Source organism: Eurypyga helias, unplaced genomic scaffold (assembly GCF_000690775.1).
Source record: "Eurypyga helias isolate BGI_N326 unplaced genomic scaffold, ASM69077v1 scaffold20331, whole genome shotgun sequence".
In the NCBI taxonomy this organism is placed as follows: domain Eukaryota; kingdom Metazoa; phylum Chordata; class Aves; order Eurypygiformes; family Eurypygidae; genus Eurypyga; species Eurypyga helias.
In genome coordinates this window covers 1-57,461 of record NW_010231739.1, presented here as the reverse complement: position 1 = coordinate 57,461, position 57,461 = coordinate 1, and the positions used below count along the sequence as shown (strand labels likewise).

At 51.2% G+C, this 57,461-nt stretch overlaps 1 protein-coding gene across 1 annotated transcript; it reads right to left on the bottom strand.

Moving 5' to 3' along the window:
• Positions 1–17,600: 17,600 nt before the first annotated feature.
• On the bottom strand, positions 17,601–49,731 carry RPH3AL (rabphilin 3A-like (without C2 domains)). The gene is made up of 8 exons (XM_010161202.1): positions 49,655–49,731; positions 48,271–48,414; positions 46,137–46,266; positions 42,093–42,179; positions 32,284–32,458; positions 25,392–25,505; positions 24,739–24,921; positions 17,601–17,635 (listed from the first exon to the last, which is right to left on the bottom strand). The coding sequence occupies exons 1-8, from the start codon at positions 49,729–49,731 to the stop codon at positions 17,601–17,603; spliced, it is 945 nt and encodes a 314-aa protein (XP_010159504.1).
• Between the last annotated feature and the right edge of the window lie 7,730 nt (positions 49,732–57,461).

Genomic DNA, 57,461 nt, shown 5'->3' with positions numbered 1-57,461 from the left:
CTGTACCCTCCCGGCTGGCGGGGCCGTGCCAGGGAGATGCTCTGCTGCATACTGAGCAGGGGCACGGGTAGCACGCAGCCCGCTCCCAGCTCCAGCTGCACCGCTCCCGCAGGGGCAGCCCCAGTTGGGCACCCCACTGCCGTAGCTGACCTCACCCCCCGGCAGCATCCCCTCCGGAGCTCAGCACCAGCCGCTGCCCACAGCCTCCAGAGCTGGGAACACACCAGGGACTGAAGCAACACATGGCACTCGCTCGTAGCCAGCTCGTGGCTGCTGGCATGGAGCAATGCAGCAGGTAAAGCATCGCAGAGGAGCAAGCGATGCACCGGGCCAGGGCCCACAGCACGTGTGGCCACGCTCAGCACCCCTCCAGCAGCCTTTCTGGGCAGGGACAGCACCCCGTCACTAGCCAGAAGGGGACATGCTCCCCGCAGGCTCCCTGGGAAGTGCTGAGCTGTGGTTCGCTCAGGGAGTTGGTCTCAAACTGGTGTTTTTACCTCATCTCCTGTGTTCAAATCAGTAAATCGGTGGTTCCACAAGCTACTGGAAGCGGACTTTTGAGCAAGGAGTGCCAGAAGAGAGATGCTTTGAGAACACAGTGCAAAATGCTGCACAGAAACTCACCCTGCCCAGGAAACGTGTCTGAAATATTTTGTAGGGGCAACTCCCCCAGCACAGACTTTCTGCTGGCTCAGGCTTGGTGGGTCTGGCATGAAGCTGGGATGTGCTGCGGGCACTGGTCACCCACCACGTCACAGCCGGGTACCCCCAGGTAACCCCACCACACGCAGATCCCGTACCGATGTGCACAGAAGTGCAGTCTCCTGCAGGCTGGCATGCAGATGTCTATTACAAATAAAGCTCCATTCTTTGGAGGATTTTCCCTAAACCCCAGCAAAATGACACCCACCTTTTTTGTCTAATGAAGAATTCAGTTTTCCTTCAGATTTTGGTAAATGTTAATGAAAGCCCCTGACTCATAACATACTGACACCAGGCAAACTAACCTAATTTACTTCTCGCTGGGAAGCAAACATTTCTCTCCTGAAGCATCCAAACTTGTCATCGCTCTGTACCTAGACACAGATGTTCTAATGACCTGGGAGAACAGGAGCCCGCTCAGCCGCTCTTTCCTCTCTCCGCCGTATTTTGGCTCCGAGGCGGCTCCCACCCGTTGCGCAGAGGTGATCCGTGCTGTTCTGCCAGGAGACAAACTGCTCTCTTGCAGCAAGGTCCAGCAGCGGATCCAGCCTGAGACACTTTTAACACCCCTTCCCACATCCAAGGACTCCTAATATGTGAATTCAGGTGGAAATGTCATGTGGTCGAGGCTGGAAAACTCGCGGGTGGGAACATCACGGGAGGCACAGAGAGCTGCCTCCGGGTTTGGAGCAGCCTGGATGTGCTCATCCACGCAGGCTCCATTTTTGGGTGCAGCATCCAGGATGCAGCGTGGACTCAGAGAGAACGAAGCAAAAATTGGGCCCGATGCCCAGAAAATAGCAGCAATTCCCTCTAAGAAAGGGCAGATAAATAAATAAATAAATTTAGGTTACGTATGAGAGCCTAATGTCGTTACAGAAGCATTATTATTTCAAATGTTTCCTCAAAGACCCAAGTAGACAAGGTCAGAACGTCAAGGCTCTGGGAACTGGGGTGAGCCCCCTGAGCTCTGCCTCCTCCCACGTCATGCAGCACCCCCAAAGCCGTCCCGCAGCGCTGCCAGGCCCAGCAGCACCGACAGGAGATGCTCAGCTCACCCGGAGATGCAGGGAGCAGCCGATGACGCACGGGGCAGGGTGCGCGCCGGGATCAGATTAAGGGAGAAGCAAAGACGGAGCTGAAGCACACAAACCTCCTCGTCATCAGGGCAGGACTCGTCCCCAAGGGAGACCCTGTCCCCAGACCTTATAGACGGAAAGACACAAAAACAAACTTACTGCTAATAGCCCAGATGGGACTTTCTAGTCTCTGACTGATCCCAAGCCTACTTAAAGCAGCTGGAGCCTTTCCTTAGCTTTTAATGAGTCCCAAAGCAGCTTGTTTTTGATAAACCACACTTTTCCTACCGTCTCACGCTGTCTGAACGTTTCCCTAGGCTGCACCGTATTCACTGAGGGCTCCCTGAACGAGGCCGGCGCTGGCTGCACACCCAGGCACCAAGCGCTGGCACACGTGACGCACACCAACACGGAAGGTAGAAGGGACAAAAATAGAGAGTTGGGCTGGGAGACAAAAGCAGGGCTTGGAGATACAAAGCCAGTTTCCAGGTAAAGCTTTTAATTCCCACCGTCTGTCTAATGCCCTGGAATGTGACTTGATTTGATCCCTCGCTCTACCGGGGTGATTCAGAGCCACCGCAGTGCCCACGCAAATGGCCTTCATTTCCCCAAAAAGGGGAATGCTGGCTCCCTCGCCAGCCTGGAAAGGGGGGAGATAGTTTAAATATCGCGTGGCTGCTTTCAGCAGTGGGACTGACTGCTCTGCCTGGCAGGGAGCAGAGCCACTCTTGCAGTGGGCTACTCCATCCTGGACATCCTTCCGAGAAGATGGCCATCACAGAGTCAATGAGATGATGGGGGAGAGCACATCACCCCTGTCATAGAACCGTGGAATGGTTTAGGTTGGAAGGGACCTTCAAGATCATCCAGTTCCATCTGTTCTGCCAACAGCCGCGTTACCTCCAGCAGTGTGTGCAAGTCGTGACAGCAGCCTGAGCTCAGCACACACAACATTGCACTTCAGCCGCTGGTTGCACATCAGATGAGGGCATGGGCTGGTGTGCCAAAAGCATCCTATAATGCCAACTGGGATGTGGGATGCAGGAGCCATCACTCCAACTCCAGCCCAGGCTCAGGAAAGGATCCTGTCCCAGGACAGCTTAGACTTTAAATATTGTCCTGAACAAGGGGCATAAGCAGAGATGCAGGAACATCCCAAACAAAGCCTGTGCCACTAACTGCCCTGAGCAGAGCCATGGAGCAGCCCAGCTTCCTTCTGTGACCGGGGAGCCGTCCCATGGCAAACGGGCGAACAGAAGAGCATTCCCACAGCAAACAAAACAGTAGCACATAGATTAAACACACATCCAAAAACGCAGGCTGTCCTCAAGACACACTTCAACCAAATTTGCTTCAAATGCTAAGCATCAAATTCCGCTGTTATTCCAGTTTTAAATCAACAAGAGTAAGGGCTGAGTCCAGTTTAATCAATTCCTTTCCAAACGAAAAGTGCAGCAGCAGGACTGCACATCCCCATCACTCACAGATTCAGTGACTGACCCACCAGTTCTGTATCTAATACTTTGTCAGCTCAAACCCATTCGATCTCGCAGAAACCCCCTGCTTTGCCGCTGCTGCTGGAGAAGACACATGAAGAGCTGGTGCCAAATTAACGCCTCCGTTTGCAGGAACTACCCCTGGATCTCACCCTTGAACTCAGGGACCCACTGCAGGCTGGGCGTAGGGAGGATTGACAGTCACCCAAGGAGGTGACACAAGGCAGTACCAGCCTGCACAACCCCAGCTTGCTTCCTATTTTTTCCCCAGCCATTTTTAAGCCTGTGTGAAGCCACAGCAAGTATCCACAAGCCTTAGGCATGACAGCAGCTAACACCAGCTCAGCCTGGTTGCAGGGGCAGGAACAGGGGCTACCCACGTTTCCAGCCCAGCTTTGCCAGCGCTGCTGGAAGAGACCCCTCCATCCCTTTGGAGTGACTCGGGACCTACAGCATCCCAGCCTGCTGGTAGGTATGCAACACAGTTATTCCTTTTTCCAACGAGCTTAGCTTCAGCATGGCTGTGCGCATGGGAAGGGGGTTAATTGAAAAGGAACATGTGCCTTGCTCCTTGGCTCATGCAAGGTGCTGTCTTCTGGCTGATGCACAGCTACCAGCAACGAGGCTGCTTCCCCTGCAAGATCCCTGCCCCCGGCTGCTGAGGAGGCTTGGCTGAGCCCGTTGAGTGCGTTGCGGACCCTACCTGGTTAAACACCCTTTGCATTTGCTAAATAAAGCAATAATAATAATGATAACTAGGAAACTTGGCTAAATAATCCTAAGAGGCTTACTCCAGGCTGTGCCGATTAAGGCTCCCCGGCAGTACCGATATCCCAGCGCACCCTGGCCCCCACTGCTCCTCTGCACAAATAATATCTGAGGTTATCTGTGCTCAAACGGGCCCTGCTAACAACCATCATTCGACCAGATTTAACCAGCAATTACTAGCTGTGAACAAAATCACTGTGGTAAAATACAGCCCACACTCTATTACAAAGCAGACACAAACAAACCCTTTCAGAAAGGCAGGCAAAGGGCAAGTGCCAGCAAGAAAGAGACCTCTCCCCTTAAAATATCACTTAAGGTTCCCAGAGATCTTAGGAGACATCCAACTTACGGCAAAGGGGGATGGCGACTTTCCCACCAGCTCTTTGCTCCCCGCAGATGGACCTGCAAGGGAGCTCTGCAGAGGACAGGAGGGAGTAGAGAGGCATCTGCTCTCTGTGCATCTTCAGCACCATTCAGGATGGGCTCAGAATAGCTAAACTTGCGGTAGGGACTGATGTTTAATGTGTAGCATATGTTGCCATTTCGATGTGAATCCTGAAATAGTTGCTGTTTTGTTTCGTAATTTTAATGCGCTGGGTTTGGAAGTCCTGTGAAATTACTCTCCTGTTCCGGGAGGGAACATGCTGTGCATGTGCACCCTAACCTAACGTTTCCAGCATATAATTCCCCTGCAAATCAACCAGAGTAGACAATCAGTTGCTGTAAGTGTGAGCTACACAGAGCAAATATTAAATAGACACGAATTCACTAGGGGTCGATCTGTGCGCAGTGAGAAGGGGAAGCTGCAGGAAAATCCAACTGAACAGTGCCCAAGGGGAGGGTGTGCGGTCCCTGAGCATCACCGGCCTGCACGTCCCTCTTGCTATGGAGGGTAAAGCCAGCGGGGCCGGGGAGCAGGTGGGCAGCTCCGCAGTTGCACAAGCATGCCCCATGCACCCACTGCTCCCCAAACCCAGGGTGAGAGCAGAGGCACCCCCATCCCTTGCACAGGCAAACCTGCATCCCCAGGGCTGGTCTGGTTCCTTTCAGGAGTCAGATGGTTTGGGTTCAGCCCTCAATAAAAACGTGAGCCAGGTCCCCCACTCTGGTATTGCTGTCTTGCAGCGAGCACCTGCCAGAGAAAGCAAAACTTGCAGGAGAGAGGGGCCAGGGCAGTCCCGGGCAGAGCAGGACCCTGAGCCCCAGCTACCCTGAAACACCCTCCTGCAAGAACCCTCCCCATAACTTCCTTCATCCTGCTGACATCCCCTCTTGGGACACAGCACTATCCAGTGCCAGCCCTCAGGGATATTTTCTTAGAAATTAGCCTCTTTTTTTTTGACTTTTTCCTCTTATTTCCCTCATGTTCCTTGGATTCCCCTAACCCCAGAGCCTTAGAAGGGGTTTGCCATTACCAGACCAGGCAGAGACACTTATTCACATCGTGTTGGCCCTTCTCCTTACGTGCCTGTAAGCTAAACACAGACCCAACCCCTTGCATTCAAGGGAGGGGAGCGTTCTGTGCAGCATCAACTCTTATTAGGCTAATTTTATCTGCTCTCCGTGCTTTTCTGAGCTGGAGTCAATGTCCTCTGAGATTATCCAGCTGACTTGTCTTAGTAGTTTTACCCTGCTTTTACCTCTTCCCTCCCCGGCTGTCTCCCAGCTGCAGGAGGATGACAACAGCACTTCTCAAGACTTCCCAGGCAGCCAGGAGCAAAGCCCAGTGTTTATTCTGCAGCAGCACCTCACCCTACGGCGGCTGGGACGTGCAGCAAGCAGTGCCCAGCCCAGCACCATCAGTATTTAGGGCCTGGCCCTGTTGCCATGGAAATTGATAGACTTTCTGCTCACATTTTGGTGGGAGGAGGCATTTCAGGAGTCACCACTAGCTTCCAGAGTTAACATACACGAAGCCAAGCGAGGGCAGAAAGCAGCCAAGCTTCAGGGAGGTAAGGGAAGGACTGCTCCCACCCCACACTCCAAGAATTTGGAGCTGGATGCAAGCAGAGGGAAACGGCTACTGATAACCGACAGCATGAAGATGCTGCACAGCGAGCTCTAGGGATTCATGAAATAACATCTTGGTTTTGCAGAATTAAAGAGCAATTTGGCTGCATTAAGAGAGCTCCTCTCCCACATGCACATCAGGATAACGACATCCTGTCACAAGCAATCTAACCAAAGCCCCCGTTCAGGGCTGATAGCGCAGTAAATGTACCTGTCACAGCCCCGCAAGGGCTGGCAGAGCTCCGTCCTGGCTGCTGCTCCTCCCAGCTGCAGCCAGCGTTCCTGGCCCTTGTCCTGCCCATCCTTGGATCACGAGGCTCAACCAACCTCGGTGAGCTGCGAGAGACTTGGCCTACGGGGCTGCCAGGGCATTTTCCTGACCCCATCCACAAATCCCAATATCATGCCAACATGGCAAAAAGCAACATAAATGAAAGAGCAAAATGAAAGGCCCTGGAGTTGTGCAAGGAGAAGGATAAATCCGTGTCTCCTATGGGGTCAGGCTGCTGGAGGGAGCAAAGAACCCAGTTCCCTGAAGTGGGCAGGGCTGCTCATGTCTGCACCACAGAGACAAACCCACTCTTTTTGGGAATGCAAATACTCCGTGGATGTACCCGCAGGAGGTACCCGAGGGAGCAATCCTGCCGGCTGGGGAGGCAGCAGGGTGATGTGCTCAGCCCTTCCCCGGGGCAGGCGGCTCGGAGCTCTTCATGGCTGCCAGCCCGCATGAAACCGCAGGAGCAGCCGGGGACGGGGGAGACCCGCCGGCGCCGTGCCCCGGCAAGCGGCTACACCAGCACCTGCGGGTTAGCAGCAAGGAAATTGAGGCCACAGCCGAGACAAGCAGACTCCTGCCCAGAGAGCAGCTTTCCCGGCGGCGCTGAGGCAGGCAAGCCAGCCTGCAGGATCCCTCTCCTCTCAGTTCCACGGGTTATTTAGCCATCTGACCTTATGTCACCCGACGCAGGACAAATTTCCATTCCACCGTGGGGAAGCCCAAGCGTTTTCCAGCTCTGGAGTGAACCAAGGAAAACAAAACTGCAGAACAAGGGATAATCCCAGCCTAAAAAAGAGGAGATGGAGGGAGAGATGAACTGGTACAATGCAAACATTAAAATTATACCTATCTAAGGTGGGGCACCTCCCAGGTCATTAAGCAGCCAGAGGAGTCACTAGATGGCCCTGCTGGTCCTGTTCTTCTGATCACAGTGATGGATATTAAGAGATGCTGGTTTAGCTACTCTGCAGGATTCTGGGGACTGTGAAATCTGCTCCGAGTCTCTGTCTGGGAGGAAGAGCCTCCTGAGGAGAGCGTGGCAGCTGGGTGGTACCTTGGCCAGGCACACAGAGGGGACTCCCCAGGACATGTGGCACCTCCGAGTCTCGCCAGGCAGACGAACGGTCCTTCCTGGTCCCTCCATGACCTGGGTGTCCCTTTCCCTCCCGGAGACCAGTTCCACTTGCCAGAGACACCGCAAATCTCTGCCTCAGTGTAATCATGCTGACAGTGATGGGTGTTAAGAGCCAGGGAACCATATTAATGAACATCATGTTGCTGGATAATCATGACATTAGCATTATTGAATTAGAAAATTTGCATAATTTGGGCCTGAGCCACTACCTGCACCGAGACATATGTTTACATGAATTTACATCCATTTGCATCCCAATGAAGCTCCTCCGACTGCATCCTTAGCAGCTTTCTGGGTGACCAGTCACAGCCATTGGCAGCTCAACCCCAGGGACCATCTCCTGCTGTCACTGGGCCGCTCAGATACCAACAGAACAGCAAGATTTGTCCTCCTCAGGGTCTTACTCAAACAGGTGACACCTCAGCTGGGACAGGCATGCCCCTTGCAGGGGTCAGGAGCAACACATCCCCGGCCTCAGCATCAGGGTCACCCAGGCTAAAACTGTCCCCTTACCAGTCCCCATGGACTCTTGCCACCTCTTGAGAGCCCAGCTCCCGGGATAACGGGCAGTGAAGTCCATCCTACTCACAGCTGTGAAAAGAGCTTGATAAAACACTCCCAGGAGACAGCAAAGCTTGGAATTTAAGAGGCCAATAAAGAGCATATATCCAAAATGAACTTTGTTGTCTCACCTTTTTTTTAAAATCACATGATCTTTGATTTAATTACTTGATTTTACAGGAAGGGGAAGAGAGATTCAATTACTTAATTCCTGATTCCTTAACACAGGAGTACGTACTCTGCAACCGCAGGCCACAAAAAAAAAACCTTCAAAGGCAACAATTTGGTGGCAACATCAGATTTATGCAGTTGTAAGAAAGAAGCAGTTTCCCCTCCTGGCCTCCTCAGCAGAACCTGCTCCAGCATGAAAGGAGTGCAGTAACATCTGAGCGCAGAGTCCCGCAGCCCACCCACAAAATTACAGGGCGAGAGACATTCAGCGGAGCAGCTGCCTGACTAAATGCCCCTAAGTGCTTCTCTAATGTAGAGCTACACGGGGAGTTACCGAGCCCCTTCGCAAGGCCTCGTAATTACGAGTCGGGAGGGTCCAGGAGGTGCACGCTAACTCCTCGGGCATCTCCAGCCCCAGAAATTGCCGCTCTGCTCCTTCCAAATGCTGACATGAAAACAGACAAAAGGACCGGCCCGTCGGTGTCCAAACCATTTCCATCAAGACTCAGAGTAACCACAAGCCTCACCACCACTGAAAGCTTTGCAAATTACAGTGACTTATCTCCAAGCGCTGGCCTGCAAGATGCAAAGAGCTAAAGCCCGAAGTGCCCTTGGGATTAAACGTGCCTGAACCAATCAATGGCAGCGAGAACAGCAAATCCTGCGGGGAGCTCGGCGGGAAGTTTGCTGGGATGCGGTGAGTCAGAGCAGCCCTCTCTCCCTTTAGCTGGTGCAGGTAACGATGCTGTCACGTAAATAAAAGCACTGCTTAGATGAGATAATCTGGTATTCTGGGGGCCTGTTCACCCCACCCAACCCACATCCACTTGGTTTCTTGCCACTTCCTGCGGTTGAAGAAACCGGCAAGAAAAGAAGCAGCATTAAGCCACCGCTCACTCGGGGAAATCTGACCCCAGGGGACACCCCCGCTCAGCCTTGCCGTGCCTAGACAAGCCCCCATCCTGTTCTGCAGCCAGATCAGCCGTGTGCTCGCCAGCCGGGCTGCGGGGCATCTCCCCAGCGAAGCAGAGACCAGCCCTGTCGCTGTGGCAGAGAGGAAGGTGAGGAAAGTCCCTGCCCTGCACAGCTCCCATCCACTCCATCCCCTCGTACAGCTTCAAAGCCTGGCATTCAGCATGTCTCTGTTTTAATCATTCCCATTATTAAATGGGGAAATTTTAACTTGTAAAAACTATGTCAAGACCCTTGGCTGGGAGGCAGCTGAGAAGCTCCCAGTGCCTTTGGTAAACTTTTATCCTTTAAGTGCATTGTATTTCACTCCTAAGCGGTGCTCCGTTCCCCTCTCTGGGACCTTTTGACTCTCAAAGCACATGAGAAACAGAAACAAACTGGGGTCAGAGGGACTGCATCTCAACAGGAGGCAGAGAACCAGAATTTCTGGCTGAAAAAGTCCCGCTCGGAGGAAGAATACACTGGCACGATGGTGTCATTAGGTGCCAATGCCAACTGGTCATGCCCAATGCCTCCCTGTCACAAGGAATGAAGGTGGGAGCCCAACACGATGGCAATGTGAGGAGGGAAGGTGCTGGTGTGCCGCTGCCAGGAATGGGCTCGGGCAGGGGCAGAGCACTCACAGTATTTATGAGCACGGAGATGGGACGCTGAATCGAGGCTGCTCAAGTGTTTGATCAGCCCAGGGCTGACAGCGTGGCTGACAGCTGGAAACACCAGATAACAGGAGAAAATTAAAACCCTTTTCCTCCCTCCTTTCACCTCTGTAGTGGGCCTCTCTAGGAGGAGGAGGTAAGAAAGAGAGAGGTAAGAAAGTCCAATAAATCAGGTCCACTGCTGTACAATCTCTACCCTGCGCCTCCTCTTGCCTTCACTGGGGATGCTGGATGTCCAGCAAGGGCTGTTAGCCAGAGTCTGGGGGTCGTGGAGTTGTTCAGGGATGCAGCCCCTGGCACAGGAACAGAAAGCCCAGGGAGCAAGGTGGCTGTGATTTCCAGCCCAGCTCAGCTCCAACTTTTGCCCTGATATTCCCAGACAAGCCCTACACAGAGCCAAAGCGAGGCAGCAGGCCGAGAGCAGAGCCAGCGCTGGGAGCAGGCAGCTGTGCTCTCACGCTGCAGCCCAGGCAGAAGAGCAGGACCAGCCCCCTGCACAGCTCTGGCTGGCTTGCAGACCCTGACCGAGGTGGGGCTGAACCCCCTGGGTATCCCTGCCCTGCTGCAGGCTGGCTGTGCTGCCACTGGCTGCTCCCTCACTGAGCAAACCCCCCTTCTCTGCCTTTCCCACACACTGGTACTGTCTCACCCACCTCGTAAATCCATCAGTGTGGGACTGAGCCTGTGCTACAAAAATCTGATTCCTGTCCGCTTCTCCACAGAGGCAATGAAACAGGCTGCATCTGATTTCTTCCCTTCCTTTCTAGTCCTTTCACCCTCTTTTCCCTATCTTCGAGGAACAGATGCACCCATTCATAACCATGCAAAAGAAAGTGCGTATTTGCCTTTCCCACTGCAGTGCAGCTGGTAAAGCACAGGAGGGAAAATGATGTTTTGTATGAATACACAAATTATCTGCACTGATCTTATTACACTTGAATGGCAAACTGACGGGAAAAGAAAACATGGAAGAGAAAGGCATCGTTTGGGCTGTGCCGATGTAGCATCATTATTGTTTATCCTCTCCAGCCACTCCATCATCTTAATCCCACCGTCTCCCACAGTGACAGGTCAGTAACAGTGATCTGCTAAATAGCATGATACAGAGGCTGCCAGAAGGAATACAGGCAGGATGCAAACCCTGCGAGGCAATGCCTGGAAGACGGCAGCACCTCTGAAGTCTTGCCTGCAATTCCCAGGCAGGTCCAGGCCAAGCACCCGATAACTCACCAACATTATCGGTGTTAAAAAGATTCACATTACAGTGGTACCAATTAGCGTCAGAGTGTGGGAACACACAGGGGTGATACAGAAACAAAGGCTGAGTGACTCCCTAACCCACATCCTCACAGAGATATCCTTACTCATCACACACATAAATCCCCAAAGCCCACAGCAGAGCTGTGCAGGAGGCACACAGGGCAGAAGGCTCCTGCGTGCCCTGAGCATCATCCCTTACGTAGGACCGATGTGTGTGGCTCTGTGCAGGCTCAGCACCTCGTGCCAGGGGTCCTGGCTCACCGAGGCAGCCCTGGGAGCAATGCAGAGAAGCATGAGCAGCTCACTGCAACGCAAATGGGGCAACCCTCGTGTTCAACCCCCTGGAGAGGAGCTGGGTTTGTACCCTGGCCACGTGGCTGAGACCTCTGCAGGGAACTCAGCTTGTTGTCCCTCCCCAGCCTTCCTCCAATGCAGCAGAGAGAAGCTGCCCTTGTGTTAAAATTTCCCTGTGGTGAGTGACCTCTGTGCTCCAGGACAGGAACCAAAAAACATGATTAAATACATGAACTCCACCACACAATACCTGGTTGAAATAGTTTTGCAATCCCTTAGGCCTTAGCTGCAAAGATGCCCACGATCACAGCGGGCTCAGGCAGGACAGCGCAGGCAGCTCCTCCCCAGTGCAGCGGCATCTGATCAGCCCGGGTGACAGCAGCTAATTCCTCATGCTACAGACGACACAGCAACTCCGTCAAGTACAGAAAAAACAATCACAAGGTGGAAATTCAAACAGAACACAAGTCACCTGCTATCAAAACAGGGAAAATTTGGCAAGTTTCCTACTTAGCACTTACTACATCAAGGCTGCTCAATGATGCTAATTAAACAGGTACCTCCCAGACACAGCCAAAAAGATTTATATCCCTAATTTGTGTTTCTCAGTTTATTTTTCTGTCCTCCAAGGCACCGTTTTAATGGCCATGATGTGATTGCTTGAAGAAGTTTAATTTTGCATGAGTGTCATTTGAAGATAAAGGTCTGTCCCATCAGCAGCTTGAGGATTGCTCATGCAGGGCCCAGATCCTGCCCCTGCTCTCCCGCAATGGGGCTCAGCTGTTCACCGAGATTTTCGTGGTCTCTTGAGCTTGGCTTCACCAGCAGAAAAATAAATAACACTGGGCTCAGCCGCTTCCAGTGATCCAGCCGCGGTCCCCATCCAGGAGCCGGGGATGTATCAGTCTGAGGACTCTCTTGGGGTTAACCGAGCCTCAGAAATACCCAGCGCAGAGCCAGCGCCAGCAGCCGAGCCGGGGGACTCCACGCAGGGTTGTTACTATGGAGCAGCGCAGCCTCCTGAAACAAGGACCAGCCTCAGAGAGGTGATCTTTCCACCCCAGCTCCCAAATCCAGCCCCAAAAACTAAGCCCAGAAGGTAGCTGCTGCAGAGCAGCACGAGGGGTTGCTCTGAAGGGATGGGGCAGGACATCTGGAGGGGAGATGTATAATTGCAAATAATTAAAAGCGCTTACAGTCCTGTGATAAATAGAGCTACTTCTGAAAGCAGAAGCCAGTCACACTCAGGAGGGGGAAGGTGTCTCTGCCAGCACCCCTTGCCCTGATAAGGCCCTGATTAGCAGCAAGTCTCCAGGCCTGGATAATAACTGCTTACAGTGATTAGGCTGGTAGGAGAGTGGATGAGAAAGGGAGGTGATGATGCCTGTTTGCTGCATTTGGTCAACAGGGAAGCACCTGGGAGGAAACGGCATATAGCTGGGGGCTGAAAGAGGGCTCAGAGCCTAACAGTTGTTGTTAAAGTGATACAGTCCACAACAAAAATACTTTAAAAACACAATCCATCCTTCCTGGCAAATTATGAATACATCATGTAGAGCCACTCATTCCAGAGAAGGAAAACAAGAGCAATAATGCCTCCAAGATTTTACAAACAGCTTCCAGCGCCAGACAGGAATCAGTGCAAGGAAAAAGAAACCGCAACAAATGCCTTCAAACAAACCGGCAGCATCTCTGCCTCGAGGGGATTCGGGTTCACCCCTCAAAGCTACAGTTCCCAGGCGCTGATCAGAGCAGCGCCCTTGGGTGCTGCGCAGGCGTCTCCAGGGACTGCTCAGCAGCAGGGCACAAACCAGCAGCAGCGTGTTACACCGTGGCTGGGCTGGCTCCTTCCCTGTTTTGCCACGAAGATAAGGAGAGGAAACATTTGTGCAGGGAGAGCAGCAGGGCAGGGGGGTGCAAGGGTGCGCGTGGTTGGTTGTGCACTGCCGCACGTCGCTGGCAGGCAGCACGCAGCGTGCTCCTGCCTCCGCACCCACCACGGAGCTAGACGGCAAGAGCCCCATCTCATGCCTCTCGAGCATCGCCGGCATTTCTCGTGCTACCTGAATATACTGCTGAGAAGAGGCAATGGTCAGGAAGGAATTCGAATGAGCAGCTCAAGATAAAAGTTTTCCCCAAGATGCTTACCCATCGCCTGCCATCTCGTGCCTGCTGAAAGTCTCATTATTTGATTGCAGTATGGGCCCTTCAAAAAAACTTCCCTGAACTCTCCTTCAATGACACCCACCTGCGGAAACACGGCGTCAGGATCGGAAAAGCAGTCTCAAATGCAAGACGAACATAGGGAATGGAGCAGTGGCAGGAAGAAATGGGAAAGATGGCACCGTCACCAGCCCTCTTCCCTGGAAGGAAACATCTGGGAGGGGTGGGGAGGAGGAGGGAAGAGAAACTGCTGCTAAGTTTTATTTTACAAATAAACTTTAGCCACCTGCAGAGATTATCTGCCATTTCTTGTCGCTGTCCAAGCGCTCCAGCTCATAGTCCAGGGCTTTCGCTGTCTGACTCAGTAACAGCCCAAAACACATTGTCCAAACACCAGCTGGTAGCCTGTTTACTTCAGCTATGTTGAACTGCTACACCTGGTTCCCCCAGAGAAAGCATCCCCTTTCCCCTCAACCTACAGCTGTAAAAATCAAGCACAGAAACTTGGCAATTCATGGCCAGTGTTTTTGATTCAGAGAGATCCCGCAGTCGACTTTCCCATACAATTGTTGTTGTCATGGCAGACGGAGGGGGGAAGGAACAACATAAGAGGTGGTTAGTCCTTGACACGCTCCATCCTTGGACTAATGACAGCTCCCCTGCAAAACAATCCCAACAGCAATTATCGAGGCGCTTTTAAAATGGGAAAAGCAAAAACAGATTAAAAAGCCATTTGAAACCTTGAAGCTGAATGCTGAGTGGAAGGGAACGCAGAGCAGCCGGGGCTGCACGCGCTCAGCGCACAATGCGGAGACGCTTCTCCGTAGGCAAAGCTAAATGGACCCCAGTTGTCAGACTGGAGCGAGTGACAAGCCTTGGGAGGCCGCGGCGACAGCACTTGACAGCACGACAAGCGGTGCTGCTTTATGCTTAGTGGTTACAACATGGAAAACCTTCTGTGGAGGGCTGAGGAGCAGACCTGCGCCCCCTGCCATCGCCAGCACAAGGTACCAAAGAGGGGCAAGACAAAAGATGACTTTCAAGTGCAGAATTCAATTACACTCCAGCCGTATGAATCATTATTCCACTGGCTGGATTATTTTCTTTCCTTGCTGGAGCCAGACCAAGGATTTCAAGAGTATCGGCAACCTGGGAATGGAAAAAAAATTCTTACTGTTTCAAGAACGGCAAGCATTTGTTACTGAGCCAAAGCTTTATTGTTTCCAGTAGTAAAACACTACATAAAAGTTGTAAGGGATGGAGATGTGAATAACAAAATAATAAAAGAAACACAAATGACCAGAGGAAACTGAGCACTATTCACTGAGTCCTTCTTGCCCACCTTAAGCCAACAAAAAAGGCAGTTAACTGGCGCAGGTTTTGGATAATACTCCAACCAAAGCTACAAAACACAACTGAGAGAGATGCAACAAAGTGAAAAATGGTCATTAATAGAAAATATGCGCACAGAGCTTTGGATGTTCCTCTATCACATTCCTGTGTGAGAAATCGCATTCTCCTGGGCTAGATCCTTCCCTCGACCCACGAGGAGTCTTTCCATAGATGACCGAAGGGTTCTGGTTTGAACTCAGGTGGAACTATTCCACGGAGGTAAAATACAGAGGTAAGAAAGAAAGGTTTCCAGTCTCACTGGTACAAGAGCAGTCCCAGCTTTATCTCTGAGAGTGTTTTATAAAACCTAGCCTCAGTTAAAAATCAAACTCACACCTCACATTGGCACAGTATGCCAGCAAGGATTACCAGATTCCTGGGCAGAGCTGGCAACCCACAGCCTGGTAAACGGCCCTAAGAAGCGAGGGAGGGGTGACAACACGACTGACCTGCCTGCATTGCCCAGGGATGAAGAACATGAAACACTGGAGTTAGAAACCACGTGTTCAATTTTAAGAACTATTTCCAACTCAGTATAGACTTTTTGGTGAGAAAGTAACAAGTTTAAAGAAAACTGAGTCAATTTTTAAGTGTCTTTTTCCTCCTCCCTCTTCTGAAGAATTAACTTCTGCTGACAGGCCAGGCTGTCTGAGGCACTGCGGTAATGAGAGCGTGAGCCAGACAGCCTCAGAAGGACTGTCAAAAGCTCCAAGGCAAGACAGGACTTTTTGGTGACAAAACACCCTGAAAATGAAGATCCTCCAGCTCTCAGAAGAAAGAGCTCTTCGGCTCTGAAACCACACCGGCATTTCAGCAAAAGCTGACTTTTAGATTTAATTTTTGAGAAACAGCTCATCGTTTTGGCATTACCCCTTTCAGAGATGCACCTGGTCAAGCCTCAGTGGCCAGATTTAAACAACAACAGACCACGACACAAAGCAACCCTCAGAAAAGAAACACCTCATCCTTTGCTCTTTCAATCCTGATGTTGGGAAGCCCACATTCAGTCATTTCTCTGTGTGCCACCTCAGAGAGCCCACATCATCCAAAGGTTTTGTTGTCGTTTTTAAAAGGGCAGAAACAGATCATGAAGGAAGAGCTGGAAGGATTTTCCCAGCAACCTGCCATAGCACGTCAGCTGGAACAGCAGTGAGGGAACCATGTTGGACCATGTTCATTTAGAAAGAAAGTCAGGATTGATTTCCAATCTCCTGTTAGAGTGTTCCAGCACCCAATCTAATTTATCTTCATACAGCAGCCGTTTCTGAGAGCATATACTACATGCACACAAACCGCCCAGCAGCAAAGGGGAACAAACCAAGAGAGTGACAACCAAGGGAAAAGGCTGACATTAACAGGCACAAATTGCCTTTATATCCACGACTTCAGAGGGAACTTTGTTTCTTCAGCAAACGACAGGCCAGATCCAAAGCATTTAATAAAAATCCACAAGCGCCTGCTTGCCCAGTGTGGGTTTTGTTCAACCCTTCAATGATCTAATTGTTCTAGAGATGTCATGTAATTTGATTTTTCTCATGTCAGGGAAAACTGACATTGGAGGGAAACTGCCCATCCTGGAGAATACGCAGGACCGGGGCACGCAGCTTTCTACAACCTGACTCATGATGACACCATCACAGTCAGCCAGATGCTCAAGACTTGCAGGAAAAAGGTAAAACAAAGGGCCCTGCTCATGCAAGAGATGACAAGGTGTGCATGTGGGAGGAGAATCTACAGAGCTTAACAAGATAAAGTGATTTGAAAGCTTTTATCCAATTTGGGTATGCAAAGGCAGCCAGCTGGGTCATGGGGTGTTGGGTGTTCTCCCACCAGAAGCCGCAGCGTGCACACACTGCCCACATCCCCACTGCCAAAGCATCACCCTCACCACAGGACACATAGGCCAGCGCACAGCCAGAAGGACTGAAAAATTCATAGCAAACTTTTTCAGGTGTTTCTTTACTCATGGAAGTGTCTCCCTGAGCAGACACCTTGTCACGGAGAGACCTCAGTGGGAGTGAACCAGAGCACAGCTTCACCAGCTGATTCAGGAAGCCCCCACCAAACTCATCCAACTCACACCACAACAACGATGACAAGAAACACAAGTGTCCCTGAGCCCACCGGAGTCAATGGCAAATCAGAGCCCCAGTCTCACCCTTGGGGTTCACAGAGCAAAGTTCACCCCTGGGCTGAGAACCAGTAGAAGGGCTGGAGTCTCCCCACACCCCACTTCAGGGACAGAGGGGTGACTCTCCCTTTCTCCTGAAGACTGCAAAGCCAGGAGCTGAACCCAGGGCTGGGCTTGGCAAGCCAGGAACAGTGGAGGCAGCACACGTTTCTGCAGCTCCAGTGAGCACTTTGCACGTCCCTTTCGACAAACACAGGTCTGGATCCCACGGCAGCACCGCACAGTACCCCTCTCCGAGCATCACCCCGAAGTGCACGTTGGTCAGCAGAAGGGGAAACCAGACCAAACCGTAAGCCGATGAGGCAGGAGGACAGGCAGGTGCTTTCCCAGGTGCCGTCGTGTTGCCAACGCCCGTGCAAGAGCTGGCATTGTAAAGTCACCACCAGCAGCAGGCATTCTCCGGAGTGAGGTCTACAGGAGTGGGCAAGGGGCGAGGGTTGGATCCAGGCAAAGCAGCTCCATTTTCACCTCCATCAGCATCGCGTTCTGGTGTGGACGCACCGTTTGCCTTCAAAATATATAAAGACAGAAGTTTTGTTTGGAAAGGAGTGAAGAGACTTGACAAAGTTATTTCACATTGCTTTTACATGCTCAGTACCATTTTAAGAGCTTCCTAAAAATAATAATGAAGAGAATGTCTGTGCATCATTACTCCGCATGCTGTCAGCAGTCAGGGCCCATTAAACTTTATTAAAGAAAGAAAAGAGAGAGGAAAGAAATGGGGAGAGGAGGAGTTGTACTGCAAGAAGTGCTCCTCTGGTACATGCTTCCCTCAAAGGGGTAAGCCAGACAGAAAGCTAAGCCTCAGCTCTCAGAGGTTTCCAAACCAGGTGACAGCATCCACATGCCAGGGAGCAGGTCCTCCACATGACCCTCCTGCCCACTGCACAGGAGCCATGGCAAAGGCAGCCCTTGGCTATGGTCGGGGACTTTTTACAAGGGCCTGTAGTGACAGGACAAGGGGTAAGGGATTTAAATGGAAAGAGGGAGATTGAGATGGGACATCAGAAAGAAATTCTTCCTGGAGAGGGTGGTGAAGCACTGGGACAGGTTGCCCAGAGAAGCTGTGGATGCCCCATCCCTGTGAGTGTCCAAGGCCAGGCTGGATGAGGCTTGGAGCAACCTGGTCTGGTGGAAGGGGTCCCTGCCCATGGCAGGGGGTGGGACTGGATGAGCTTTAAGGTCCCTTCTAACCCAAACCATTCTGTGATTCTATGAGTCTGCGGCTGGGGATGGGCGCAGGACAGCAATCCTCTACTGCAGAAGGCACTCTGGCTCACATCAGCTCCGTGAACCCAAGCTAATTACTTCAGCAGCCCTGGCGAAACTCGGGGTCTGCTGGGACACGCTGCTCCCAGCACATGGGGTGAAACACGGGGCTGGCAATGCAGAGAGCTCTGAGGAGCAGTGGGTCCGTACTAACGTCTCTCTCCCTTCTCTGAACTGATGGGGACACAAATCATATTGACTCCTGGAGAAAGCACAGGGGATGTTTTCAGTCACTGCGTTCATGCAAATGTTCAAGGCATGGGGAGTCCTGCAAATTCCTGCCACCAGCTACTGACCAACATCCCAGCTGAAAGATAACTTCCTGACTCATAAAACCTCTCAACGTGTTTACAAAGACTCCAAAATCCAGGCTTTTAACTTCTATATTACTTGACTTCCCATGCGCTTTCCTTTATGCTTTGTTTTGAACAATTACCCTCAGTGCTTTGTGCAAAATGCTGAATAGAAAGTTGGAAGCGCGAGGAGTAAACGTATTGCAAAGGGTAGAGAATAAGTCTAAGGACGTGGGGGAAGGAGGCCAGACAGGCTGTTTGATCAAAGACCGAAGCACAGACCTCTGCAATGTGAAAGAAGGCACGAAAATAGAGTTTCATCTTCAGCAGCAGACTTGTTTCCAGATATATTGAGTGAAAGAGGCAAGAGAATGAGTCTTTGTCATTCCTCTATTTTCAAGGAAAAAGTCTTCAATTTAAAACTCCGTAAAGAATTACTGAAATAGTGAAAGTAATTTATTTTTTAGGTACTCAAGCCTTTATTCACTTAACTTCAAGGCAGACTCAAAAGAGCTGAAAATGTTTTGATTCTACCACTTGAGGATGAAAATATTTTAATTTCTTTAAATGTGGAAGGGGGCATGTGCTTCCTCTGAGGTCCATATTTACAGATGCGTTCCTTCCAGAATGCAAACCTCAAATCATTTCCTAATGCTGTCACTACCCCAAGACATGTTTTATTTATAAATACAGCAGGACTGTTCGGTGCTCTGCAGTACCAGTACGAGGAGGCAGAGACGGCTCAAAGCTGCTCAGCCATGAAGGCACAATTCAATTTTTTCACTTTGTGGAAAAGGAACAACTCATCCTCCTTGGCAGCAGGAGAACTCAATCCCATGGCAGTGGCAGCAAGCTTTGAGCGAACAGCGGTGCCCAAAGACTGATGAGGCAGGCAGTGCAGGAGGCATAGGCTTAGAAGGGAGAGTGTGGGTGAGGGTCTCTCCTCCCCCCTATTCCTTCTTATCATGTGCCGTCAGTGCAGGCAGAGGCCAAAGGTTGAGGGAGGAAGATCATGGCTTGCAATACAGCTCCCTTGTGCAGTTACCCACCAATTTCACCCACCTACAAAGCCAGGCCTGGAAAACTATGCTGTTTGGCTGTAGCTCAGATGGACAAGGGAGTGTGTGGTCTGAAAACATTTAGGCAACTTTCTCACCAAGCACAGGAAAACAAAAGTCCACTCCCCAAAGACTGCCACGAAGAAAGTCATTAAAGAAATTACTATCCCACTCAGGGCCTAATTAGTGTTAGGACAATTTTTTTCCGACATGGAATGGAATATTAGACCCACTGAAGCAAAATGTTACCTTCTCGTTGTCCCCGAGGGAGCAAAAGACACATCTGAGAAACAGAAGGGCAGGAAGAATAGAAGTTAATGCTTTAACTTCTGAGAGGCCCCAAGAATTCCCTGCCACAAAAATAATGCAGAATGGCTCTGTCTGTCTCATGTATTAACAGCTTGAATATTTATGAGCAAAAGTTGATGCCTACCCCAGCCGGGAAAGCACTGAGCCACAGAGAGAGTGACACCACCTCATTTCTAAATCCAGTCAATTCCTGAAAGACAGGGCATAAATCTCCCCAAATTAAGAGAGCTGGAAGCAGCATTTCCTGCCCATCTCTCAGCTCCAGGACCTTTTCTCAGCTCTGCTCAGCCTCTCCCGGCACGACAGCTACAAAGCAGGCAGCCAAGGGGACATATCCAGAAGCTGCAGCTTCAGCACCCTGGGAGAAGGGTCCAGGGTGGACCCACTGACCTCTGGAGGTCCTTCCAGCTGGTCTCACCCCATGATTGTAAGCCACAACGTTTCTTATACCCCACCAGACACTGCCACCATCGTCTCAGCTCCCAGACTCAGCACCACCGCTGTTTAACGCAGCTCTGTTTAACTGCCAGCTGCTGTACCGCTCTTTAAGTATTAATGATTTAGACAACACATTGGCAAACAAGTAGAGATGGGGAGACTGTGATTTGCACTCAGACGTATGCTACTCATTTGTTAGCTTATCTTGTGGCTGTTTCTCAATTCTCCCTTTTTTAAGCACAAATTAGAGCCTTCACCAGCCTCGCAGCCCAAGCCAAGCTCGCTCACCGTTCCCTCCCGGCAAGCTGTTCAGGTGACCCACGGAATACCAAACAGGACTGACCCCTTCCTGAGACGACGTCCTCAGAAGACACTGAGGAATCCATTAACCGGAACCCACCAAAGCAGAACTTGTTACTGACCTGAGGGGAGATGCCTTTTGCTCTTATCTACCCCCTGCAGCAGCCAGGTCCAAGCGCAAAGATGTTATCTCCATTAAAAGCTCTCCATGGGCTAATGAAAACCACTGTACAATATTGATGATTTCTTTGTTTAATTCTGTTTAACATTCCCTTTCTTTAATATAAATGTCATAATTAACAATAGTGAGGATTTTGCTCTTTTTTAACCGAGGTGCCACTTAACACGAGCTGTACAGCCAGAACAAGGTGAGTCAGTCAGTCACCTCCCCAGCTGGGGGCAAGTAAGGGGAAAAAGAAAGACTGTGCTTCTTTCCTGTGTGCAAATTTCATTCTTTTTAGGATAAAACATTCTGCAGGAATACCAGCACATGACCTCCTCTTAACTGCTATTGTGTCAGAGCGAGCACCTCCAGGAACCAGAGCTTCAGAAGAAGAAACACCAGACCCTCAGAAACGATGGTTTTGAAAGGGCTTGGAAGCAGGTGGTTTTTAAAAAAATAAAAAACTGTCAGCCTCTCAACTCACCGCTCTCTTCTGCAACTTCGGCTCATGGGCTAAGGTTGCCTAAATCCCAATGCAGCTCTGACAATGAGTCATTTTATGACAAACCCCAGGCTTCATTATCTGCCTCACCAAATCCCAGCCGGAGCCAGAGCAACACTCTGGAAACCTACAAACTCTTCCTAATAGCTCCTTGTTTTCCCTTGGCTGCAGACCGTGCTGTCGTCTTGGCCTTCGGGCTTAAAGAGCTCAGGACTGCAGCAGCACTTGCAGTACCACTCCCTAATTCCCTGTTCTGGCTGTGGCCTGGGATTTAAGGATGCTGAAGTGTTCTGTAAAGTCGCACTCGAGAGCAGAATTAGAGCAGAGGTGAGAAAAAGACGTGAAAAGAAAGCCACGGGTAGAATAACACCTGAGGTGCTAATAGGAAGCAAAAATTGCTCCCAACACAGTTATAAAGTTGCAGAGCCTTTCCAAAAAGCTACAGCAAAATCTCCCTTTAGTGCCCTCAGTCTGTAACTGAGGGTCAACTATTTAAAGGGGAGAGGATCTTTGTCCCTTGCTCTGCTTTCGGGTCACAGCAGAGCACAGGGACTGTCCCATAGGCAGGGAGAGGCAGCGAAGAGTTTTGCCAGCCTTGACGTAGAGCACCCGTCACCTCCATCACTCTCTGAAGAGATAGAGCAGGAGCAGCCTCTGCTTTTTGGCAGTGGCATCCAGAGGGACCCATTGTGAAAAGCCCCTCGCAGACAGATGAAGCTCCAAGGGAGCACTGCCACTTGTCCTGAGGTTCCCACCATTTGCACACCCCAGACCTCCAGCATCCCGGAGCACGTGAACCCCTCTGCAGAGCAGGAGACTACCTAGGGGGCTACAGGGCTGGTTTTGCTCTTCCCCTTTATTTTCTGCTCTTGCCAGGCTGCTGGCAAAGCATGGGGGCACTCAGTATTGCGGCCTCCTCGATGTCTGGTCTGCTCGAACCACCGGCTGCGGCGCTGCACAGAACATGAGGCTGCACGTGTCACATCGCTTCGTAATGCTGATTATTGAATTCCTACGTAGTGGATCACGGTTGCCAACAGTTCGCTGCACAAATCACACCCCTGCAGCGTCTCTCCAGCTGGGCACGGTAAATGCTCTCAGAGTAAACGATGCCGACCACGCTCACCCCTGCCGCTCGCTCCCTGCGCGGAGGCAAGGCCACATCCCAAACACACCTGAGGGAAAACCACCTCCCTCTCCTCCCCACCTGGAAGTGCTGAAGATGACCCACACCATGGGGCAGAGCACCCAGCAAACACAACAGGGGCGCACCGTGTGCCTCCCACAACACGCTCAGGTTCCAGCTTCGCCTCCTCGCAGAGCCCTTTGGGAGAGTCTCAAACGCTGCCGCACCAGTCCGAGCCAGCACCCGCATCGCAGAACAACGCGAGATCGAAGGCTGGCACAAGACAGGCCAGCCACTTTGCAGCCCATCCTGCTTGCCTTCTGTGGCCACCGAGCCATCGCTGTAAGGCCACCTAACTCCCTGCGAGCCCGCAGCACCTCCCCGGCCCAGGAGGATGCTTGGCTGCATCCCTGACATGGAGAACCATGCCCGCTGCCACCCTCCATCAGTTCCCAAGCCTGTGCCTGCCGACTGCAACCACCATCGTCTGCATTCCCCTCCCAGCGCACGGAGCAGAAATTCTGGCTGCTGTCTCCCTGCCTCCCTCCCCTGGCTCTGGGGGCCATGGAGCCCTCCTACCAAGGCACTCGCTGCTGCAGGCACCACGGCTGAACAAAGCAGTCCCTTCTGCAGGAAAACTGGGAAATAAATGACCCCAGACATAATAAAGAGCTTTACAGATATTCTCTAGTCAGCCAACCTGGCTTAACCTTTTCCTTAGCACGATCCTCTCTACCTCTCAGGGGCTATTTTAACTGGGCTCATGAGATTACTATAGTTTCCAATTTTTTAAATATATGTCCATGCTGTCTGTCATTTTTAGCTCTCCCCTGCCTAGCAAGGAGAGATCTCACTGGAAAACATTGACCCCTTTGTGCCAAGCTTTGCATATGAGTTTTTTAGCAAGAAAAAAGGCATTTTCTGCCTGTGAGATGCTGTTTGCACTGTCATGGCCAGGCAGCAGTTAGTCCAAACAGCTGGCAGGAAAGCTCCAAAGGGCTGAGCGCTGTGCAAACACACCATCCAGGTGTGCACCCATTCAGACTTCCACATGGCCATGTAGCATGAGCAGAAAAATCACCCAAGGGTCACACACACCATCCACCACCACCCACCTCAATCCCACAGAACCACCCCGCTGCTCCACTCCGGCAGCAGAGCCAACACACAACGGGAATCAGCCGTCCCTAACGCCACAGTCAACAGGGGCTTAAAATAAACCTCCTGGTCCGGGGCAGCACTATAATCCAGGGAGAGGACAGACAGAGCAGAAGCATCGCTCATCTGATTCTATTTGCAAAAACTAAAATTAAAGAAAACTGCAAATCCTTGAAATTTGGGGAAGGAGGGATGAGCAGAGAAACAATTTTATGCCAGCTATTTCTAGCGGGAAGCGTGGGGAGGGGGACTGTGACTCCATGTTGCACTAAAGGATAAACCTGCTCTCTCTAATCCAATTTATGCCTCAACATGCACAGCACAAAACAGGCTCAGGAACAAAAGGAGCGGCAGTTCACAGGGCGGCAGGAACACTCGGAGGGAGCAGTGCTAAACGATAACTTAAGGGGTTGTTGAATAGATTAGCAGGAACCGCAGAGAGAACACATTTGCATCTCTTTTAGCTGCTCCAGATCAGATGTGATAGCAGCCTCTGCTCTCAGTCACTTAATTGTTCCAAAGTTGTTGAAGGGGGAAGAAAGGGTCTTTTTTTTTTCTTGCACTGCAGAGTTCTGGGAAGAGCCATGCTTGGATTTAAGAGCCACCTAACATTAGGAAAATTTTTTATTCAGTCTCATAAAGCTGCTGGACTTCTGCTTTGCTTCAGTAAAAGTTCAACCTGTTCTGCTGCCTCTGCAGGGCACAGGAGCTCCGGGCCTTTGCAGGGGGACAGACCCAAGCTACGGCTGCTCTGGGAGGTGGGTGGAGGCAGCTCCCACCCCAGACGATTACTCATATTGCAGAATAGATTCTGCATTCTGGGAAAAGGGAAGGAGTGAGCTGTAACGCTGTGATAGCATCTGCCAGGAGAGAAAAGCAGCAGGGAAAGGTGATCCCGGGCTGCAGCTTTGCCAGGTGTGCCTCGGAGAAAGCTGTGCTTCGAGGGAAGTGAGCCCCAAAAGCATGGATTTGCCCAGAGAGGAGGTTCAGCTTACCAGGGGCTCTGCTGCCAACGTCACTGTCGCGCCCATCCACCGGCTGGTCGCTCTGGCAGCTCTCCGTGGCACTGAGGGCAGCCCCCTGCTCACTGCCCAGGCTGCTGCGGCTCCCCGAGAGGGCAGGGGAATGGGTGCTGCCCAGCGCCCTGCCCACGGCCTGGCTGGATTCCCCGATGGGTGCTGCAGAGACACAACAGAGAGACGCTGCTGGGGAAGAACTGGGTGCAGATGCTGGACCAGGTCCTGACAGAGCAGGAGCCTTCCTGGCTCCCAGCCAGGCACCCTCAGGAGCAGGGTCAAAACCCAGTTCCCGTGCTCCATTCCTAAAACAGCACCAGTGATTCCAGTGCTATAAGGTCAGGAGTGAGGAGTTGGCTGGAGATCTGCTGCCAGGTGGCCGGGAGCAGCTCCCAACTGCAAGCGCAGACCCTGAAAGGCTGCAGGCAGTGGAACAGCCCACCATCAGTTTTACCCACTGATACTACTCCAGTGAGGATGGACCAGATCCTCACCTGGCATAGCTAAAGCCAGTGAGCTGCAGCCACGTAGGGCAGGCAAGCGGCTGAGCCAAAACCCACAGTACCAAGAGCCAAACGTTCAAGCACTTTACACTTCCCACCCTCCAGCCAGAAGGAAGAGCAACTCCTCACCCAGTTCTGCTCGGTGCTTTCTGCCTTGTGAGCCTTTTGACCCCACAGGTAAAGGCTTGTCATCCAGGCTGGAGGAACTGAACTCCGAGTCGCTCTCGCTGTCGCTAGAAACCACTGCAGAAAAGATCAGGGGGACGAGAGGAGAGAGACAGTTACTCACAATGTTCGTAACACTTACCAAAGAGGGTGCCAGATGGATCCAAATAAAACACGAACAAATGCTGACTCGCTGATCACGTTCTCCCTCTCCAACAGGAGCCCTACCTGCAGTTCCCCCACAGCTGTTCACTTTTCCTCTCAAACATGATGTGCTTTTACTTTTTACAGACGATTTATAACCCTGCTGCACACACTCCAGTGGTGCCAGCACCTGGAGCAGATGCACACATCACCAGTGCTTCTCTCCCAAACCTGACTGGGACCATGGGGACCACACCACTGTGCTTTGCTGCCCGGAGCTCCCTGCCGCAAAGCCGAAAGCCCTGTGGAATGGCTGGTGGGGGAGCAAGGCTCTGCTCCTGCTGACCCCCCTGCCAGCACACCAGCGAGCCCCCTCCTCATGCCATTTCCGTCTCCTACATGGGAGCGACACGCTAAGGGCTGGCAGCGTACGAGGCTGGTTCCTGCTCAGGTGGAGGGGTCCTGGCTCCACCATGAGCATCCATGTTTGAGTAATGTGGGGAGAGGGGCTGGCTTCCTCCAAGCCATGTTTCAAGTGCCACAGGGCCTCTGTGGAGGCTCCAGGAGCTGTGAGGAAAACACCAAATAAATACTGAGCACATCAAATAAAAAAACCCTGCAGCAATTACACGAAGCACCAGCCTTATTAGCTCATGGTCCATTCAGCAGATGCTCATCCCTATCAGTACACTGCCCAGAACTATATTACTCCTATTCCCCTGAGGCTTGAAAGGCAAGAGTCACTCCTCATCCTCAAGGAGACTGTTCCCCCACTTCAAGGCCACTTTTTTTCCTTCTTCCCTCTCCTCGCCCCAAATCCTGGCCCTAATCCTGCTGCTTTCCACCCTCCATAGTTTCCACAAGAGCTGAAGTAGCTTCATTTTGCCAGATGCAACTTCCCAAATTGGCAGGTTGTTTCCACTTTTCCATGCAATTATGCAAGTACCTCTCCTGCTTATACCAGTGTGAAAGATAACTCGACTGCCAGCTGCTCTGGGTAAAATGAGAAAGGTGTTTTTCCATCTCCTGGGTTTTCGTAATGATCTGATCTTGGAACAGAAATGATGGGGTTGAGGAGGAAGGTGACGGGAAGAGAGCTGTCTTTTGTTTCAGGGATTGCACCCACAGCATTCCTCCATCTGACCAAGGCAGATACCAGCTCTCCTGGCAGCTCAGAAGCTATTTCAAACAGCAGGTCACAATTCCCAGTGGAAAGTACAATAACGGCTCCTGTGGGATATGAAGTAGGCAACACCGCAACCAACAGCCTCTAACTGTAGAAAAAGGAAGCCCCAACTATTTCTTCATATTCATCCCTATGTACTTATTAGCTCACATTTATATGGGAAACGAGTTCCCCATTCTGCTGCCCCCACACTGTTAGTTGTAGTGCCCAGCCTCACGGTGCTGCTGGGCACAGGAGGGACGTGGGTGCAGAGGCACAAGGTGGCAACCACGGGGTAGCAACGAGAGCTGTGAGTTCATCTCTCTACACTAGCGCTAAAATTCACTACACGTGGTCTGCAGAGCTACAAACCCCTTAACGCTGCCCAGGGCAGGAGGATGGGTATCCCTCCCCTCACACAGGCGAGCACAAGCTGTCAAACATTTCTGCCAAGGACCTCTGCAGACACTCCTGTATTCAGGCAGCGATCTGTATGACAAAATATTTTATTAAAAAAAAAAATTAATACCTAAAATAGTGCTTTTCTGGAGTTAACATCTCTGAGGATATTAAATCTGGCTGCCAGTGTTATTGCAAAGTGTTGTTGGAGTTGGCCTGGCGGGCAGCTCCCCACGCACGAGGTGCTGCTGGGAAGCGCTGTGCAGAGGGCAGGCTGCCAGCCCCGTCCTCGCTGCCAGCACAGCCTTCCCCTGGGCACCAGCCCCTCCTGTGCCCGCAGCCTGCCCAGGGCTGGCCCTTCCACTCCCCGTCTGCTGGCATCATCAGAAATGGGACTTCTCACCCGCGGGGAACAGGGCTGCGGAGCTCAGCCAGGCAGAGAGCGAAGCCCTGGTACAAGACAGGGTGTTGCACTTCTGGCTGAGTTCTCATAGCAAAGGTTTGGCTTTGGGCTTTGCTGTCTTACAGACAGCTTCACCGCTTCCCCCCAGCTCCCTGGGAGAGGTGGGGGACTAATAGAAATACTGTTAATAACAACCCATACATACCAGGCTCTTTGCTACAAAATCCAAATCTCAGCTGTGAACATCCTTCTGACCATCCCACTGCCCAATTCCCTCAGCAAATGCACTCCTGTCCCACTTGGTCATCATCCTTTTTTGGCTTCCTGGATTCATAAAATCCATCGCTTTAGAATATGAAACCTTTAAAAACACTGGAAGCGAGGATTCATTTGGATAAGGCCCCAGTGAATCAGCGGAGGTGACTTTAGCTGCCTTCCCTTCTGCCATTCAGCAGTTCAGAGAGGACCAGCACAAGAGGAGGAAAATATTAATGACACGAAGGCACTCACACCGCAGGAACAACACTGTCTGCTCTCATTTCCTCTGCTGCCAATAAGAGCTTATTTTACTCACTGCACCAATGTTTCCCTTTAAGGTAATTTTTCTCCCAAAGCTCCCAGACCTTCTGCTGGCACTTTCCAGAGCCCAGAAGTCGTAAATCTGGTGTTCCAGCAGTTGCTGATATATCAATAAGAGTCGTTGGACGGCTGTACTTTCAGAGAACGTAACAGATTTATCCCTCTCCATCTCCAGCTGACTGAAAAAAAGCTCATTAAAAAAATATGTTGTGATAAAACTTGCAAGAAAAGCAGTATTCCCACAGGGAATGGGTCACTCAAAGGCTTGAACCCCCATAGCAGCTGCTGGAGCCCGAGATCCCTCCGACACATGGCTCAACCTCCGAGCCAGAGGCACCGGAAGCTCGCAGCACAGAGAGCCACAGGGAGCGGTGGCAGGCTGCCGGGCTGCACTTAACCCCAACGGCAGAGGATGTGGGCAGGCTGTGCTGAGGCCAAGGGGAAAGGAGCACTTGGTCGGGGTTGAGCTCTAGTATTAAATGGCACAGCACATTTGGCACGGGCACGCTCCCTCCCCCTGCCCATCGCAGGGCAGAGCTCCATCCCTGCACGCACCAAGCATGGCACTTCTTGCAGCTGCTAAAAATACAGAACGCACACGCAGGCAAGCACGGGCACCCTGCAGCAACAGCTCCCAACAGCCACACACGCCCAGCACGGCCAAGACACGCGGGGTGAGCGGGCTGAGCACGTGCCCTTGAGCACACCTGTCCCCTGCAGCACCCAGCCTTTGTCTACGTGACCCACGGGGAGTGGGGAGGCCAACAGCTCCCGGTCACTCCGTGTGGGAGGGTCGGAGATGAAGAATTATATTGCAACCCAAGCATCTCACCAAGTGCAGCTTCCACGCTAGATCATGCCCAGCCCTGCCCCGAGTTGCAGGGACAACTCCCAGCAGGAGCAGGGGACAGGACCCATCTGCTCTCCCCTTCAGAAGCAGCACACGTGCTGCCCAAATTTGTAGAGAAGCTGGATGATTCCTCGGCGCTCTGCAAAGCACTTGATCTGCCCCAGCACGCTCCTCTCTGCTCCATCACTGGGAGATTTGGCCTCGAGCACACCGTCACCGGACGAACCTGCTGCATCCCCCTGCCCAGCTGCTGCTCCTATGCCTCCGCTGGTGCTAAGCCCGGCACGTCGCATTGCTTGGCAACGGGACTGGAGCACATTGCAATGGGAGAAACCACCGGAGACCGAGCAGAGCAGCAGGCAGCCCTCATGCCAAACAGTGCAATACCTCAGGGATCGCACTTCCTTTTTTTCCACCCAGTTGCTTCGCATTTTTTTCTGCAGAACTCAGAGTTCAGAGGAAGGAAAGCCCTGCTGCTTATTGCTCCCCACCCCCTGATGGCCCCATCCTGCCTGACCCAGTGCAGAAACCCACCCACATTCCACCACATGGAGCAGAGCAGCTCCCCAGTACGAGAAATATTACGGCTATTCTCCCCATGACAATACATTTGTGCCTTAACTAATAGCAGGGTTCCCATGGCAACTGCTTGTTTATTACAGAAAAACTAAAGGCAACGGCAAATTCCAGTGTCAGCGAGCACAAGAGAAATAATGGGTGTGTAAAAATAAAACTTCTTCTTGGTGGGTCTGGCTTTTTTTCCAAGAGGTACATTCCTGCAAGTCCCTCGGTCCCGCTGCCTTCCCACCCTCCCACAGCAGGCACAGCCAGAGAGGCTGGTACCCAGGGCCTGGCACTGATCCTCTCCTGCCGAAAGGCAGCTCCTGGCATGGAGGATGTCATAGGGACAGGCACGGCTCCTGTCTCCCGGGCTCTCCGGAGGCTGTGCTGGGACACGGCTGTGCCTGTGCTGGTCCCACCTGACTTGAATCCCTTAACAGCTGAGAGACGGCTCCTTGCGTGCCTCGGGAGGCAAGCGGAGGGGTGAGGCACGGCTGGCCAAGATAACGGAAACCCCACGGAGAGCAGCCTGTCAGAGTCAGGCACGTTAAATGCCAGAGCTCGTTCTCGAGAACATCCTGCCAAACAAGCAACAGGGGTTTACTCCGTGCCGAAAGGACATCTTCAGATGAGGGTGTCCGAGACGTGAGCTGACAAACACTATCAGCCAGGCAGAGGTAAGGCAGGCAGCCTTGTCAGCCATGGCCTCGGCGAGCTCAGCCCAGGCCCAGCCGCAGATTCATGTTGGCAATATCACAGCTACATCATCTCCTCGGGGATGGCGGCTGCCCTGCACATTGCAGAGGTTTCGGATGACAAACAGCAAAAGCCCCAGCACTGGCAGGTGAAAAAAAAGTTAAATGGAGGGGCAAGATGTACAAGCTCCCAGCTCCAGAGATGAATTACAGCCCGCAGTGCCCATTGAAAGCAGTCCAGAGGACAGATGGCCTAACAGAGAAGGACAACAAGGAAAGAAAGCACCAGAAAATAAACCCATAAATTAACGTTATCCAACCCATAAAAGAGCAGCCAAACAAAAATCAGAGCAGAGGGCGAAAGGCTGCTCACCACCCACATCAAAGCTTACCAAAGGCCACTTTGCTCTCCTCTACCTGATCCTCTGCTGCTCCTGACGGTATTTAGGTATTTTAGGACAAGCCTCCCAAAACAAAACTCAGTGGAAAAGCGGAACTAAAAAGCAGGCCAGGCCTGGGCTCAACATATAGGACTCATAATGTTTTCTGTATCAGATGAACAGAAAATACCTCATCAACCAGTTCATTTGCTAGGACAACTCCTTCCAAGCGCCTCCTGGAAGGAAGCTCAACCATCTATTGTTGATCAGATTTGTCTTTAATTACAAAAGTTACAGCAGGGGTGGGACTTCCTAGCTGGGGCCTGAAGAGAAGGTTTGTAAACTCAACTCTCCTGAGTCCTCGTTATTAAAAAGTTATTTCCCCCTGCACTACTGATAAGATTTATCTTGATGTAGAAGAGTGTATGCTGCTGTAAGGCTGAAGAAGTCTTCTCCAATTGAGGGGATCTAATAGCAAAAGACAGGAGGGGAGAGAAGCCAGACAGTTCTCCTAATGCACACCAGAAAGAAATGAAGAGAAATCAAAGCAGACTGGCAGCAGCTTTAATTCTGCAGCATCCACTCGCTGCTGTGCAAGTGACCCTGAGTGCTCAGCTCCTCAATGCCAAGCTGTTGTTCCCCCCCCCCAAAGCTGGCTCCAGGCACAGCTCTGGAGTGGGCGTACGAGCAGCAACAGGGTGGGCAGATGGAAGAGAGGGGGGAAAAAAGCCCTACAAGGCAGTGCTGTGAATGGGATCTGATGCGGCAGTGATCCAAGATGCCACACGTGATACAACGGTCTACTTCAATCAAGGTCTACCTCAAAGAACAGGGATGTGAGTGCTGAAGCTAATAAATCTTCAGGCTTGTCAGTGCTCTGGCCCCAGCCCTGCACAGGGCTAAGTTAATTGGCTTCTCCAAGACACATTTAAAACAACACAGCCTTGAGCTCTCCATGCTGCAAACCTCAGCCCCCTCCCCGAGGCCTGGGGAAGCAGCTTCACCCTTTGCTGGTCTCATCTGCTTGAGGGAGGGTCAGGCACAAAAGGACACAGCAAGCATCAGCTCGCTCCTGCCCACTGACTGTAGAAGAGTACCTCTGCCCACTTGCTCCAGGCCCCGGGAAGACCCCAGGGAGATGCAGGGAGGGTAATTTCTAACCCAGCTCAAAGCAACGTGAGGTATCTGCCCAAAGGTGCTCTGAGGCAGCAGAAGCAAGGAGCAAGCAGCTCCAGGAGGGAGGGAAGAGAGCAGCCTTTTGTCAGCCCTGGCTGCACATGGCCATCCCATGTAGTTCCGCAGGAGCAGCAGCGGGAGCAGCTCTTTGGGCTGCGACCGCAGACAAGCATCTGTTTCATGGCTCGTCCCTCCCTTGGCAGTCCCAGCAAATCAGTGGGGGCTGCAGGGAACGGAGGGAAGCAAAGGTGGATTGAAGGACAAGGGAGTCCAGGAGGACTGGGTCTAGTCTGGGCCACCAACATGCACTCAAATAACAGTGAAGCCTGAAAAACATACCATAGCCAGCAAATCCCACCACCACCCACACGGGAAACGCACCACATCCTGTTGGCTATCCCCTACCTCTAACAGAGAGCCTCCCCTGTGAGCTGAATCCTGCTAGCAACAGGTCCTTCCCCCCCTCTCCCTGCCTGTTTCCCGGGCAAGGAGCAGACAACCAACCTTTTCCCCTGGCCCAGGTGAAGGATCGGCTGGTCCCGACGCTCTCTGCCTCTGGCATGGTTGGCTCGCTCTGCCAAGGCTGCAAGGGCAGCTCACTGGATTTGCTGCTGCTCTTCAAAGGGGGGATGTACTTGGGCAGCCCTTTGTAGAACCAGGCCCCAGACCTCTTCCAAACCTGTTAGAGACAGACACCATCTTAAGTCTGGGTTTTTACAGTGAGAGAGCACAGCCAGCACCAAACCAGCCCCCACCAAGCTTGGCCCAGCCACTCCGAGCTACCGTGACCCCGCTCAAACACAAGGGAGGGTCAGGCCTTCCAGCTCACAGAACCCAATGGCCTCCCTGTGCTCTGCAACTACCAACCCCTTCCCCACACACTGTCAGCCCAGCTTCACCTCAGGCCTTTTTCCACCACTAAAAAAAAATCACATATTTGAATGAGCAGCAGGCGGAGACTGAAGGTGGAGCAGAGGGAGGTCGTGCATGGAGCATCTTACATTCTCCAGGTCAAGACTAGATGTTTCTCTGATGCCGTGCTTGAACCAAATGCAGGTTCCCAGGCTGTTGACAAGGCTATTGGGATGAAGACCCCTGGCCTGCATGAAGCAGCAGTTCAGACTCTGCATCTCTTGCTTTCCCATTGGGAATCCACAAGAAGAAAAGCTTCCTGGAGAGAGCAGGCACGTGCTGTGGGTGGCAATAGCCCCAAGCACATGCTTTGCTTAGAGTAAGCCAAGTCTTGCCCTGGCTGGAGGGGCAGCAAGTCCTGACAAGCATCTCCTCCCATGCCAGGTCCCCCAGCCTGGGTCACTTTACTTCCGAGAGAGCCAAAGACCAGTAGCAGCTGGGGGATGCAGGTGGCAATGCCAGGACAGCAGAAATGCTGCCTTTGCGCCGTACCGAACGGCACAACCTCGGCGTCCCTTTCACAGAGCAATTTCAGGCTAAGTCAGATCATTTAACGAGTGTGCTTGAAAACCCCAGAACGAGAAGAACGACACTCAAATAACCCGGACCTGCGGCTGGAAATGGACTGCGAGCACTAAACTGTAATATCTCCTGTAAGAACGCCCTCTACTCTCCAATTTAGTTTTAATGCAGCTTATGATGAAGGAGCTCTATTAAGTATATTTAATATAAAGCCTGCTGTGAGCGAGAGGAAGAGAAGAGGATGGCAGCTCAGACAAGGAGAAATGGCCTCTAAAAACCTAATTCTTTTGTGCCTTCCAGCACTCTAATAATGAGCTAATGAGACAGCCAGGGCAAAACTAAGTTAATATAGTAAAAGTATTATTTTCTGTTTTATGCAAGGGTATAGAAACCTTGTGCTTCTGTTCAGAGAGAAGGATATCATCAGTGTTTCTACCCAAGTTCCCAAAGCATCCTACAAACAGTATCACCATGATGGCAATGGGTGCAAATGCCGATATCCCTAATTACAGCAATAAGTTTGCAACATGCATTTAGGACTTAATCAAAGCAGAGGGCAGTGACAACACCTGGCACTCAAGAGAAGCTCTTCTCATGCAGGCACAAAAAGCAGGACACCACCATCATCATTTCACTGATGGGAGGAGATTGCTCAGCAGGTTGCCTGGTTCCTAATCCAGAGCCATCAACACACTGAGCTGCAATCTCAGTGTTTGGGGTCTTGAAAGCCAAGTGAGGGCGATCTGAATTCAGCGGGCAACCTGGGAGTATGCTTTCTAAAACAAGAGTGCCCAGGGGAAGAAAGCAGAGCATCACTTTGACCCAGCACATGACTGTTACTGTAAGAGTGGGAGAGACACACGCTCGTGTGCACCACAGCAGGATCCAGAAACCAGGAGGTGAGAGCACCCTGCAATTACACCAACATTTTCCTGCTGGGTAACAGCCCAGCAGGATGGTAAGTCTGCCATCCAAGAGAAAAGCTAGGAAGCCAATTCCCCAGTGGAGAGAAGACTGCAGGTTCTTCCACGGCGGGGGCCTTGGCAAGCAGGACACTTTAGCAGCTCCTTCACAGCACGGAAACAGCCAAAACAGTGACCTAGCCAGGGAAGCACAAGCTGACACAGCTCCCTCTGTCCCCTCCGCTAGCACGGAGGGGCTGCACAGCATTTGGTACAGCCTGTACAACAGCTCTCATCAGTGCAGCACAGAGGTCCTGGACAAACATGTTGTGCTATTCCCACAAAACCGAGAATTGGGAAAGGCAATTTGGTTTTTAAGTCTGGGACAGACTGCTCTACATGGAGCTTACCCCGCTGCAACCCAGGTAACACATGAGGCAGCAGCTGCAGATTGGGTAAGCCCTGGTCTCCCTCGTCTCAGGAACGTTGGAGGCCTCGGGTGCAGCTGCACGCACGGGACACAGGGAATTCTGCAGCCACGGAGTTTGCACCTCGATCGGCACCATGGCTTGAGGAGGGCTGGCAGGTCATCCCTTGCCACGCTGCGGGTAACTGGGGCACACGTAGCTTCCCCGCACAAACTGCCGGGGAGGAAGCAACCCTTTCTTGAAGTCATTCTCTGAACAGACCTTGCAACATCTGTAATTTAATTTGAAGCACTGAAGAGGCCTATTATCTTCAGGCGAACTACAATTTAGGCACACTATAAAACCAATCAGACACAGCAAGGATTGCTCTAAGAAAAGGCTGGTCACCTCCAGGATTCTCACCACCCAAAGCACGTCCTGTTATAGAAAGAGTTAATGATATAATACACCCAGCTCTGATGTAGTAATACTAGTATAAAATTGATTCTATGCATACATATTCACTTTAAATTGGTGCTTCTAATAGAGTCTGGTCTCATTACAGCAGTACTGAAATTGTTTTGAGATCAGCTCTAAACCAGCTGCAGCAAGATGCTCTCCCCTGGATTAATTTAGTACCTCTGCTCCCCCAGGTTAGCTGCGGGCCCGATCCCAAATGACCGCAGTCCCCGTTCTGGTCTGCACACGGGCACACAGGTTAGTTTTAGCTTCCATGCATCAAAACAAATCGATGTTGCTGACTGCTATTGATGGTAGTTTCATTGATCACAAGAGTGGCCTGACACCAGAGCTCTTGCTTGATTTTACATTAATAAATCTATAACGGCGCTTCAAGAATAAAACTCCTGTTTATGAGCAGGAATTTGCTCTTTCCTACAGGAGCGTTTTGCTCTCACCAGTCTCGCTGGCACGTAAGGCAAAATCCAGCCTCCACGGCAGCCTGAGCTTGGGTGGAGCTGGAATTTCATGAGCAAGAGGGACAGCCCCTTCCAGCCTCATGCAACAACCCAATTTTAAGTAACATCCATCATCCCTTGCTCCGAGTGCTTGATACAGGGAAGTAAAGACCTGTATGTGCATTATCCCAGATCAGGATGAGGTGGCCCAGCGTGTGGGTCAGGACAGAGCAGCCACCCCACGGTTCACCGGCTGCAGCCGGCCCCAGCCCACTGCGCTCAAACCAGCCCAGCCAAACACAACCAAAATCCACGCTAAATATTGACTTCCTTCAGGCTCCTGTCCTTCTGCCTCCCCTGACACCTGAACCCGAGAGCCAAGTGGGGCGGACACGGGGGAGAAGAGCTACTTCAGGAATAGAGTCCTTATTACTTGAAACCAATTTAACAGGCATGGCCATGACAAGCCCAAGGAGCTCAACACCTTTTATAACCTTGATAATATTCCTATTAAAGTTGCATCAAGCCATCTTACAGCTACAGGATGAGACAGTCAGAAGCAGATGCGTATTTTTATCTAGCACATTCAAGTGCAGCCTGTAAATGGGATCTAACAGAGAATCACTGGTGAAATGCTTGTTACTACTCAAACGTCTCCCTCCTCTTCCTCCTTCTCTCAACATGCAAGTGCTAAAACAAGCTCCAAAACAAAGAAAACCTGATGAAGGGACATGGTCAGAGCTGAAGGAATCATAACAAACACTTGCAGCCCTCACAGCATTTGCTCCATCAATCATAGAATCACAGAATGGTTTGGGTTGGAAGGGACCTTAAAGATCATCTAGTTCCAACCCCCCTGCCATGGGCAGGGACACCTTCCACTAGACCAGGTTGCTCAAAGCCACCTCCAGCCTGGCCTTGAAGACAGCCAGGGATGGGGCATCCACAACATCTCTGGGCAACCTGTCCCAGTGCCTCCCCACCCTCTCTGTGAAGAATTTCTTCCTAATATCTAATCTAAACCTCCCTGATTTCAATTTATCCCCATTCCCCCTTGTCCTATCAAGCCACGAGTCCCACAGACACTTAGAAAAGGTCTTAGCTGCAAAGCCACGTTTTGTTCTACCGCCTACTGCTCACCACACGGGAGCAGTTCTCATTCCACAGCCCCCTTCCTTCGCAGCCGGAGTTATTCCGCATTCCCCTTCCTTCGCAGCAGCCCAGGCTGGGCTGTGCCAGAGGAAAACAGCTCCCTTCAGCTCTCCCATGCTGACACCAGCAATATCGGCTCAATCCCCCAGCAGCCACGAGGTGGGGGGAGCAGGTTCTCGTGAACTAAAACGCTTAATGAAGAGAAAGGCACCTGCAAATGGAACCAGCCTGGGAGGACGTCGTTGCCATTGCCCTCACGCAGCGCGTGCCCACACACTCGCTTTGTCCCAGCTCTCCGCCGTGGCTCTGGCACGCTGCAAACCACTGGCAGGGAGCAAGAGCAAGCGCTCTTCAGCTTCGTTATTTGCATTCATCTGCTTTTCCATAACACAGAGATTTCCAATTACATTATTTACAGCAATCTGTTGTCAACTCCCACATTCAGCACTTGAGGATGAAGAAAATTAAAAGGCAGTGAAATTGCTATTCGGAGCTTTGTTTCTGGAATAGCAAAATCTATCACACCTCTGACCCCAACGTTTCTCGAGCCGCAATGGCTGCCAGCCTTCAATGATTTATCATTCCCCTCTCAATCAGGCCTCTTCTTTTTTTTTTCCGGTGGCTCTATTCTAGAGGACACTATTTTAAGTCTAACCACTTGCTACCACTCCCCAAAATAATACGCCAGGCTATTGATGAGTTCTTTGAATTGCAAACAGGTGCACATCACTTCGATTCAGACCAGAGTCACCCAAAATAAACACTCCCTTCCATCAGTATGGTATTTTGCCAAAAAATCATCATGCCAGGCAGGAATAACCCTGGGCTATGTTGGTTTATAATGTTCAAAATGGTACGAGTGTCTCTGTGAAAAGGGAAGCCCTGAGGGCAAAAGGGGAGGAGACAACTCCGTTCTTCCAGCGCAGTAATCTTCTCCCTCTGCGTGGTTTATTGTGATAAACCAAGAAACGCAGCCAGCCATGAAAATGCCGCTTAGCGAAGGAGAAGAAATTAAAGGGGAAGTGAAGCAGAGGGGGCAAATTAAAACTTTAACAGGTCCCCGATAGCTGACACTCTCTTTCATATTCGATGGAGTTTATAAAAAGCTATCTCCCCCCAACCCTACTTAAACTGTTTTCATTATTGCTGCAATTTCGGATGTGTCAATTCAAATGTAAATGTGCACAAACGCTTCCAAGAGGATTTTAATTACGATGATAGCATCGCTAATTATGGATATTAAAAAAAAATACATATATATATATATGAAAAGTGGTAATTCAGGAAGGTGCTTTGCAGAACCTGGTGGCATCAGTCAAAACAAGGCTGTGCAGAGAGTCAAACACCTGGGCAGGGATTTGACAGAACAGAGCAGGTCCCATTTCCCTCCAGGTCAGGGGGGTGACAGGCAGACTTCAGCCACACGCGACTAATTCAACATGGGCATTGCTGCCCAAGCTGTTATCTAGCTCACGTGCTCTGCCAGAGGCCTGGCAGCAGGGAATCATTCCAGCTGTATCGCAGCTCCTCCCAGGCAGTTTTGCTCCTCTGACAGCCGCTGCAATAAGCCCATTTTGCTGGAGGACTTGCTTCCTGCACTCTCATTCCCGTGGGTGCATCACTGCTCCATTGCCAAGTTAGCCAAGAGGCTCACTGCAAACCCATGGCCAGCATTTGCTGCAGTCAGGGCTCAGCATCCCTGAACATGCACAGGACTTCATACGCATGCAGAAACAGGATGGCCCCAAGGAGCCCTCCGTGCTCAGTCTCCAGAAAGGCAATGTAGCACGTGGAGGAGTGAAAATGGAAGGGAGATTCTTGCCCTCTAAAGTGAACGTGAGCTTGACTACATTTGCTTCTACCCTTACTTGCAGGAACAAGAAAACACAATGCATACCTACTTTAATTCCACCACCCTCAGAAGACATTGTAAAGGCAAATGTCCAGAGTTCTGGAAGAACTGAAGCGGGTTTCAACAGATGCTTCTGCAAATAGCTGGGACAAGTGGTATCGCCAATAGATTAGTTCTGGCCTAAAACAGATGAGGTCTCTTATTTCCATAAGAAGAGATGCATTTATGATGCAAGGGTGTCTGATGGTCCTTGGGGATGTTCTCTTTGCCAGCAGGAACACTCAGGTTTTCTCAGGTCCTGGCCGTGTTAGAACACAGTACTTTCTTCCCAGTGCCTCTCCAGCAGCTCAGAGACCCTGACCCTGCACGTACACATCACGCTCAGCAGCTCGGGTGCTGCCTAGCACACTGTTTTGCTTCTGGATGATTGGGACACAAGCAGTAGGCAGAATCCATTCATCACCTCCACTCCCCAGAAATAAAGACAGTGTCAGAGAGATTTGTTCCTCATCGCCATGCAGCACAGCCTTCCCAGTGGAGGTTTTCAAGGAAACAGAATAATTCTGAACGGCTGAGGCTAGGATTCCCAAAGGGATCTGCAGGCACCAAACATTAGACTCACAACTGAAAAATTGATGTTAAGAATAGATTGTTACTTTGGTCTTCATTCTGACCCAGACACACTGAGGACTGGATCACAGCTGAAGCCAACACACACTCTGTCCACACAGCAAAAGGAGGAAGATGACCACCACATGTCACTAAACTAATGCTAGCTTAAATCAAGCCTACAGGGATAAATAATAACAAGGAATATGGAAGGATGAAAGCTTTGGGATGCATGAACAAGGCTGCACTCCCCAGCTGTTAGCTAGTATATGCGAAACACAGCACCACAGAATGGTTTGGGTTGGAAGAGACCTTAAAGCCCACCCAGTCCCACCCCTGCCATGGGCAGGGACACCTTCCACTAGACCAGGTTGCTCCAAGCCTCATCCAGCCTGGCCTTGGACACTTCCAGGGATGGGGCATCCATCCAACCCCACCACCCCGGTTTGAGACCCTGGTGGGCCCCAAGACTGACGTGCTCACTCAGTGCGTGGCAGAGGCCAAACGGGACAATTGCAGTCTGAGGCTCTTGTCCCAGCCAGATGACACTTACTAACACCAGCCAACTTCATTTAGTCCATCCAGGCTTCCAAATGACCTCCCTTCCTCACTTCAGTGCCTGACAGTCTCTCAGAGTTGAAAGCTTCATAAACATCATGCCCAAATAGCTTGAGCAGCAGTTCAGAAAATTACAGACGGAGATCAAAGTGCTGATATGGAGGGAATCACCCAGCTTGGAAACACCACATCTCATCACACCTGCTGGGGGGGCACTCCAGACCAGCATCAAACACTTGGCCGCTGGAGCTGGTCGAATTTCGGGGCCTGAGCACGGCCTGACAAGTTGGGAGCTGTTGCCAGAGCTCTGCGGCCTAGGACAAGCCTACTTTAAGCATGTGCTTCATTGGCGTGGGCTGAAGAAACTTGCTCAGTCACACTGTGCTCTGAGAAGGGGAGAGAAGGGTGGGATGGGCTTCTTAACCGCATCACACAACCCGAAGTGCTTCGGTGGGTTCTTGAAACTCCCTGCCCGAATGCCAGTAAATAAAACGGGGACGATACCTACTCACCACAGAGTTTACACAGAAATGAGAGTATCTAATTCCAAAGAGCAGACATCCATCTGCACCCACGGACAGCAAATAAAACCTTCAAAGAGTGTGGCCAAATGGGTTTTGTCCAGAGCAGATGGCAACACAAGGCAGATCCAGACCACCGAAACAGACGGCAACAAGGAACTGGGTGTGAAAACAAAGCTGCAAAAGAAACCTGGTAGTTCAGTGCATGCCCTGTAATATTGTGACACCTGAACCAGCTTCAGGAACTGCCCTAATACCAGCCACCAGCCTGAGCCTTGTCTCTTCCTCACAGAGCAAAGGCCTGATCAGAGCCACTTCTCAGACACTGCCTCAACTTCCTTGTCCTGGCTGACATGCCTGAAGGCTTCTGCTATTTCTCAATGCTTCCTTGCCTTCCTCCAAAATAAAAGCAGCGCATGTGGGAAGACAGAGAGGATGTACGGCTTGATGCCTGGCTGCGTGTCCACACCGTGACCCTTCCAACCTTCTCCTGGTCAGGGCACCAGCGCCACTGCAAAAAAGAGACAGACCTGAACCGACCTTCGAGAGAATAAAAAAATAAAGATGAAGCTTAGGGCTGGGAGGTAAAATGAGGCAATTTTTTAGTTAGTCTAAGAGGGAAAGTTCCATCCATTTTCATTAGGGAAGCACTTTGGCCATATCTCAGGTTTCACAGAGAGAGCGAGCTCTGAAGGTTACCATACCCTCACACGCCGGCCACACATAACACTTACGGACAGGTTATAATAGTCTTTTCTGTCCAGTGACCACAGCTCCTCATTATTATATAAGAAATGGGGAAAAAAAAAATCCCACAATGACAAAAAAATACAGAGAGAACAGAATAAAAGAAATAAAAATTTTAGTCCCATACCCATCTCCCTGCAGAACACAGAAAATACTTTGACCTGCCTCCCTGTCCATTTTGGGACCTCCATCTGGAAAGCAAAACATCTGGATGCTGCGGCATATCAAATTATTAGCAATATCCAAGGAGCTGGAATGCTCTGCCTGCCCTATCCACACCGCTGCTCAAACGTTAAAGACCAGCAGCATCCACGTACCCCTCATCTCACCTGAACGTGACCTTTGCAAGTGCTCCAACACAACAAACCCCTCCTGTGTGAAACCTGAGCAATGCTAAGTCTCCACCACCAGTATTAAAAAAATTTCAGCATCTCAAACACCTGCAGAAATGCTCTCACTAACACTTCAAAAATTGATTTAGCAGAGCACCCAGGTTTCACAGTTGGTTGCAGTGGTCAGAAATAGCTGCACTGAATTGATGTTCAAGGACCACAAGCAAAAGCTCAAAATAAATTGACGGGAACAAGTGAAAATCCTTCTGTAATCACAGAACAAATTCACTGACTTCACTGTAGAAAAGCAAGCCTTGATGTTGGTGGGTGCTGGCTGGCAGACAAGAATTGAGGCAGGCTATTACTTTTTGCAGCGTAAAGTCAAGTATGAAGGATATAAAAATTTAGAGACCTGCATTAGGCATCTCACACACTGGCAAATTATGGGATTTTGCAGGCAGGGAGGAAAACAGACTTAAAAGCTGCAAGCCTAGTTATTTTTAGAGGGACAAATATTGCAGCTATGCTCTAGCTCTCTCCAGCTGTATTGAAGAACCAGTGTTAGCCAAGTTTATTTTCCACAGAGCTTGGTAACCCAAGGTAACAGTCTCTTCATGACCGTAGCAAGAAAAACCTCACCAAGCCATATAGGTTGCAGGGGCTGGTGAGATATTTTCCCCCTCCACCCGTTCACAGAGCAAAGTTGTCACCATTATATGTATTCATTGAGCCTGGCTGGCCTCCAGCCAAGCCTCCCAAACCCCATCCCAAGCTCCCTTCCCAGTGCCCGGGCACAGGGAAGAGCCCAGGCACGCTCAGCACAGACTCGGGGCAGGTAGGCGGACGCTGCTTGAGCCCCATCTCTCCACAGCTGCATTTTACCTCTCTCTGTTCACTGCAGATCTTGCACAACCAAAGGGGCCGTTTCTGGGCTCCGAGGGTTTCTATTCCGCACTTGGTGCAAACTTTCTGAAACAAGGAGAGAGGAAAAAAGGAGAAAAAAGGTGTTAGCAACTCCCCACAGCCATATAGCTCCTGGGAAAAAGAAGATCAAGAAGCATCTGTCCCGACAGTTCTATTTTGCTTTCCTTACAAACCTGAACATGCCACAATTTTCTTATTTATCCTGGAGAACCGCTGATGGCAGGAAGCTGCTGGTCTATACAGACATGAGACAAAGGCAGATCTACAGCACAGCCCTTGACTGCAGGGGGAGAACTGGACAGGGCAAATCAATCCTCATGACCAACAAGCATATTTCTAAAGTGGGGTTTTTTTATCATTCCTCTAAATCCTAAACCCCAATCACTGTGGCACGAAAAGCAGCTGTAACCAAATACAAAACAAGCCTGAGTTTGTCCAAGACTGGAAATCCTCTCCTCCCTTCCCTCACACACATAGTATTAAACCCCACGGCTTCCCCTGCATCTCAGCCCGCACGTGGCAGCTATCGATTTGCGGCTGCTCGGGCAGCGGGTACAGCCGTGCCCACACGCACATTTCCTGAGCAGAAGGCTTGATAGCGCCGCACGGCCTCGACTGCTGCACAAGGGAACTTTCATGTCTCCGCTGGCATTACAAGCCATTTACAACCTGAATCACCTAATATTCCGTAATGAAGCTGATGCGTATCAGCCTTGGCTTACAGCTTGAATGAGAAATTGGATGAATTCTTTGATCCTCACAGAGCCAACGCCACTCGCAAGAGGGCCCTGGAGAGCAAAACCTTGCTTAGAGGGATGTGAATTTAATCTCCCCAGCTAAGGTTTTACAAACACCCCTATCCAAGCTGCTCCTCTGAGCCATGTGGTCTGTGTCCAGGGGCCAAAGCCGCAGTGGCTCGCTCAGCCCGCAGTGCCCAGGGCTGCGGGAGGAGGTCGGCAGAAGGATGGCACCTGAGGCAACGGCTTCACTGCATGAATAAACACACCCAACACTGTGGTCAGCGTCGTCCAGAGGCAGGTCTGTCCCTGGCTCATGTGGCACATAGTGGGAGGCCGCACCAGCAGCCCCACAGAGGATGGTGCTCCTCTCCATCTCTGTTCCTGTCCTCACCCTCATCCTCCCAGAGAAATAAGGAACAGCCTGTTGGGTCCAGCGCATCAATACTCAACATGGTGTGACCCAAGCCAAGAGGGACTGCAGATGCAGTTAGCAAACACCACCTGAAGTGGCCCAAATTCTCCCTCCCTCCAACCAAAACCTGAGGGAGTAACTCAGTCCTACATGCCCTCAGAGATCCCAATCCCCACACGTATAGCACATCCACACACTCCCTCTAGTGGAAGCTGCCAAGCGATTTTATCCCTAGCCATAAATTTTGAAAGTTCCAATATAAAACGGGGCTTTCCTCCTCCCCTTCTCTGCAGACTAGCTGGAAAATTGAGCCTCACCCACAACCCCTCAGAAGAAGATATAAAAATCAAGGATGTTAAATGCAGCCCCATTCTTCCTTAAATAAAAGGATAGAGCACTTTCTTCTCCTACTTAAATTTCACCTTTTACACGTGATACTGATACCTTCTGCATGGTAAATGACACATTATGCTTTGTCTCACTACTGCTATTGTTAACACACCTGGATTTGCATGTATCTTTGTCTTGTGTTAATGCATTTATTCCCAAGATAATAAAACTAATATTAAAAACGTTCTTCATAAACCAGAAAGTGATGCTTGGAAAATCCACAGGCTACAAGAAATAGAGGATATCTATTCAGCAGAAGGGACTTGCTGAAGGTAGGTACTTTGCTACACTTGAGGTGCATCATTACAACAATTCCTGTTATTGAATTAAAAGGGCTGCAATGAGAGGGTAACAGAGCAACACTAGCAAAAAAAAATACAAACAAAAAGCCCATAATTCCGCGACAAGTCACTGCTTACTGCATACAACACTGCATGAGTGATGGATATCCCTGGACGAGAGGGAACAAGCTTAAAGTAACAGTCCATTCTGTGTGCTCTGCTGAAGGCTTGACTGTTCCCTGAGTTCACAACATTAAAAAGCAGTAAGGCAGAAGCCCAGGGTACCCAGTGGGCACTGCCTGGAGCTCACACACAGCTGAAAAGTGCAGCCAAGCTGAAAGCAACTGTAAAACGCACCCTGGACGAGTGGGGTCTCGCCTTAAATCAACCTGGATATGTATCCTCCTGAACTGCTCAACAGACTCCAGACAAAAAGGGAATAACCACAGGCAAATCCATCCCTTGTCTGGGGTTTTCTGGTCACAGCCCTCCTGGAGCCTTGGGCTCACACAGCCTCACTAGCTGGGGGGTTACTACCAGCAACTGCAAATGGACAGGGCACGGATGTGTCAGCACCAGCCTTTGCCTCTGCATCAGTGTACAGGGCTCGCAGGAAGGAGGTTAGAAAGCACTGTGGCAGTGTGACCTAGCTGGCTTCGGACAAGGCAAGAGCAGAATTGCCAAGGGAAGAAGGCGAGAATACACCATATCCTGTTTTTCTGCGTGCTTGAAACGCAGGAAACAGCTAGCTGCCTCCTGTCTGCCATCCAGCCCTTTATTCTCCACAGGCACATGAGCACAGAGCCCGTGCTCCTCTCTGAGAGCTGCCTTGTAGCTCCTCTTTAAGCCAGGCCTTTCACTTCCCAATACCTTACTGCGCTTCCTTCCCGACCTCTCCCTAAAAAGCTCCTCTATCCCTTAGCATCCAGGGGTTTTAAGATTTGCGTTTACTTTCCCAGTCACTGCCTTACAAGCAGTCTTCTGCATAAACCCTGCCCCAGTCAAACTACTTCTGTAAATCGGATCTGGTGGAGAAACACATTCAAGAGCAAAGGCGGCAGAGCTCACAGCATCTCCCTGCCTAGTGAGCACGTACGAGGGGATGCTAGGACCTCGGCTCTGACTGCCAGGGGCACCCACCTCCCTTCGCGCTCTTAGCCCAGCAGTGCTGCAGCCAACCGTGGGGCAGGGCAGGCAGCCTGCTCTGCACGAGAGCTGCATCTCACAGACCGCCAGCACGAAAGGTTCTCCACCACAGAGCTGCCAGCGTGCACCACTCCACGGTGAAGGAGCAGGTTTCACTCAGTGCTGCCCTGTGGGCTCCACGGGACAGAGTGGGTGACACGGGCAAGTGTCTCCCTCAATCCAGTACACAAAGCACCGGCTGCTCTCTTTCACCCTACCACCAGCCAGCCAGAAACACTCCTGCATGCAGCAGGTACCCTCACCTCTCCCCAGGCAACACGCTGAGGCAAAGACACAGAGGTGTCTCCCCAGGGAAAGATGGGCTTCGAGTGCAGGAAAAACCACCTCCCAGCAGAAGGAGGGTAAGATGGTTGCCTTGGAGATCACCATCTTCCACAGCAATGCAGACTAACCCTTGGCTGCAGAGCCTACACAAGCAAGAATCATCCCCCAGGACGTTGGTGGCACAGCAGTCTCCCTGCAGGTGATGTTCCCTTTCAAACAGCACCCGCGCAGTCCTGCCAACACCATACACACACAGGCAGTCACTGCTGCACCGGTTAATTTATGTATCAGGGCTGGAAACCTTACGCTGGTTTGGAACTTGAAGGTGGACTTGAGTCCTCCGAAGAGACACGTTACTGGAAGGTCTAAGGTCAGACCCTACAGTAAGTAACAGTAAAGCACGCAGACCCTTTATCAGTTGCCTTTGATGGCCATACATTCCTGCCCCTTCTCCCATACTGCATCCCCAGAGTGGGAGATGCAGAGGGGGCTGATGCACCCCACCTCAGCACTAAGTGTGTTTAGAATCTCGAGGAATAAGATAACCAGGGGTGCGAGAGAAAGCCTGATGGTTTGACAGCACCGACCTAGACAAAGTGAGGCAAAGGTACGTTAATTCCACAGAGCCATCTAGCTTCCACAAGGCCAGCGACCTTTCCTGGGCAGATCATCCAGCAGGAACAGGCAGAACCTGTGTGACCAAACCCACCTTTTTGCAATCTTGACAGAAGACTGACGTGCTGCCTAGCAGCCCGAGCAGCTCACCGCAGAGCAGACACTGGGAGAGGCCGTTCCCCATCGCATTCTTTCTCATGTTCTCCAGCCGCTCCACCAGGCGCCTGCGGGGAAGGAGGCAGAACGGAGGTCACAGCTCTCACCTTGGAAACTGAAGCGCATGGTACCGAGGCACGCTGAAAACCGGCGACGTGTGCACCAGACTCAGCCTACCCGTGCTTCTGTGCAGATTTGGGCCCCTTGCTGGGATCATACGTACTTTCACTTCAGTCTCTGCACTCAGTGTTTCCCATCAACTGCCTCTGGGTCTTCAAGGGATACAAACCCCTGTAAATCCATCTACTGATGCTCACCAAATCCAGAATAATCAAAACTGCAAATACCACTGAGAGGCCTGACACAGCTAGTGGGTGCCAGGCAGACAGCTCACAAAAAGGGCTTGGTCCTACACCCTTCAGGAGCTCAGTATCCCCTAGGCCACACAGTCTCAGCACAATGATTTCCTGCCTGTAGTGCAGGAAAAGCCTTTAGTGCTCAGATCAGGGCAAGTCATACAGGACAGGGAAAGGACAGAGGAGTTAGACCTGCCAAGCCCTGCTCCTTTCTTCCATTCGCTCCCTGAAAGCAGCACTGCAGGCACATGACTTGCCTGCATCCCATTAGAAGCGGGAAGGCCAGACTGAAGCCATCAGACCAGAATGAGACCAGGCATGCCAGTAACTGCTCCCTGCTCCATCCTACAGCCCGCTTGGAAGAGAGGAAGCACATATGTATGCACAATGTCCGTAGCAGCAGGACAACGAAAGGGAAGGAAGGCGGGATAAGCAATTAGGATGCAGGATGTGGAGGGCATGCAGAGCAAGGCTGCTGTCATGAGATCCCTGCTTGGCAATTTTCAGGCATCCATCTGTAGATGGGGAAGGTAACAGCCAGGCCATTTATCAGAGGCAGTGACCAGCCGCAGCCATGCGCGTGCATGCGGCTCAGGGAGGAAATGCAATCCCACTGTCCCCGCAATCCCATTCTCGTTAGTGCTAATGTCCCATCAACCAAGTCCTGTAGTGAGAGGAAGGCAAGGTCTGTTTGAAAGAGGTATTGCCTGTGGTGACGAGGTCAGACAGCACAGCCAGGCTGAGTCATCATTACTGGATTTATGACCCTTGACTTCAGCACAAAAGAACTCCCAGGAGTTAACAGAGGCATTTCACAGAATGCTTCAGCATGGGAACAGCAAGGCTATCGCTTTCTGCAGCTACACCAACAACCACACAGGAAAGAGAGCCCCTCAGGGTCGCTGGCTGCTTCTGGCACTGCTGGGGTCCCCCATATATCAGACAAACATCACCGTCAGCTCTCGTTAGCAGAGTCAGAGCGAAGTGCAGGGGGAGGAAGCAGGGCCCGCTGGACACAGGCTGGGAGTCACTGGGGTTTCCTGTCTCATGAACACAAAACACTGCTGGGAAGTGCTGCAGGACTGCTGAACTCCCTAGCTTTAAAGGTAGTCAGTGTAGGACTACCACAGACACAGCTGAGGCCAGACCTCCAGCAGGACTGAAAGCAAATGGAAATCTGCAGCAGCAAAAGGATGCCCGTAAATTAAATAATTCAAACTAGCAAATTCCTTCCAGAGGGCTCAGTCAACTAGAATATAAACTGCTCCAGGCAAAATCCCAGGGAGTTGCTGCAGACAAGGGAAAACCTCACTGCACTGCCAGCAGTGGTTTCTGAGCCACGCTGTCCCCTAGCAGTGGGTGCAGCTGCACAGCTCCACATCTTCTCCAGCTTCTTCCAGAGCCACCGGGGCAGCTGCTTTAGCACAGGCTGCATTTATCAGGGACTATGTCAGTGGTTGCATCCACAGCAAACCCCAAGGCTCAAAGAAGGAATGAGAAAGGCTTGAGACATGGGGAGAAGGGGGGAAAAAAAAAAAAATATCACATCCTTCTCAATGTTCATCATCTCCAAACAAGCAACATGGGAGGGGAAAATAACTGACCTAAGGGATGCTCTGACTGATAGAGGCTGAGCTCAGGCAGTCAGAAGAGCCACTCCTCCATCTGCGCTGACCTTTCCCTCTGAGGGAAGGGGACAAATGAACGTGACTGTACCCAATGCGCTGCTGCTCAACGATGTCCAATTTCTCCGCCTTGCGGATGACTTCCAGAATGACCTCGAGTTCCTGCGGGCTCAGAGCCTGCATCTTCCTCTGCTTCTCAGTCTGGAACGTGTGCACTGACCAGCCCGTCTGGAGCCTGTGGAAAGGGGTGGAGGGAAGAATTCAGCTGTGAAAGGAAAGCACAAAACCCCTGACCTGCCTCACAGGCCAAACCTTCCAAGCACACAGAGCCGGCATCACCCTTCCATCAGAGAGGTCTGTTCCGTGGCCAACACCCAAAGCAGGAGTCTCTTCACACTGACCAGATCACGGTGCCACTCCTCCAGCACCACCGAGCGCTGCGCTCTCCCCCTGACTTCTCATTTCCCTTTCTGCTCCAGTTTGGGTCTTCCTCACCCCTGCTTGACTCTGCCCATCACGAAAACTAGTGCACCTCGGGCTGGCTATCCTGGGGGTCCCCTTGCCACCATGTCTGATGCCAGGCACCACCAATACCAATCCCAAACACAGGGATTACCTGCACCCTCCTCCCCCCAGATCACACATTTCTAAGATCCTCGGTTCAAACACAACAATCACCAGGCATGCTTGGAAATATAAGTTTGGCAACTGCCTCCCTTGGACTAACCCAGGCCCACGCGAGGGCTTCAAGAAGCCAGTTCCCTCCGTGCCTTGCACACAGCAGCTGACATTTCTCCTTAGCTCACTGGGAGACAGGCAGGAGCTTTCACAGCTCAATTAATTACCATTCAGTAGGGGTTTGGAGGTCACTGGATAAAGTCAGGGCTGCAAGCGGAATGCAAGGCGCTATCAGACACTGCTGTCTTAATAAGGCTTTCGGGGTAAGGCTGGAGAAGGAGCAGTGGGGCACACTGTTCACACTCAGGCAGTCCCCTCAGACACAGGGTGACCTCCTATTGCCTAAGGTTGCAGCAGGCTGACCCCAGAGGTTCAGACAAGAGCAGAGGTGGCAGTGACAGGGGTACTGTCTGCCAGAGACGGAAAGCATCCAACAAACAAATACAATTGTAGTGCTTGACTCATCTCCATCCCTTTTGTCTTTAGGTTACGCAGTAATTTAACTTCAGGGGAAAATGAGATCAAATACAAGTTCCTACAGCAAAAGAGTGCTGACAGCTGGGGGGTGCTCTCAATTATATTTAGGGTGCTGCAGGGATATGACCCTGCCTCCAAGCCCTTCCTTTCACCCGGGGGGGCTGGTAGAAGGGTAAAGAAGGGCCCACCTGAAAGACAAACTCCTGCTTCCCAGCCCGGCTGTGGATGAGGCTGGTGGGCCAGTGCTCCACATAGACACACCGGGTAAAACAGGCCAGAGCTGAGGCTGGAAGGAGAAGAGGTGGGTGGGGAGGACTCACCTGGCACGCAGTGCCAACTGTCGGTCGTTGGGGCACACCCACTGGCCCGTGCCGCTGCCAAAAATCGTGTCGGCCATAGCACCAAGCTGGGGAGGAGAGGCAGGGATCACACCTGTAAGAAGCAAACACCAGCACTGAGCACAGCTGCCACCCCACCCTCGAGAAAGCACAGGGCAGCGCTTGGCAGTGGCTCATTAACCATCCCCAAGGGCCGCTCTTCTGGCAAGCAAAACAAAGGCGATCTGTCAGCGTCACACACGGTGGGAGTAGACAGGCTCTCACCCACAGACAGCGATAAAAACATACCATCATCCTCATAAAAATAAGCCAATAAATACCTTCAGATACCTTGAGGACAAGGCTGGAAGTTTAGATTTTATGGTACTCGGGGGGAAAAAAAAAAAAAAAAGCCAGAGACTCTTTGTCAGTTCTGATGTTTCATTTCAAACTACAGAAAAGCCTTGTTTGTAAGAATAATCTCTGCCCCATCACCCCTGGAGCCCAAATTCTGCAGTACTGACAGAGAAAGCCACTCTAAAGGACACAAAGAAGCTACAGTTGCTTTTTTTTTACCTCTTAATGGGGTAACAAACAAAAACCCACGCGACAATCAGCGTGAATAGTGGCAAGTCATTTCGTTCATTAAAACTGCCTCCATAATAGCCTGATATTTATAACTGCAGCCTACAATAGCAGCTTGTTTGCATTCTCTGATGTTTAAGACAGCACTTCTCGCTCAGCAGATCTCCCGCTGCAGCTCCTGTAACCACCATGGTCACCCCTGCAATTCCTTGTGCTCAATGACAATTTCACCCTGAACTGATCACTAATGGCAACAAGAGCCAACTTCCACACACACGGGAGAAACATATCCCCAAAAGAGACTTCGCAGCTAAGCAGTTCTGAGTCCTACCAGCAGCTCAGATGAAGGGAAAGCACCAAGGGACAGATGCAGCCAGCGCTAGTCTTGATGTGCAGAGCTTTCTTCCAGCTGGATTTACTCTCCAGCACAGCAAGTGTCTCATGAGCCCTAATGCATAAATTTCCAGGTATTAATACCTACCTTCCCCAGAGCAGACACTTGCCAGCTTTAACCATACCTGCTGGGCAGAGATAACATGTTTAATGCTGTTTGGCAAACACCTATCAGATACAATAGCACCAAGGTGTATCACCTGCCAACTGTGCAGTAGTTCCCAAGAAAACACATGTTCCAGTCTCAATCCACAGCACACTTAGCCCAGCAGCACCCGTGGTTGTGCGCTGCACCTACACTTGCTATCTACTGCTGACACACACAGCTTTCTGCTCCTGTGCCAGGCACGGAGGCAGCCCAGCCTCTGTGGCCTTGGCCCTCTTACACAGGCAGGCACGCAGCTTGTGCAAACCTCTCTCCCTAGGAGGCTGAGCTTACACACGCCGCACTCAAACATAGAAACACCAATCTGTGTCAGAGAACTGACAGCTACCTCCTGCCAAATTCCTTGTCAGCCTTGAGAGCCAAAACGATCACAATGAACCAGCGCCTGCCTCTCCGACCATCCAGTTTCTGGAGAGAGTCTGAAAACTCAGCGCTTACAACAGGCAGGAGAGGAGAGGAGGAATTCCACAGGAAGCACAGACTTCTTTCAGTGCAGGAGGATAGGTGTGTAAAAAGGAAAAGGCTCTAATAATTCATATGATGCTCAGCAGCATGGTCTGTACGTACAGCCAAGCAAGGCAGGGCAGGGATGGGAGGCTGCAAGAAATGTTCAGCAGAGAAAGAGGGTTGAGACATGTCCCACACAATTTTTTAAACCTTTTCTACATCAGCTAAGGTGATCACCTTTGAAAGGCATCGTCCCTAGAAGAAATCCTAGAACTCTGCTAGCTTTGATTTTACCAACCACTTTCCCCACATGCTGTGGGTCTGCATTTTCATTTTGTCCCAGAACACCTCCTGCTTTTTTCATCTTCTGCACGATCTAAAGCAAGGAGGGAACGCGGTCTCCGCACGCGTCCCACAGCAGCTCACGCACAGGGGAGCAATCAAGCATTAACAGCAAAAGAATACGAGGCTTCCACCCCCGGGGCCAGTGTTAGAAGCAGAGTGAAGCTACAATTTTACACAGAAGGGCTGACCTGGGATTTTCCAAGCCTGTGATGTGTTCTTACAGAAGCACACGTACCCACGCACACAAATGCATATGCTAAGTTACTCTTCAGATACACCACATACTCTTCCCTCCCACTCACGTACACCTGAAGAACAGCACAGCCCACACATTCCATGGCCGCTGGCGAGGCTGGATGCACACAACCGTACCAACGTGACCCACGCTTGGCAGCTGTGGGATGATGTTTAGCATAAAAGCTAGAGCTGGAGATGAACCTCAAACCCTGGTCAGGGCAGAGGAGTTTGCTTTGCCAACAGCTGTGCTTTCAGGGTGGAAAGCAGTGCTGAATACCTCTGCCCCTCCTCTGCAGAGCTTTATCTGCTCTAACAGAGCTGAAGGCAAGTCAGAATGGAGCACAGCAGCTAAGCATTTTTCTCAGGAGACCTAAACACATTCTCCAGCCTCATACCACAAGTGCGCTTTTCTCAGCATGACTGAACAAAAACAAGCAATGTCATGCTCTTGTGCCTCTTGTTACTCAGCATATGCTTTCTGCCCTCCACCATTCCCTGAGCAGCATCTGCAAAAGGAGAAGGAAAACAAAACACAGCCTAGAGATCCATCACAAACAGTCTTCAGATAAATTATTCTTTAAAATAGTTACAGGAGCATTTTCTTTCAGCAGCATTGGGTATCTGCTGCTCCTTCTGATGTAAACTGGCATTGCAGGTGGGTTTGCACCTACGCCTCTGAAAAAATCCCGTGTGGTTTGACACAACTGCCTTGGAGAAGGAATCAAGAATGGCATGGGACTGCAGGCCACAGTCTGGTGGGGCAGAAACAGGAGCACTTGCAAGACTGGAGGGAAAGAAATATCTTGCATGGCCACGGGAATGATGCCAGAGAAATGGTACCAGTACCTGGAAGGCGTGAAGCATCCTCACTCTTATCTCTGTACAGGACAAGAAGTACGGTGGAATCAGCCAAATCAGACACATGAAGACAGCAAAACCACACTGGCCTGGGGAGACATTTCTATGGGCTGATGTGAAACATCCCCCTCCTCTCACAGTTCATCTACACCGCGTTCTCTTTCAGGAATGCTCCAGTTAGCTCCTACCATCGAGCCATCCCCTCCCGAATCTCTGCTCCCCTCAACAAGCTGAAGAAGGGTAGAAGCAGCCAGTAGGCAAGAGAAACCCACAGCTCTTGGCCCTTCTGCAAGTACACTGTGCACAGAATAAAGGGGAAGCACAAGCACTTGGGCTCACAGAAAGAAAACTTCCCAGTCCAAGATTCTGCTTTATACTTAAAAATTAAAATGGAGCTCTTATTGATACTCTATGACCTGCTTTAAAAACACTCCACCTGTTTGTTCCTTTCCTATGATGGAGTAAGTCATGTGAAACAAAACCTCATTAAATCCGGTCCACCTGGCTGCCCTTGGCACAGAAGCTGAGAGGAGTGCTGCAAGGAAGGAGCGCTGCCCCGCAGCGAGCCAGCCCTTTGCGTGGGCCCGGGAGCATTTCGGAGGATGCATAACTGAGCACATCCCTGCCTGCAGCTCTGAAGTAGCACTGCTGCTGCCTCCGTGGAGAGACCTGGACTCTGCAGCGGAGGACGAGGCACCTGAGAACACGACTTCAAGTCTGCGAGGGAGAAATCTTCCAGCAGGACCTGAGCGAAGGGACCAGCGGCAGCATCACGCTGCTGATTTGGCTCCACATCCCTGCAGAGTGACCTCAAGACACAAAGTGAGCAGGATCTTTCCCACTGGGCAGCTCCCACGTCGTGGCCTGGAGGGTGAAGGTGGGCTGCAGCTGGCTGCGTGGCAGCACGTTCCCCAGGCGCAGGCTGCGTGGAAGCGAGCACCCTTCTGTGCCACCCCACCAAGCCACACAGCCGCGGCTCCCACGGCAGGTAACGCCTTCCTGAAGCAGCAGCAGGACAGCAGCAGGAGGTGTTTCTGGGAGTACTACTGATCCGTGTTCCAACAACCAGCACATTCGGCACCAACTACAACGGGTGGCTGAGATGGCAGAAGGTTGCTGCGTTGGCACAGCCCGTATCTAGCCGTGTCTGATGGCAATACGCAGACACAGCCCTTTGACAAGACACTCTTCTGTGAAAGAAGGCCAGTTTTCTCAGTAGAATAGCCACATAAATATAATGTATCTTTACCTTAATAGCAGAGCACAGTTGTAGAAGGTCATGCCAAAGGTCCATCGAGCACAGTACCTTCTATCTGACCAAGCCCAAGCGTAAATGCTTAAACAAGAGTTAAAGAACAGAGCACAACACAGCAATACTTTTCCAGAACACCCTCCCAGCCTCCAGAGACTCCTGGATCATGCACTCCCTGAGCCAGGCTGGAGCTCTGTATTTAACACCCTTAACATTTTCCTGTCCCAAATTCATCAGCTTGCTTTTTTCAGCTCGTGTACATTTTTCGCATCATCACGCTACACCAAGTCCCTTGCCCACTCCTCCACCTCAAACGCGTTTTGACTTTACCTTGACTACGTCAAAGTTAAAACTGAAGGATCTTGTTGACATTGAGGGAGTCACTGCAGTAGAAAATACCTCCTCATGGCAGCGAAAGCACAGCCGGCACGAGCCCTCCTGCAGCTGGGCTGATTACAGGTGCCCACGAAGCATTAATTCCTCAGTCTCGCAAATACAAAAACGTCCTATGCAGGCCCGTAAGGAGCTCTCCAGTCAGCTTTCATTTGCCTGGTTATTTCAGCTAAGCAGCTCGTGTCTATATTAATTTGTTTTTATAGGAAATTAATTAGGCAATTTTTTTTTTTAAATACTTCATTTAAAAAATAAAAATTAAACAGTTGGCCAGAGACGAGTTCCCAATTCCCAAGCTGAGCTGTGCCGGTGTAATTAACTCGCCTGCTTCGAGGGCGTCACCTCCCCCAGGACTCCCAGCTTGCACCAGGTACCGTGCTGGCCTGTTTTTCCTTTTAGCCACTGCTCCCTCAAAGAGGCAGTGTAATTATTCTCTGCTCCACACGCCAGACCCCATTATCCCTGGGAAACCTTAGCAACTAAGTGAGTGCTTGCTCCTGTTGCTATGACAGAGGATAAATGACTGGCGGAGATAGATAAGGTTAACCCAGCCTCTGCCTCCCACCCACCCACCAGTCCCTTTTCCTCCCAGACGCGAGTCGCGCAGCAGGGAGACAAATGCGAGCAGGCAGGGAAAGGCTGTTTAGTGCAGACGCAAGTCTTCCCCTCGTGTTTTAAAGATCCTAGTGCCACAGTGGGATTTCAAAGCGCACGACTGGTTTAAAGTGACAGAATAACCCTGTGGCAGAAGACACACGCTTGACTTCCAAGATACGGCCAAGTCTCAGAGCCAGAGAAGGGGAATAACTGTGCCTGTAGAAGTGCTGGCTCAAATCAGGGCTTTATAAAAGTTTCCCACACACCCCACTCTGAGCTGCCCCTTTTACATCTAGCGGTTCCTCAGCCTCTCCAGCGGCGAAGGAGCCCGCTGGAAGCATCAGCATTTTGCAGGGGCTAAGCAGGCAGGATGCACAGGCAGAGCGGAGCCAAGCCATCCTCATCACCTTCCTGCTGCCCGCTGTCAGGAAGGGCGAGAGCAGGGCTGGCGCACGGCTGCGGAACGGCCTTTTGCTGCTCCTCCCTGTGACAACTCCCCAAGATCAGTGCACACCCTCAGCAGCAGATGGAGAGCCACACGGAATGATCAGACTTGACTGGCATCTCTGTGGCTTGGGCCAACAGAGACAAGGAAAACACCATGTCCAAACAAACACCCCAAAGCCTTGGAAAGCATTAGGACAACTTAAGGACCCAATCAGACAGACTTTCTCCAGTCCGTCTCACCATGAAAGCTCAATCTAAACAGTACCAGCGCCAGAAAAATAGGGAAAACTTCATTTGGAGCTGTGTATTTGGATCTGGCTGGCTCAGCTCAAAGTAAACACAAACCACGGGCAGCACACAGAAGGGAAGAGGTGTCATTACCACGGAAGGCCAAGTTGGAAAAGCAGGAAGCGAGGATAAGGTCTGGGCAAGGGGAAACAAAGAAGTTTCCCATGCACCAGGGCTGCTTCCCAATCGTAGCAGTAGTAGCAAAAACCTCTAACAGCTTTTAAGACCGAGCTTGTTAAAGAGCTTATAAAATACAATGCCCTGGAGCTCCACACTCGTCCTACGACTGGAAAGATAAAATCAGCTCTACAGGAAAACTGACATACGGTACCAACAATCCTGTAATAATGAGAGGCACTTATTAGCGTGGCTACTTGATATATGGTAAGCTATAAAGAACCAGTTCTTGCCCAAGCAAATAAGTCTTCCAGCTCCCCGGCACCCTACGATGCTGGGGAGGAAAGCCAGCACCGTTCCACATGCCAAGGTGTATCTTTATTTATCCGACTTTGGCCCTATTTCCTTCTGATCACCAGCCAGGCAGGTGCGTTGTGCAAAGTGAATAATTCATGAAGACAGCAGGCTCTTTCTGACTCACATTCTGGGGCAGGTTGATCTGGCATAGGCCTAGGAGAAGCAAATTAGCATCTAAATGGCCAATTAGAGACACTCATTTCACTGTTCTGATATGCTAAAAAGCTCAGGAGGCCTTCTGTGGCTGGAGGTTGGCAGGGTGGAATCAGCACCTCCCAGCCTCCAGAGAAGCATCAAGTTTCTTAGAAAGAATTGGACATAGCAGGGAAGTACAGAGCACGCAGCCAGGCTTTGTCAAGGAATCCCTTGCAGGAGAACCACGCGCCAGGCTATTTCATAGACAACCTCAAATGCACCAGGAAAATCACGTTCACGGCCAGCAGAGAAACTCTGCTGAGCAGCCTGACCCCAGGCCTTCCCAAAAACTCACTAGCCAGCACAGCTCCAAGCCACACACCTGCTATCTTACCTGGAGGATGAAACACCCTTTCGCCGCCTCCCTAAGCTCTAGTAGTGGCTTTAGGCATCTCAGGAAGTCTTTGAACAATACACAAGCACGGCCATCAGTAACTCCAAGACCTTTATCACCCCGAACGTTGTCAGTGCGTGGAAAAAGAAAACCATGGACTTTGACCAGGCCCTAGGGAGTACCTGATCCAAGCTGCAGCCGACCAAAAACCCTGGCAGTGGGCACAGCACAGCATTCTTCCCTGCGTTCACCCCGTGTCAGAGTGCCCAAAAGGACCGTGACCATCCATCCTCCGCAGGATGCGCACGGCTGCTCCCACCACGCAGAGGGCACGACACGCACAAGCCCCAAAGCTCTCAAAACCTTCCCCGGGCTGATAGGCCCTTTCAGTGGAGGCCACCACTTCAACCTCCCGCTTCTGGCTTGTTTCCCACCCCCAGCCCAGCTCTGCCACATACATTGTTACCTTCAGGACGCTGAATTCCACCTAAATTTAGCCTTGTGCAGCTCACCTTGGTGTCCTTTCAGCCTGCTTTCAGCAGTTTTGGACAAAACTCTCCCACCAGTGGAGCTTGGGATGCCCCAGCCCTCCACAAAAGCTCCGTCCCAGATGCCAGGGCAAGGGGATGTACCCCACACCGCGGTTTCCCTGCAGGTGTCCCGGCAGCCAGCACCCACCGACACCTGAAACTGCGTGGAACTCCGCAGGAAGAGCCCACGCGCCCTCCCGGCAGCGAGCTGCGGGCTGGGTACCGACCGCTCCCTCCGGCGCGGCGCCCTCCCCGCGCACCCACCTGCC

What these genes read in the sequence shown, in the direction of transcription:
- RPH3AL (XM_010161202.1), bottom strand. Translation starts at nt 49,731, where the DNA reads ATGGCCGACACGATTTTTGGCAGCGGCACGGGCCAGTGGGTGTGCCCC. An exon ending in CAGTTGGCACTGCGTGCCAG is followed by an intron (nt 48,415 to 49,654) that starts GTGAGTCCTCCC and finishes CCCTTTCCACAG; the next exon opens with GCTCCAGACGGGCTGGTCAG. An exon ending in TCTGCAGTGAACAGAGAGAG is followed by an intron (nt 32,459 to 42,092) that starts GTAAAATGCAGC and finishes TGTCTCTAACAG; the next exon opens with GTTTGGAAGAGGTCTGGGGC.